Source organism: Eleutherodactylus coqui, chromosome 7 (assembly GCF_035609145.1).
Source record: "Eleutherodactylus coqui strain aEleCoq1 chromosome 7, aEleCoq1.hap1, whole genome shotgun sequence".
NCBI lineage: Eukaryota > Metazoa > Chordata > Amphibia > Anura > Eleutherodactylidae > Eleutherodactylus > Eleutherodactylus coqui.
Window position 1 is genome coordinate 142,290,835 of NC_089843.1, and position 65,960 is coordinate 142,356,794.

At 45.8% G+C, this 65,960-nt stretch overlaps 2 protein-coding genes across 6 annotated transcripts; one reads left to right on the plus strand and one right to left on the minus strand.

Moving 5' to 3' along the window:
* Positions 1-3,626: 3,626 nt before the first annotated feature.
* On the minus strand, positions 3,627-39,650 carry ABHD18 (abhydrolase domain containing 18). 5 transcript variants are annotated; one of them, XM_066573760.1, is made up of 13 exons: positions 39,573-39,650; positions 32,668-32,774; positions 31,977-32,061; positions 31,480-31,580; positions 29,227-29,305; positions 27,273-27,359; positions 25,373-25,398; positions 22,732-22,870; positions 21,276-21,365; positions 19,987-20,088; positions 9,179-9,512; positions 6,121-6,283; positions 3,627-4,209 (listed from the first exon to the last, which is right to left on the minus strand). In XM_066573760.1, the coding sequence occupies exons 2-13, from the start codon at positions 32,757-32,759 to the stop codon at positions 4,158-4,160; spliced, it is 1,350 nt and encodes a 449-aa protein (XP_066429857.1). In that variant the 5' UTR covers positions 32,760-32,774; positions 39,573-39,650; the 3' UTR covers positions 3,627-4,157. The 5 variants fall into 5 exon arrangements, with proteins under 5 accessions (XP_066429857.1, XP_066429858.1, XP_066429859.1 ...); XM_066573761.1 differs by lacking the exon at positions 39,573-39,650 and adding an exon at positions 35,435-35,453; XM_066573762.1 differs by lacking the exon at positions 39,573-39,650 and adding an exon at positions 32,170-32,305.
* Positions 39,651-43,848: 4,198 nt separating this feature from the next.
* MFSD8 (major facilitator superfamily domain containing 8) lies at positions 43,849-60,477 on the plus strand. Its single transcript, XM_066573766.1, has 14 exons — positions 43,849-44,101; positions 47,723-47,767; positions 49,133-49,245; positions 50,979-51,064; positions 52,058-52,101; positions 54,920-55,160; positions 55,334-55,447; positions 55,537-55,681; positions 55,784-55,842; positions 56,789-56,894; positions 57,882-58,016; positions 58,234-58,337; positions 58,424-58,659; positions 59,987-60,477. Exons 3-14 carry the CDS (start codon positions 49,187-49,189, stop codon positions 60,185-60,187), a joined length of 1,530 nt encoding a protein of 509 aa, XP_066429863.1. The 5' UTR covers positions 43,849-44,101; positions 47,723-47,767; positions 49,133-49,186; the 3' UTR covers positions 60,188-60,477.
* The last annotated feature ends 5,483 nt before the right edge of the window (positions 60,478-65,960 follow it).

Here is a 65,960-nt window from a genome sequence, read left to right on the forward strand (position 1 = left end):
CCACTGCAGTCATCGTGGGCCGTCCGATGTGCTAAAAACAGCGCACACTGACATACTAGTCTTCATTTTTTTGAGAGGGAGGTCATCAAAACTGGGATTATTTACCCTAGAAAAAAGATGGTTAAGGGGCGACTAAATAACTATGTATGAATACAGGAGGGGACAATACAAGGATCTCTCCCGTGATCTGTTTATACCCAGGACTGTGACAGTAACAAGAGGGCATCCGCTACGTCTAGAAGAAAGCAGGTTTCATCACCAACACAGAAGAGGGTTCTTTACTGTAAGAGCAGTGAGACTGTGGAACTCTGCCTGAGGCTGTGGTGATGGGAAAATCAATGGAGGAGTTTAAGAAGGGTCTAGATGTCTTTCTAGAGCGCTACAATATGATATAGACATTAGGTGACCAGCAGGGTTGTTGATCCAGGTCTTAGTCAGGTTGAAACCTACGTCTGTAGGGCCCGTATCAGGTCTAGCTGATGTAAGGCCCGTTTCCTTGGATGAGCCAGCGAAGGGCAAAACGATGGAAGTGTAATGTCCTCCTTGAGGTGTGAAGAGTAACCCACCTTTGGCACGAACGAAGGTATCGGACGCAACGCCACTTTTTCCTGATGGAAAGTCAGAAGGGGGGGTTTGACAGACAACGCAGCCAGCTTGGAAACTCGGCATATTGATGTGATTGCCATGAGGAAAGCCACCTTCCAGGACAAGAGTCGTAACGGTACCTCCTTCAGTGGTTCAAATGGATGAGCTTGAAGAGCGTCCAGCACAAGATTCAGATCCCAAGTAGGCGTGGGTGAACGGTACAGAGGAGCCACGTAGGAAACCTCCTGAAGAAAGATGCGGATTGCAGACGTAGCGGCTAGCAGCCTCTGGTAGAGAATAGACAGGGCCAACACTTGACCTTTTAGGGAACTCAACTTTAAACAGATGTCCAATCCCGCTTGTAGGAAGGACAAGACATGGGCCAGAGAGAACCGCTTTGGATGTAAACGATGTTCTTCGCACCAGATGAAAAACCGTTTCCAGACCCGATGGTAAATTTTAGACGATGAGGGCTTTCTTGCCTTAATCATGGTTTGAATGACCGGTTCCATAAACCCGCGTGCCCTTAGAATCGTGGTTTCAACAGCTATGCTGTCAAATGAAGCGACCTTAAATTCGAGTGGAAAGAGTAAATACTACGAGAGTAAATCCTTTTGCTTCGGTAATCGCTACTGTGTGTCGACGAGTAGGGCTATGAGGTTCGCATACTACGCTCTTCGCAGCCAGTCCGGCGCTATGAGGATTACCGGACAACCTTCACTCCTGATATTCTTGAGCACTATGGCTATGAGCGGGAATGGAGTAAAAATGTACAGAAGGTGGAACTATGACCACAGTATCACCAGTGCATCCACCACCAGGGCCTGAGGATCCTGAGACCTGAGAATCTAAAGTAGCTGCACATAAAAATTTTCCAGCCTGAATAATGTTGTCCGCTGTGCCTGCCAACTCGTCGGTTGGAACGCCCGAGAGAATGTTCCGATGTAATTGCTTTGCCCACACAACAGAGGCCTTATTGACCCATGAAGATGCAAAAATGTGGCGTAGAGTGGCGCCTACCACCTCAAAGATAGACTTCTTGGCAAAAATCTATCTTCCTATAATGCGGATCGGAAAGCAATGCCGCATCGGCCGTGGGAAGGGTGTTGTTTGGACTGGCGAGACACTGGTGGATCTACGATGGGGGGAGACCACTTCTTAAGCAGGTCCTCCAGAAAGGGATACGTAACGTCCCAGACCTTGACGGGTCCCTTGTAGTGCATGTCAGGGACTTCTCACTTCTTATGCAGAACCTCCTCAAAGCCTTTATGAGGAGGTAATAGCTGGAGTCAGCGCCTATGCCGCCTAAATGATACGGCTGGAGTAGCTGACAGTTCCTCTGTCACGTGGAGGGTCTCCTTAACCGCAACAACCAAATCTGTCCATTAACGCGACTAGCTTAGAGGCTTGCTCTTTGTCTATGTCTGAAGGGGATGTAGTGCGAAAGCGTTCCCCTTCAGAACGGCTGCTATCCCTGGATGCTGGGATAGAGCGCCCCTGAATCTGTGATATACAGGGCTGCGATGTGGATGACTGGTGGGACTAAGATGATCTAGCTCTCATACGTGGGCTGCTATGGGAGAACTCCCTGGACCAAGAGGATCTACGTCTTTTACGTGATCTACCATGCGACTGCTCCCGAAGGGGAATCATCTCCGTCCAAATGCAGCCTGTGTAAAATAGCAGCTGATGTGCTAGCTAGCCAGTCTGGAGACCGCCGCAGTAAGGGAGCGTGCCCATTCGGGTTCAATCGCCTGATTGACTGGAGCGGCAAGGGGAACGTAATCTGTCACCACTGGAGCCTGCCGAGGCAGTCTGCACAGCGGGGCTCAGACTGACAACAGGGGAATTTTGCGTTACAGCAAGCGCAAGCGTAAAACTTGGCTCTGCCTATAGCTTGTCCAGAACCTTCCGGTCTGGGGTCGGACATGGCATTGGCACAACACTGCACACAGAGGTACTGGGGAGTATTGCTGCAAGTGGTAGCTGCAGGAGAGGTACAGCGTAGGGAAAGTTGCCTCTGGCAGAGCTTACCCAATCCAAAACGACTGCCGGATCCCAGCTGGAGCTTTTTGGTTGCAGAAGCAGCACTTCTCCAATGCAGACGCAGCAGGCTTGTGTACGTGTACACACACACACACACGCACGCACGCACGGGCTGGCTGCGATACAGGCAAAAATTAAACAGTGGAAGGAGGAGGGAGGGGGGGAGGGCAGGCACTGCCAGTACCAGAGACGTAGGAGGGGTTGGATGGCCTTGACTCCCAAGTGCCCTCCTTCCAAAATTCCCAAGCTTACCATCGTGAGTGTGGCCTAAACGCCAGGCCCGAGCCTGAATTAATTTTCTCCACCCGGCCTGTCCGCGGTGAAGGGACCAGTGTAAGCGTCCTCCACAATGCGCCAGCCATGGGCATGCTGCTAGTTCACCGCCGGCTTCTGCAGCACCCGGAAGGGGGTAGGCCACATGGTGCATTTGCGCACACAAAAATGCGTGGCGTATTTTCGCGACCGAAATGTGCTTACGCCCGAGAGACTTCTAGTTGCATTTTTGCTGTGCTTTGTGCACAGCTGTTGCAAAAATTATGTAAAACCACATAAGAACAAGCAGATAATGGGCAAATCATTGTAAACATATGCTGGTTTTGCTGCAATTTTGCACAAATTGAGGCAAAACAGCAAAATGCAAATTCATGTCTGTGTCCCCGGGGAGTGAGAGAGTTGGGTGCTTCAGCTGCCGTGCCAATGGTAATAGAACCTTGGTTCTCTCTATAGGATATCTTTAAATCATGATCTGTTGGGGTACTTAGGAGCAGAAGCTGAGAAATACAGATATGGAGCATAAACAGCCACTGGATAGCAGAAGACAGCGGCAACAGAGAAGAAAAAAAGAACAATGATGGCTACTGGGCAAGTTCTGATAAAATACCTGTCTTAATAAATACAGATCACAAAAGTAGAAAATTCTAGTATGACTGGAATAACCACTCAACAGCATAAAATATTGCCGTTTCTACATTTTCATAAAAGACCAAACAAAAATGTGTTTTAAAGTTCACTTTAATTTTTTCAAGTTTATTCATTGCATCGATTAGTGAAGAAAAAGTTGTGCCGACATAATGCAAGGATATTCTCGAGAGCGAATCATTTACATTCACAAAAGGGACATTTCATTTTTACTTCCTTTCTGAATAGTTACGTTTATTTATATATATCAGATATTTTAAAAAAGGGGTACAAAAAAGTTAAAAATGATTAGAGTACAAACCGTAGAAGTCTATGTTTTCACAACACGTAAAGGGTGATAAATAATTAGTCACAAACTGTTAGCATCAGATACATTTCATCATATCCCTGAACAAAAAGAACAAAAAGACACTTCATGTAGAAACCCAAATGTGTTTTGGTACCAAGGAGGGTACATCGGATGACGTGGGCAGCTATGCCAATGCCTACAAATTGTCCATCTTGTCCAGCACGTGGAGAAGCGGCACATTAGTGATCATTACAACCGACCACAGTCTGTAATGCGAGGACGGAATGGATGTGGATATAAAAGGAAAAACCACACAAAATCACATCGGATATTTCAGAAGAAATCGATTAAAGGCATCGTAAATTGCTTGCCTGTGGAAACAGATAGAAAAAAAAAAAACACATTAGTTCATGCAAGTGGAGCTAGCAGTAAGTTGGCATACAAGTGATAGGAAGGGCCCTTTTAGACAAGCCGATCTATTCTTTGAATGAGCGACATCATCGTTCGCTGCTGCAGCCCGTTTATATAGGCAGATACATCGTTGGCTCCTTCAAACGAGAAATCGTTTAAATCATTCAGTCTTTCACATTCGCTTTATAAGTGAATGAGGATGGCTGAATGAGCGCGGTTTAAACCGAACGATAAGCAAAGCGAGCCAACTATGATTTTTATGCGTGCATGAAATGGACGAGCGAAAAGTGAACGATAAGACTTAGTGATTATCGGTTTCTCGCTTATGTGAGCGATATTTTGAATGATAATCGTTTTGTCTAAAAGCACCCAAGAATCCAGCGTGTCTGATCAGATAACTATAGGGATTACATGAATGTTCTTACAATAGATAGGAGCACAAAACTGCTGTGTTTCCAGGTGTGATCCATATCCTCCTTCTACTTAAGAAATAATTATGTACCAGGATGCACAAACACACACAAGGACATGGCTGAATCAGGGTGCTGTGGCGCATACCAGTAGCGAGCATTTGCCTCCATTCCCTCATTAACCTCTTAAGAACCAAGTACAGGAAACTTACGGCGCTTGGTCCTGGGCTTTAATCCTGGCCGATAGTAAAAAAAAAAAAAAATGGCGTGGGATTAAGGCCTCTTTCACACTGGTGACAGCGATATCGCAGCAGTGTTCAGGCGATTTCTGTGCAGCAGAGCTGCGTTTTCTTGCGTTTTAATATCACTCTTTTGCCGGGGGCTTGAAATATAAGCCCTGCTCCAAAAATAAGCCCTAACTCGCATTTAAAAAAAAAAACCCAAAAACAATACATTGCCTAAAAGGAGCTGTCCACTCCGCCACACTTCTGCTTCCAAAGCTCCGGCACACTTATTTGCAGTCTTTAGCCGCCACATCCTGGTTAGGGGGTTCCTAAATCCCGCCTCTAGGTAGCGCTGGCTCTGATTGATTGTTTCATCGAGTGCTGCATTGGCTGAGCTGCGGCGCTCGAGAACCAGCTATATTCTGGCCGCGGGCCTTGTGTTTAGAGCAAAAGTTCCCGGCGGTGCCGCGGACCGGCGCTAACCACCCAACGGCCCGGCCCCGGTCCGCGTCCCGGTGGTTGGGGACCCCTGCTGTAGGGGACTTGAACCATAACAGCTATGATCGCTATGAATGCCTTATCACTTACAATGGCGATCATAGGCAAATGGCAAGGGGGTCCGATGACGTCAGACTTAGCACGCTCCCTTTGTGAGTGCTGTACATGCCACAATTTGCATAGATAGCGGCATGTATTGGGTTAACAGCGATTGTTCTTATGTATCCCCGCTGTTGCAGTGGGAGGCCGGCTATCGTTAACAGCCGACTCCAACTGCAGGATGACGTGGGTTCAGCTTCTGATTCCGTGCCATCCACATGTTTACGTTGTGTTAAGTACCATGCAGCCAGGACGTAAAGTTATGTGCTATGGAGTTAAGGGGTTAAACTCATTTTTTTTGCAGCAACCTCGAAGTTCTACCCAGATATTGAAGATTAATTTTCAAACATTGAACATTATAATATTTTCTCTGGATATGAATAGCACCTTTTAGAAGTCGACTGAGCACTCCACGTGGGATAGATTTTATATATATATATATATATATATACATATACATATATACATATATACATATATATACACACACATATATATATATATATATATATATATATATATATATATATATATATATATATATATATATATATATATATATATACACATATACATACACACACACACACACACACACACACACACACACTAATGAACTATGTAATAACAGCATCCGTACCTGAAAAGCCCTTGTTTAAAAAGGTAGGCACTGACATGTCCGCCTTCTAAGTACCGAACCTCACACCCAGGCCAAATCTCTTGGAGGCTGCGTACACCAACCCTCGGGACATAAGCATCCTCTTTGGCTTGAACAACTATGATTAAGCTTGGGTCCACCGGAACTGGAACAAATATAGGATTTAAGATTAATAAAAAACCTCAACATGTAAAATGTACAGTAAGGCATTGGTTATTCTAGTTGGGTGTGCTTACCTGTGTGTTAGTCATTTTGTACAACCACAATTCTAAAAAAAATATATTAATTCATTTAGAAATAGATGGCAGCAACACATCTCACAAAAGTTGGGCCAGAGCCATGTCTACCGTTGTGTAGCACCCCCTCTTCTTTTTACAACAGTTTATATACATCTGGGAAGTAAGGAGACCAATTGCTGGAGTTTAGGGAGAGAAATGCTGTCCCATTCCTGTCTGATGGAGGATTCTATCTGCCCAACAGTCCTGGGTCGGATTTGTCAGATTTTTTATTTCATAATACGCCAAATGTTTTCTATTGGTGAAATGTCTGGACTGCAGGCGGCCGGTTCAGACTCTGCAGGCTCTTCTTTTGCGAAGCCATGAGGTTGTGATGGGTGCAGTATACAGGTAGTCCCCGACTTGCGAACAGGTTCCGTTCCGGGAGCCCGTTCGCAAGTCCGTTTTGTTCGCAAGTCGAACAAATGGTAGTATGGAGCGGGATCGCGGGTGGATCCCGCTCCATACAACGTCGGGTGCCGGCTGTTCTTACAGCGGGCACCCTGCGGCAGCAGTTCCGACGAGCTGCGCCGCTTGTCCTAACTGTTAACACTTTAAATACCGCTCTGACAGCGGTATTTAAAGTGTTAACAGTTCTGACGAGCGGTGCGGCTTGTCGGAACTGCTGCCGCCGGGTGCCTGCTGTAAGAAACAGCCTGCACCCGACGTTCAGGGGGCCCGTACAGCGTCCCATGATGAGATCGCGGGACGCTGTGTGGTTGCTAGGCAGCCGGGGACCTCCTGAAAGGCCCCAGGGCTGCCTATGCAGAGTGCCTATCAAGCGCACGGACTGATAGGCGCTCTGCATAGACAGCCCTAGTGCCCTTCAGGAGATCCCCGGCTGCCCCGCAACCGCGATCTGACCGGACAGGCTTCTATCAGGCTTGATAGAAGCCTGTCCGGTCCCTGCACAGTATGATGTAATGCCATAGCATTACATCATACTGTGCAGAAGAGATAGTTCGTATCTAGCGAAATTCGTAACTCGAATGTTCGCAAGTCGGGGACTATCTGTATATATTTTACCATTGTCTTACTGAAATATGCAAGACCTTCCCGGAATGAAACATTGTCTGGATAGGAGCATATGTTCTAAAACTTCTAAATACTGCTCAGCATTGATAGTGGCTTTCAGGATGTGTAAGCTGCCCATGCCACAGGCACTAATGCAACTCCATACCATCAGAGATGCAGGCTTTTGATATGCTGGGTGGTCCCTCTCCTCTTATGTCCGCAGGATACGGCGTCTGTTTTTAATTAAGGGCCCATTTAAACGGGACGAATATCAGGCAAACGATGCCAGACACTCGTCCCCGCATACACTCGGTCCTGCGCTGTTGCACGGGAGCCAATATCGTTGGCTTGCTGACAGAGCGGCCAGCAGGCGGAGGGGAGGCTGCAGGAGATTTCACTTCCCCCCCCATCCTCCGCTCCTCTCTACTGACTTGACATAGCGGCCGTTCAATACTGAACAGCTGCTATTTAGACTGAACGCTCATCGTTCATGCAGCTTGGAGTGAGGATTGAAATCTCCTCCAGCCGCCCGCTGTGAGCCAGCGATACTAGCTCCTGTGCAGCAGCACAAGTATGTGCGGGTACGGGTGTCGGGCATCCTTTGCCTGACATTCGTCCTGTCTAAATGGGCCTTCTGGTAGTGATGCCCGAGGGCCCGTAGATCTTAAGCATCCAGTATTGACTGTTGGCCTTGTTCCTTGTGTGGATGAATTTCTCCACATTCTCTGAATATTTTGATGAGGTTTTATATTGTAGATGGTGGGATATTCAAAATCTTCGCAACTTTACATTGAAAACATTTTTCTGAAACTTTCCACAATTTTAAATGCAGTTTTTACAGATTGTTGAACATCTGACTATCTTTGCTTTAGAGAGACTCTGCCTCTCTAACGTGCTCTTTTTATACACAGTCATGTGACTTAGTAGAAAATTGACCCTCCAGCTGTTTTTCTTTAGCACCACTTACTTTTCCAGCCTTCTGTTACCCTGTCTCAACTTTTGTGAGATGTGTTGCTGCCAACCATTTCTAAAGTTTTTTTTTTTTTATGAAATGGAAAAATCTCTCTCCACTTTTAATATGTGTTCTGTTGTGAATAAAATATGGTTATATGAGAGGTGTACATCATTGCATTATTTTGCTTTACACTTTACATAGTGTCCTCAGTTTTTTGGAATTGGGGGTGTAAATGTGCATTGCATATATTTTGCTCAAAGGGGTTTCCCATCTCACAAATGGATGGCATAGCAATAGATTGACCTTTGGGACCTCCACCGATCCTGAGAATGAAAGGAATATTGCATGATCTTCACCATTTATCCCCCAGAACAAGGCAACCGGATGTGAAGGAGATTGCCTGCAGCTACCTGCATAGCCGGGTAGCCAGTAGTGCATGCAATCATTAAAGAGGTACTTGGCGATACACACGAGCTGCATAGCCTTCAGTCTCAAAAATGGTGGGGTCCCAAAGATCGATCTGCTGCTAAGCATAAAATGGAGGATCCTGATGATATGCAATCACTTCATGAGATGGGAATAAGAATTAACACTAAAATATACTAGATTGCCCTCACACCAAGAGTAGGTCATTTACTGGCAAGTACATTCACTAAGTGCCAGGAATTATTAACCACCATCAGTGTAGATATTTCTACATACAAGTCTCCTGACACTCTTTATATATGTAGGTGTGTTACACAGAAGATGCCATGTTTCAGATCCCCCTTATACAGCAATTTATAAAATACTGTACCTGAAAAGTTGGCTACATGTGTACATTCATCCATGACTCCCTTCATGAAGAACAGCGACTCTCTCTGTAGAGCTTCATTTCTTTTTGCCTGTTCCCTTTTCAGGTTACTGTTTAGGCCACCAGTCATTGCTTGCCCAATATACGCCCCTTTAGGGTCACCTTGAAACATCAGTTCATGGTTATTGTTACTTGATGCTTGTATAGACTCAGCAGATAACGGTTTCTGAGTACTGTTAAGGCGGAAGATACTAGCAGCAAGTTTTAAGTGGGTCAAGCTATCAACACTGTTTGGAGAATTCTTCACAAAGTCTTGTCCCATCTTGAAAGAATCTGTCTGAAAACAGACGAGGACACAATAATAAGGCACATTCCATAACATTTACAAGAGAAATTGCATATTTATTGGGATATCTGTTCTACTACAGTGTTTCCCCAAAAATAAGACCCTGTCATAGCAATGTTTGTGACAAAAGAGGGGGATGTATTATTATACTCACCTAGCAGGCTCAGTACCAGTCCCTCCTGCTGATCTCGGGAGCTCTAGCGCACTTGCTGCAGCCCTCAGCCGCCCCCAGGAGATCGCTTCCTGGTTACAGGAAGTGCACTAGAGCTCCCGGGATCAGCGGGATGACCCGAACCGAGCATGCTAGGTGATGTATTGCTTTTTTTATTTTTCATGTAATGCAGCTAGGGCTTTTTTTCAGGGTATGGCTTGTATTTCAGGCCTCCTCAAAAAATAAGGGTAGGTCTTATTTTTGGAAAACAGTAAACATTGAAAAGCTATTAGTATTTGTCACAGCTGGCCAATTCCCAACCACAAGCGGCGGAGTAATACACTCACTACCACCGCTATTGGCTGCATTCTCTTTGTGAGACAGCCCATAGAAGTTCTGTACATTCCGAAGTTGTTCGGAACTCTTTAAAGTTCTACATATGGTGAGAGCAGAGACCTTTGGGGTATGAAAACCCCAGATGCAATTTTTAACTTGGCTTGATTAATAACACTTATGTGGGTCTTCCTAGCACAACATCTGTCAGAAGACATCTGAACTTCTCAGAAGTTCTGCATTGTGCTGTGGGCCACTAACTTCAAGGCATCATTTCTCCACCCACAGAATATCAGAAATACTCCTTTTGCACACACTTCTGCTCCTTCTAATGGTCTTCTGGCAGTTCTTCTGTACCAGTTTTAAATGGTGTAGAGAAGTATAACTCTGCACGTGCAGAAAAATACATGCGATTTCTTTAAATGCCTAATGTAGTAGAAAGTCCTGTCCTGTCCCTGACACTGTAAAGTCAACAGCGCACAATCTGCTAATGTCACCTTTGTAGGACATATCCCGGCCTTATGTTTGCTGTACCCTGTTGGAAACATTCTACTAAACATTTCCCTGCCAAGATCGTCTTCTGTTTGTACACGGAGAAAAACACTTGCAATTTTAGTGCTATGGCGCGTTTACTGTTATATTGCTTGCGCTTTCTGGTAATGCTGTAAAGCAAGATTCTGATCCATTAGACTGACAGCTGGACTATGTCATTTTTCACAACTATTTCTTACACTGAAATATGAAATCCAGTATATAGAAGACATTAATACTAGATAAAAATGCTAATTGAAGCCACTTGATCTTTTTTTAATTTCTTCAGTTTCTCAGTGCAGGTATTACTGTAGCCACAGCATAAGGCTATGTGCATATGGGTAAAATTTGACACGAATGGGGGCGTGGCTAAGCGGCCATGAAGAACAGTCGCACCTAAAGGCAGCTCCGTGGAGACCCCATTAATCCTGTCACATCCTTCCTTCCCTGAGGCACTAAACTTAAGTACTGGCGCCCGGAGACTGCACTGGTGCCGGTGGTCGTGCTGGCGGGGTCCCTGGTGCAACTTCTGGGCTGTTTTGAGTGAGAGGCGGGAGGTCCGGACCTGGGCCTGCATGCTACACGTGCCGCGCGCTGGGAGACCGGCCCACGTGGAACACGGCGGCAGGAGAGATAACGCTGCGGCTCCCTCCCTGCTGAGCATCCCTGAAGCAACTGGTGGGTGAGATCCACGATACGGACAGGGAGCTGAGTGTCGGGTGCAGTGCGGCACCTCCCCCACCTTTGCCTGAGAGGCTGCGGGGGAGCGCGGGGACGCTGACGGGCACTCACCAGCCCTGCAGGCAGAACACTGACGTGGAGGCTGGGAGGTGAAAGGTGACGGGGCTGGGATTCTCCTCGGGAGTCCCTTACTGCTGCGGAGGCTGAGAGTGGGTGCCGAGGCTGAGGAGACGGCCCCTCCTCCATCCTGACAGGCGGCTGCTGCTTAGCTGAAGCGTGGGGGAGGAAAACTGCTACAGCACACAGCGGGAGACTGTCTCCAGCTTCAAACAGACCAGCTCTGTGGGGGGCTTTACAGCATCCTGAGGTCACAGCACGGCTAGCAATCAAGTTACTGCACTACTACTCCCAGTGGACAGACATCAGCTGGAGGTAGGCACTGTATTACTACTACTCCCAGTGGACACTTGTAGCTAGAGAGTCATTTTGCCACTACTACTGCTCCTAGCGGACACGTCACTGCTGGAGATAGAGCCACTCTGCCACCACTACTACTGCTCCTAGCGGACACGTCACTGCTGGAGATAGAGCCACTCTGCCACCACTACTACTGCTCCTAGCGGACACGTCACTGCTGCAGATAGAGCCACTCTGCCACCACTACTACTGCTCCTAGCGGACACGTCACTGCTGCAGATAGAGCCACTCTGCCACCACTACTACTGCTCCTAGCGGACACGTCACTGCTGCAGATAGCGCCACTCTGCCACCACTACTACTGCTCCTAGCGGACACGTCACTGCTGCAGATAGAGCCACTCTGCCACCACTACTACTGCTCCTAGCGGACACGTCACTGCTGCAGATAGAGCCACTCTGCCACCACTACTACTGCTCCTAGCGGACACGTCACTGCTGGAGATAGAGCCACTCTGCCACCACTACTACTGCTCCTAGCGGACACGTCACTGCTGGAGATAGAGCCACTCTGCCACCACTACTACTGCTCCTAGCGGACACGTCACTGCTGCAGATAGAGCCACTCTGCCACCACTACTACTGCTCCTAGCGGACACGTCACTGCTGCAGATAGAGCCACTCTGCCACCACTACTACTGCTCCTAGCGGACACGTCACTGCTGGAGATAGAGCCACTCTGCCACCACTACTACTGCTCCTAGCGGACACGTCACTGCTGGAGATAGAGCCACTCTGCCACCACTACTACTGCTCCTAGCGGACACGTCACTGCTGGAGATAGAGCCACTCTGCCACCACTACTACTGCTCCTAGCGGACACGTCACTGCTGGAGATAGAGCCACTCTGCCACCACTACTACTGCTCCTAGCGGACACGTCACTGCTGCAGATAGAGCCACTCTGCCACCACTACTACTGCTCCTAGCGGACACGTCACTGCTGCAGATAGAGCCACTCTGCCACCACTACTACTGCTCCTAGCGGACACGTCACTGCTGCAGATAGAGCCACTCTGCCACCACTACTACTGCTCCTAGCGGACACGTCACTGCTGCAGATAGAGCCACTCTGCCACCACTACTACTGCTCCTAGCGGACACGTCACTGCTGCAGATAGAGCCACTCTGCCACCACTACTACTGCTCCTAGCGGACACGTCACTGCTGCAGATAGAGCCACTCTGCCACCACTACTACTGCTCCTAGCGGACACGTCACTGCTGGAGACAGATATTCTGCTACTACTACTCCTAGTGGACGCATTACAGCTACAGATAGAGTGACTCTGCTGCTGCTACTACTACTCCTAGCGGACACATTACAACTAGAAACAGGGCCATTCTACTACTAATCCTAGCGGACGCACACAGTGGAGGAGAGAGCTGTTCTGCTACTACTACTCCCCCCAACGGACACATCACGGCTGGGGAGAGGGGACACTTCACCACTCCTAGAGGACACAACCCAGCTGGAAATAGTCACTCTACTACTCCTCCTAGCGGACGCATCGCAGCTGGAAATAGTGTCACTTCACCACTACTACCACTCCAAACGGTCATACCACAGCTGGAGATAGTTTTTCTAGTACTACCACTCCTGGTGATCACAACCCAGCTGGAGCCAGTGACACTTTCTACCTAAAAAGACCTGTGTATGCCTTTAGTGTACCCCAGTAGAGTGGGTGACATCAGACTTAGTGGTGGGTCCTGCTGACCGCAATCATATCGACACCGGTGTCCTGCCGGCGAGGGAGCCGTAGAACCTCAAAAATGAGCCGCAAATCTAATATACCAATAGCAGAGCGGCTACGTGAATTTGCTCACGAACAACCTGATGATGCTAGCCACGCACCCTCTGATCCACTGAAACGGCCACCCCCCTCGCCAGGCTCTAGCACGCTTCTACCCTCTGACTCAGAACCTACACTACGGCAAGTTACGGCCCAACTGCTAGATGCCATTAAAGGTTCTACTACCTCATTAACGAGCAAAATTGAGGAAGTTAAAATTGACGTGGGCCTCCTACGACAGGATATGCAGAATCTTAGGGAGCGAGTCGGAGAGACTGAGGCCCGCATCTCACAGGTGGAAGATACTCTAACTCCAATACCAGCTAAATTGACCGAAGTGGAGAAGATGGCCGGTCTATGGTCTCAACGAGCTGATGACCTCGAAAACAGACTAAGAAGAAACAATCTTCGAATCTTAGGCCTGCCGGAGCGTGTTGAGGGACAAAACCCGTGTGCGTTTATGGAGGGGTGGCTGAAAGACCTTCTTCCAGAGGCGGCCTTTTCTTCGGCCTTCGCCATTGAACGGGCACATAGAGTTCCATCTCGGCCCCCACCTCCGGGTGCCCCACCGCGACCGATGCTGGCACGATTACTCAGTAGCAGGGACAGAGACGCCGCCCTACAAGCTGCTAGACGTAAAGGGGCACTTAAATTCAACAACACCACCGTCTCCATTTTTCCCGACTTCTCGGCCACTCTTCAAAAAACGAGGGCATCCTTTGTCAACGTCAAGCGTCGGCTGAGAGAAGCTGCTATCCAGTATTCCATGATGTATCCTGCCCGTCTGCGAGTCATTCATGGCGACCGCACTATCTTCTTCTCTACACCTGCGGAGGCTGAGACCTGGTTGGAGCGACTCCCGGGATCGCCCAGACGTTGACCTGGAGCTCCAGGAGTTCAAGAACTGGTAACCTAAGCGTTGTAACCCTGTCGGAGGTCTGCCCTCTCTACCTCGTATTTAACACCTTCAACTCCCTTCTGTTCCCCTACCCTGTGTGGATTGGGCAGTACTACATGACAGAGACCTTTTGGGACTTCTTCTCCCACGCCTCAGGGAATTATCATTATAACAGTTATATATGTTTTTCCGGGATCCACGGACTTTATGCTTGGTGCGAAATGTGAGATTGTGCCCTATATATTGCCATCTGAAAGGTGCACTCTCTCCCCCTATATTTACTATGTTGCATGAACTAAATACCAATGTTCTCCTCATTCTAAGTAATCGGGCACACATGCAACTTCAAGTTTGGTTTATAACGTTTAGTTATGTTTTTTTTCAAGTTTTGCAAGGATTGGTGCAGCACAATGTATGGATATGTGATTGGAGGGGATTTGTAGAGGTTGGGATGCTCCTGGGCCACTACTGGGGGTCCACCTTCTTTAACTTAGGGATTATCCTACTACTACATGTAAAGTATAATATTAATGTCTAATTTCACTATGCTGTCCTGGAATGTCCGGGGGCTGGGCTCTCCCAGAAAACGCTCTATGGTTTTCTCACAGGTGAGGCGCTGTAACCCGCATATTACATGTCTCCAGGAGACCCATCTGACTCCAGAGTCTATATCATGGTTGCGTAAGCCCTGGGTCCAGTGGTCCATCCACGCTACCCACACTTCATACTCCAGGGGAGTATCCATCCTGATACACAAGCGACTTAGATGGGAGCCTGGTCGGACCCTGAGAGACCCTGAGGGGAGATATGTCTTTATACAGGCCTGGGTTGAGTCAAATCCATATGTTATCCTTGGGGTCTACCTGCCGCCACCGGCAAACCTGACTGTCCTTCATCAGGCAGCCCAGTTTGCGGCTCAGTTCCCAAACGCTGCTGTTGTCTGTATGGGTGATTTTAACATGTTGCTTGACATAACATTAGATAAATTTAGCACTACTCTGCCAATTTCTATTAACCCACACCCTACAACACTAACTACATTTTCTCAGGAGGTAGGCTGGCAGGAGGTTTGGAGAGCTAAACATCTAGCGGATCGGGAGTTTTCGTGCCACTCAGCCGGCAGCAACTCTCTGTCACGCATTGATTACATTTTCGGTAACGCCCGTGCTTGTTCAACAGTAGCGAAAGTACAATACCTTCCTAGGGGTGTGTCGGACCATTCTCCCCTTTGGGCTGAATTTGCTATAGCAAATAGTAAGACTAATAGACATGGTTGGAGAATACATCCCTTCTGGCTAAGTCTATTTGACCCACACGATCGTATTCCCGACCAGCTTGCCACCTTTCTTGAAATAAATAGCCCTGATACTGACCCGGCACTACTCTGGGAGACCCTTAAGGCCTTTCTCAGAGGCTGCCTTCGCTCCTCTATATCATTTATTAAACGCAATACTTCCCGATGTGAGCAGGAGATGGCATCCGAATATTCCAAATTGGAAGCGACTTATGTCGCAGACCCCTCAGATGACAATAGAACAAGGTGGTTGAGTCAGGGAAGACAATATCTCATATATCTGCAGGAGAAGGCCCGTAGGTCTACTTTCTTTGCTAAGCAAAAATATTATGAACAAGGTAATCAATCCAGCAGCTTGCTGGCTCTGTTAGTCCATCAGAATTCAGCGTCTCCCTCTATACTACGTATCAAATCTGATTCCGGAGAAGTCCTTATTGACGGGGATCAGATTGGGATGCGATTTCAACAGTTCTACACTGAGTTGTACAACACCAAATTCCAGCATTCTCAGGACACCCTGAACAATTTCCTAAATAAGCCTACATTCCCGACACTCACACAGGACCAACAAGCATTTATGGATGCACCCTTTACCCTGACTGAATTAACGGAAGCGCTTTCGGGAATGTCCAACGGTAGATCGCCAGGCCCTGATGGCATTCCAATTGAGGTATATGCCAAATACCAAGACATATTGCTCCCTACATTACTTGCAACATACAATGCGGCCTATGAGAACGGAGATCTCCCTCCATCCTTCTACGAAGCAACAATAGTATTAATTCTAAAACCGGATAAAGATCCCCTAGACTGTGGTTCCTACAGGCCAATTTCCCTACTTAATACTGATTACAAACTCCTAACTAAAATGCTGGCTAATCGTCTCAATACCATAATACTGGATTTAATCCACCCGGATCAAACTGGATTTATGCCCGGAAAATCCACTAGAGAGAATTTGAGGAGGGCCCAAGTGGTGACGCAGATAGGGGCGGCCAGAGAAGAGGATTGGGCCTTGGCCTCCTTAGATGCAGCAAAGGCATTCGATTCCATTGAATGGCCCTTTCTCTTCCAAGTTTTACGGAGATTTGGTTTCGGCGAGACTTTTATACGCTGGATCACTCTTCTGTACAAATCCCCCCTAGCAGCTATTTCCATTAATGGATCCTGTTCTCCCTACTTCCGACTACATAGAGGAACTAGACAGGGGTGTCCCCTCTCCCCCATACTATTTGCCCTGGCCATTGAGCCGTTGGCAATGATTCTACGAGAAACCCAGTTATATAGGGGTGTCACAGTGGGGGATAGGGAAGATCGAGTGGCTTTATATGCCGATGATCTCTTGCTTTTCTTGGCGGACCCTGAGGCAACCCTCCCCCATGTGATAAATCTTATTAATACTTTTGGTGAATTCTCGGGCCTTCAAATCAACTGGACTAAATCAGCCCTGATGCCTGTTTCTCGTGAGAGTCGTCTGGGCGATATTGACTCACTTTGCGGCCTCCGGATCTCAAACCAGTTTAAATACTTGGGGTTACAGATAACCAATGATGTGGGAAAGTCTCTAGAGCTAAATGTATACCCCCTCATAGATTTATTCAGGTCTAAGTTTAAAATATGGGGCTCCCTACCGCTCTCGGTAGCGGGGCGAATCAATCTTATCAAACTAATAGTATTACCAAAATGCTTATACATAATGCAGCATGCGTCGCTGCATATCCCGTCCCGCTTCTTTAAATCCATGCAGTCCCTGATGTCTTCCTTTATTTGGGGAAATTCCCGCCCCAAACTACGAATCTCTACGCTTCAGAGGCCGAAGCAAGACGCGGGCGCTGCCCTGCCAGATTTGTTCATTTACTATGTGGCAGGCCAGCTAATTCACTTGAGAAGCTGGCTGAGTGATGACCCTCTCCCCAACTCTGAGGCGCATCTGGCACATTATCTTAAAATCCCTAGATTGTGGCCCCTGCTGGAATCTCCTTCTACCCTAACAGGCAAAATGCTACCAATTCATAGGTTGGCCTCTCAGGTCTGGCGGCAGGCCAAGTCAATTGGCAATTTTATGGACATAATAGCTGACACTCCCCTTTGGCGTAATCATGGGCTCCCAGAATTACTCCGACTGGAGGACGCTCACATTTGGGAACAATATGGCATCCGGACCCTGGCAGACCTCTATCCACAGAACACCCTGTCCTCATTTGAGCAGCTACAAAATAAATATGATCTGCCCCGTTCCCATTTTTATAGATTTCTCCAGGTCAGACACGCTTTGGAGGCGCAGTTCCCGCCACCCAGACCTGCTATTTCTCATTACCCCTTAATAGGCATCCTTCGCTCCCAAGGCCCCCGGGGCCTCATATCGGCACTATACTCCCACCTCATCTCAATACGAGCCTCTCAGGATATACCCTCTGCCCTAACAAAATGGAGGACACTGATACCGACACTAACAGACGATACGTTCCAAGAGCTCCTGGAATCTCCTCTATATGTATCCCCAGCAGCCAATAATAAAATGATCCAGCTGTATATAGTGTATCAGTGCTATCTCACTCCAGCGAGATTGTACAAAATGGGCAGAATACAGTCTACAAACTGCATTAGGTGTTCCTGCGAATATTCAGATTTTTGGCACATGATGTGGGAGTGTCCTGTTATTGAAAGTTTCTGGGGGGAGGTCACAGGTTTCCTCTCTGAACTTGTGGAAGTCCCTGTTCCACCGAGCCCAGAGATCTGCTTATTTGGAATACTAGATGAAGAAAGCTGGCAACACCATAAAAAGATTTTTCTGAGGGAATCTTTGTTCCTTGCTAGAAAAACGATTGCATTGCGGTGGATGGATCGTAAGAACCCCTCACTCTCAATGTGGAGGAAGCTGGTCAATTCGGTGGTGCCATATAATTATATAGTCTACAAGGGACGCAAGTGTCCTGAGAAATTTGATAAAGTGTGGGGTCTGTGGTGCGATTCCCCCCTCACGTTATATTCACCACAATTAATGGCTTCATCCATTCTGGAGCTCAGACGTGCCCCATAGTGGATACATGTTCTGGAGCGGGACCTGTGGCCTCGGAGATTTGGCTTCTGTGTACCTGATCAGGTTTTACAGAATTAATGTGTTATCTATGTTGTACTGCATTGACTGAACCTTTATACCAACCTAATTATACAGTTATGTGTATTATCTACGTGCTGCACCTTCCTGCGATTGTAAGTTTCTCTATGCTATTTAATTTTCAATAAAACGAGTTTAAAAAAAAAAATTTGACACGAATGTCAATGAAAACCGTGACAGAAGTTTATGCGCGGATTAAAACATGGTACAGATTTGAACACGCATTAGCATCATTTAATAGGTCTAATCTGTGCCAAGTACTGACATGTCACTTTTTTCCCCCTTGTCACATTTTTCACCAGTTTCCCCTCTCTGCAGGCTTCAGTTCCACTTCTCAGTTTTCCCTGAGCTGTTGGATAGAGAGACCAGCTGCTATGATTTGTCCTATATATTACACATAGAGAAGAGGAGATCCTGCATCAAACCCTCAGAGGAGGTTATTCAGCAGTATTGAGACGTGTAGCGCTTACTAGAGCCTTCAGCAGCAGCTTCTGAGTCTCTCTGCCTCCTCCCTCCCTCCCTCTCTCGCAATAGACTTCCATAAGCTGAGCTCTCCATGAACTGATCAGTCTTGGAGAGAAAGATTAGTGCAGGAGTGCAAGGGAGGAAAAGTGGCTCATGTGGAGTAAGCAGTAGTCTGCTCTGGTAGGATAAATTCCAAAGTTTTAATCACTTCTACATCATTTATGCAAAGTGTGTTGAATGGACAGTCCGTATTTAAAAATAATGTCAAATGGAGGACCCTGAATTCCAACACATGAATGTCCAAAGCTAGCTGTCCCTATGCATATTACTACCGGTATATGTCAGACTTGTAGGCTCTCTCATCTATCAGTGGCTAAATTCTTGGAGATTTCCCCAATATAGGCTAAAACACTTCAAGGGCAGATCCAGACATGAGGAATTACCTTAGTAATGTAGGCTACAACACATGTAAATGGCATTTTCTGAACTCTATTTACACATATAGAAAATAGGAGAAGGCCCCGGTCATGACTTATAGGGTGTGCTGCTAATGTACTGGTGCCAAATACCACAGGAGACCTTCAGAGATCATGTGGAGGCCATGCCTCAACAGGTCAGAGCTGTTTTAGCAGCGAGAGGTAGAACTACACATTATTAGGCAGACGGTTTCAGTGTTCTGATGGGTGTGCATGCACCCTGCATTGCAAAAAATCCATGATTTACCTACCCCACAGTACTCAAGTAGGTGTATGATCTCCTCCTCGTAGACGGATTCTGTGCAGTATTGTTTTTCAAGTTCTCGCCAGTTAACAGCTTTGCTGAGAACACCCTATATCCAACGATATATGTATCAGTTATGAAGCAGATTCAGAAATTGGCTAAACATAAAGCAAAAACACTACTGAACATAAAAGCCCACTACCAGAAAAGGCGGAAATTGGACTGAAATGGTAGATTAAGGTTATCTTTGCATGAATGTAACTTGCAGGACAAACGTTCTGCAATTAATGAGTTAAGGCCCTTTTACAAGCAACGATTATCGCTCAAAATTGTCCAAACCGCCGAAAAAGAGCGATTATAATTGTTACATGTAAATGTGGGCATTGTACACTTTTCGTTTGAACGATGGATTTTAGTTAAACTTAAAATCCATTGTTCAGCCGATGAAAGACTAAGCAAATACTGTACATTCCATTTGAATGTATTTCACTGATCTTTCAAAAGACTGCAGGATGTTCTCCCTGTGGTATGTTTACACTAGCCATGAGGAGAACAATGGAATGTGTGTTGGCAGGTGTTTACACAGCTGGGCGTGTGTTTAAACATGCACTACGCTCTGCAAACATGTCCTTTTACATGCAAATAGATCGCTAAATCTTTCAGTAGTTTGAAAGACTATCTTTGCGTGCTATAGGGCCTTTAGTTGACTGTAAATGACAATTGCTTAGGGACCACTTTGTATCCCCAAGGTGATTTGTCACTTTAGCTTCCCCACACAAATAAAGAACAGAGATCTCCTGCATAAAGGCCCTTTTACACGCAAAGGTAATCTTTCGAATGAATGAAAGATTGAGCGATTTGTATAAAGTGTTAATGGCCATTAACACTTTATCATCTTCATTTCCATGTAAAAGGGCCTCCAGGAGTTGTGTGCAGAGCCTAGCATGTGTTGAAGCACACTCCCGGCTGTACAAACAGCTGCTGGCAGATTACATTGTTCTCCTTGCGGCTAGTGTAATCATTCTGCGGGGAGAACATCTTTTGAAAGAGGAGTGAAATACATTGAAATGGAACGCATTTGCTCAGTCTTTCATCGGCTGAACAATGGATTTTAAGTGAACCAAAATCCATTCAAACAAAAAGTGCACGATGCCTGCATTTACATGCTTCGCTCATTATTGGCCATTTGGACGCATTTTGAGTGATAATCATTGCGTGTAAAAGGCCTTTAGACATTAAAATGATTTGCATTTGATGGTTCATCTGAATGTTAAGCATTCGATCACACATACATACCGTGGTAAAGACTGCAGAAGCGGTTGACCAAGAAAGGCATGGAATTAATGGTATTGGTTTAGGCCAGTTGGTTACTGCCAAAGAAGCCATCTGAAATATAATGTAACATAAGATATTCTACAATCAGTTAAGTCTCTAAAAGTAGAGGTCTAGACATATTACGATTACTTCATTACACTGATGGAAAGGGAAAACAATGAACACACTGCAAAATTATCTTAAAGGGAACCTGTCACAATCCCACAGCACCATAAGCGAAATAATGGTGTGGTTAGGGAACGCGACAAGGAGCTGGATGAAGTATCTTTTATGCTCGCCCATTTGCGACAATCCAGCCTTATCACACTCCGAAAATCGCCTGGCACTGGAAAATCTGACTCTTCAGAGTCCCAATGCACATTCTTCCCTACACAAAACTGTATGGGCCTCGAAAAAGTCAGATTTTTCAGCACCATGTGATCTTTGGAGGGCAACAGCGCTATTTAGTGAGGGCGAGTAAGTATAGGAAATACATCCGCTAACAACACCATAACTGAGTTTATGGTGCTGTGGGGATGCGACATGTTCCCTTTAAGAAGCTTATGTGCGTCAATGACCAGAAGAAAAAATTAAGAGTACTCATCTCCGGCAAGGTCAGTAAAATGAATGGAACGGCTGTGTGCATGTGCAAGATCTGTTCCATGCATGTGGGGATCTATGGGACAGGGGAGAGTCCCAAAGGTCAGACCCCCACTGTTCATAAAGATATCAAATATCCTGTGGATATGGGGTAACTTTAGGTCTTGTCTTATAAAGCTGAACGGGGTTTGGGGGAATCCATGCAGGTCTTAACTAATAAAACTGCTAGTATTGAACAACCTAAAGACTTTGCAGAACTGCTAAATGCAAAGAAATCTCAGCTTCACAGCCAAAATAAAAACGTCATGTAGAGTAAGCTGGTTATATAATGTGCCTATTATATAATGTATTATTATTATTATTAACAAGGTGAGGATTTTGGCTCAGCCTGCTGTTTGGAAACTATGTGGAAAGGTGGAGTAACCCAATCTAATAGGTATTATATAGAATGTGGGCTCCGTTCCCAGAGAGGTAGAGGTCATACACTGCCAACACAGTTATTATATTTGGTGCAGATCACAGAGGGGAAAAAAATGCTGTACTTTGTTTTAATTTAGCCCTTTCCAATCCAATTTGTATCCTGGTTTTCCTAGGGGGCTTACTCTTTTTCTGCCATTATACAACGGCGCTAACTGCTGGCTAAAGCCAGTACTGCATGAGGTGACACATTGGATAGGCTCCGACAGCAGAGAGGCTGGAAATATACAGTAAGAGAACCCCGATGAATGTATTCCAACATTGGAGCTGTACAGCCTTAAATCATAATGTCTTCAGACGTCAGACAGTGGATTGGAAAGGGTTAAGGAAACCCATGTAAAAGAAAGGTCTTCAAACTTACATGTCCTCCCATTGAAATGCCAGTTATTCCCAGAGGACCATATCCTTCTCTCTCCAGCCAGTGTAGGAGGGCAGCGGACTCCAGGACAAGAGCGCCACCCATAACAAACAGGTCAGAAACATTCTTTAAGCTTGATCTCCTTTTATTGCAGAAAAGAAGAGAAAACGCATGTAGTTAGAGTAGCATTAGACTTCTATGGCGTCCTGCAGGCATTTCAGGTCTATATTGGCTTCATACAACTGTCAGCTTTCTGGTAAAATGTGATTTTTCTCAGTGCAAGAAACCAAGTAATCTTGTAGATAGGATAGCTTTTAATGGCTAACAAAAATACATGATGTTATAGCGAGCTTTCCAACTTCTCAGCGTCCTCAGGCTTTTTGGCAATGACTGGCTGAATCATGAAAGCCTCCCTTCTGCCCCCCCAGAGAATTCACACAAAGAAACAATGCTTCAGTTATCTAAGTCTATGCCAGGACATTCTGCATGGTGAACTGCCAAAACGTAATTTTGAGGGGCCTGTGTAATGGGTACCAACGTCTGGTCACTAAAATATAATTTTACTCACTAGTGAAAACCCCCAGTCTAAGATGCAATGGTGAAAGTGCATGCAAAGGAGAAGAAGATAAAGGAGTCAAAAAAAAAATGGAACGTCAAGGAAGATGCTATCGTTGGAGTAATCCGTTGAACTAAAAAAAAAGGTGTGAAAATAATAATTATAAGGGTATTAAGAACGACAGGAAATATACAAGAATAAATTGATAAAAAAGATCCTGGAGCTCTACGTCAGTGCGCACACCTAAGCAGGTAGGTATACAGCAAGCTTGTATTCCAGGCAGCAAAGACAAAACAAAGTATTCATCGAATGGTCATCTGGTCCAACCCCCTGCTCAGTGCCGCATCACTAAATCATCCCAGACAGATGTCTGTCCAGCCTTTGTTTGAACACTTCCATTGATGGATAACTCACCACCTCCCGTGGTAACCTGTTCCACTCATTGATCACCCTCACTGTCATGAGGTTTTTTCTAATATCTAATTTGTGTCTCCTTCCTTTCAGTTTCATCCCATTGCTTCTAGTCTTTCCTTGTACAAATGAGAATAGGGCCGATCCCTCTGCACTGTGGCAGCCCCTCAGATATTTGTAGACCGCTACTAAGTCTCCTCTCAGCCTTCTTTTTTTGCAAGCTAAACATTCCCAGATCCTTTAACCGTTCCTCATAGGACATGATTTGCAGACCTCTCACCATCTTGGGAACTCTTCTATGAGCTTGCTCCAGGCTTTGACAAGCGAGTGGGTGGTGACTTACCTGAGGAAGAGCCTTGTCTAAGCCTGGAAATACATTGTATTCTCTCTGCTGCCTGGAATAAAAGCTTGCTGACTCCTACTCCCTGTGGTGTGCACTGACGTGGAGGTCCGGCATCTTTCTCACTGGTGCACACACCAAGCGGACTGCTGGATCAAGAGGCAGCCGTTTTGTAATATAGTATTCTAGGCTGAAAAAAGACAAGTGTTCATCAAATTCAGCCTGTTTCTGCCCCCCTCATGTTGATCCAGAGGAAGGTAAAAAAGAAACCAATGAGGCAGTAGCCAATTTACCCCACCCTGGGGAAAAAAATGCTTTCCCGACTCTATAGTGGCAGTCAGAATAATCTCTGGATCAACACTCTTCAGAGAAGGTTCCTTCCTGACTCTAAGGCCTCATGTCCACGGGGAAAATCAGGCCCGCCGCAGATTCTTCATGGAGAATCCATAGCGGGTCCCTCCTGCCACGTGGAAATGAGGCCAAAAAATAAGAATAAACTCACCTCTCCGGACGCTGCAGATCTTCCTTCCCGGCTGGATCTTCTTTCTTCGGCCCGGCGGATGTGCTCGGCACGCCGGCAGCGTGCCGCGCGAATGTGCCGGCCACATCCGCCGGGCCGAAGAAAGAAGATCCGGCCGGGAAGGAAGGGAGACCTGCAGCGTCCAGGACAGGAGAGTTTTAATTATGGTACGGGTGTTCCGCGGATCCGGACGGCTTCCATAGAAGCCTGCGGGAGACCGGCAGTAAAATGGAGCACGTCCGGATTTTTTCCCGCACGCGGATCCGCGCCTGAAGGGAAAAATGACATCCGCAGGCATTTAACTACCTGCGGGTGTCCAATGCATCCCTATGGACGCGCGGATCCACGTGCGGGAAAAACGCTACGGATTTTAACCCCGTGGACATAAGGCCTAAGTCCGGCAGTCAGCAGATCCCCTTTATCGACAACCCTTCTGGCTTAATCCCTTAACGTTACAGGATGTACAGTTGCATTCTGCAGGTTCAGAGGAAGTATGGAGGGTGGTCCACGTCCTTAAGGGGTTAATAATGTGCTATGTATGCACACAGCCCGGACAGGTGATCAGATATTACTGCATTCATTGATGGTCCTACACATGAGCTTTTGTTCTCTTTTTTTTTCTATGTTGCAAGAATAAATTCAGACACTTTCAAAGTAAAAATCACATGGCGGAGGGGCGGAAGCAGTCCGCTAAGAAGCAAGGGATACGCAGTAAATAACGCCAACAGTGACTTTTTCCTCTTGCCAAAAATACACAAAAAGGCCATTATGTACATAAAATTCAGTGAAGGAAATGTCAGAGCACACGGCGACTTACAACTGGTCCTTTGGTTTTCTGCAGCCATTTAAGGAGCCGCGTCAAGGAAAAATATAAACATTTGTTACTAGAAAAAAAGAACATTATAGGGTCTTACACTGCAAGTGGATTTACAGAGGTATAGTTCCAATGGAAGCCTCTCTGTTGTATGCAACTTTATAGGCCCATAGGCGGACAAAACTTTTCTCACACAGTATACATTTATTTACTGCATGCGGTAGTGTAGTGGACTAAGTTACTGCATAGTGGAGAAGATAAAAAGAAAAAAAAAAAAAGTTATACTGGCCAGGCGAATTTAAAAAAAAAAGACACTTTTTTGGCATCTGTCGCTCGTGTTACATCTGTTCATTAAAGGGCTATTCCACCCCATCTCAGTCTTTTATGGTATATCCACAGGAGCTCCATGGCTCCGATACCAGTCAGGTTTAGTGCCAGTCAGTCCGACAGGAACAAATTGCATGGTATGGTATTGGGCTTTACCCCGTCCCCCTCAGGTCCTGGGCTGCACACAACCCATCCTCGTCACAGTCTAGGACGTATTTCCTACAACAGGTGCTAATAGTCATCGGCGCATTCTGCTTCGTGCTTTACTAAACATTTACTCCTAATGTTATTTTATTGGCTTACGGCTTCCTTCACAGGAGTGTATGCGCCTGAGCACTGCGTACTTGCGGAATGAACGATGCTTGTTTGCGCATGCATCAGTGTAGCTTACCATACTTTTTGCGCCTACAAGGCATGTTCATTTGTGTGCGGCAAACATAGACGCACCAATTGAAATGTCTAATTAGTCTAATGAGTGTCAGATGTGTTCTTTTTTCTGCGCAATTACACAGTGCTTCACGCATCTCCTTGTGTATTGCACATGCATTTGCAAATCTCCACTGACTTTTATGGGAACTTTGGGTGCGCAATGTGCAGGGAAACAACACACATATGAATGAACCCACTGAAATCAATGGGTTCTATTCTCTGGGTATTGAAGGCGGCCTTAGTGAATAATCACTACAACTCTGAAAACCCTTCAAGGCGTTGTTGTCACCGGTGGTTGCAGTCGGAGTAATTCTTGTACAAGCTCCTGGAGAGGTGGCGACTTCTGCTCAGTCATGTCAGGGTGTCATGCAGTAGACATTTGTAGTATATGCTTACTTCAAACTGGCCCATGACTAGCTGTGGCCTTAGTTACAGCCAATGGAGGAACTCCAGGAACAACCCCTTTCTGGATACAAGCAGCGCTTCACAGGGCTGGTCAAAGGCGGAATTTTCAGTTTTTGTCTTTAAAGGAAAAGAATGGCCCATTTAGACACAACGAGAATCGCTCAAAAAAATTGATCAAACCCGCCTTTTGAGTGATTCTTGTTCTGTCTAAATGCAGGGACATCGTGCACTTTTCCTGCACAAGTCGCTGATCGCTGAATTCTAGTTTGCTAGAATTGAGTGATCAGCTGTTATCAGCGAAGCCAGCTGTTATCACAGCTGGCTGCGCTGATAAGATTCTCTCTGCTAGTTTCTCGCTGCGGGGACACTGGTAGTCAGAGCTGAGAAGAATACAGCTGTTTGCTTATGCAAAACAGCTGTATTGTTCTATTAGCGGCTGAGGCAATGTCCCGCTGCGGCTGCATATTCTATAGTAGCTTCTTAGCTACTATAAAGTATGCAGAGATGATCACTCAAAACGGTCACTCAAACTATCGTTTGAGCGAGTTTTGAGTGATTATCTTTAAGTGTTAATTGGCGTCTAATCACGTAATCTAACAGAAGACCAATTGTATTCACAAACCTTCCAGCTGCAGGGAACTGCGGGATCCGAAAGCTTGTAAATATAAGGGTATTACCTCTTAAATACTCTTGTATAAAAAGACAAAAGTATTAAACATCACATTTACAAAAAAGAAAGGATATAAAAAGGATTTTCTAGCATCAGGGAAGCCATGCCAGCCTCTTTCAGCATGGGACGGGCCATTAATGTTCGCCTTCGCCAAAAGTACTACAAGGGATGAAAAATAAATGCATTAGCCGAGATCTATAGAAAGAAATAGCTTGCATTTTCAATTAATTTGGTTACAATTAAGTTTATACAGTATGTTCGATATACCGTATATTCCGGCGTATAAGACGACCTCACAACTGTCGCCTTATACGCTGGGAATACGGTGTAGAAAAACAACAAAACACAGTACTCACCTCCCGCGGCAGTCCTGCAGGCTGTCGTTCCCTCCAATCACAGCATTAGCTTTCTGGAGGCGGGGATTTCAAGCCCCGCATCCAGAAAGCAATGCCCTGTCGGTGACGAGGAGGGAGTGACAGCCTGCAGCAGTGCCACAGAACGCTGGGAGAGGAGAGTACTGCTTTTTTTTGGGGGGGGGGGGGGGGGGAACACTTTTTTTTGTATTACCGGTGTATTAGACGACCCCCGACTTTTCGGGGGTTAAAAGGTCGTCTTATACACCGGAATATACAATACATATAAAATATATTAAGTATAATACAGTATATTTGATATAATTCATCTAGTTTAAAAAGTTATGTAAACTACATGTAAAGGGGTTCCCCATGGTGAAAAATAAAGCAGCTCATACTTGCCTCTCTCCGCCGGTAGCTCCAGGTCTCCCAGCTGACGTAATGTTTACAGCCTGTGATGTCCCATAAACCTGCTGCTGCCAATGACGGAGCTCAGCGATGATTGCCGAATGCTGTCATTGTTTACAAAACGGCTGAGGTTGACTGCAATCTGTAAACATTACGTAAGCAGGGAGACCCAGAGCCGCCAGCAGGGAACGAGCGGATCGAGGAGAGTATGTGCTGCTTTGTTCTTTTTCACTATGGGGGACCCTATTACATGCAGTTATCATAACCTAGGACAACCACTTTAAAAAGTGCCTGTTGTGCCTAGCCAAAGCTTTTTCAACACATACCTGAGGGTCTTGTGGGTAAATACAATAGTATAGATTCTCTATATGGAGGTTCATATCCATTTCAATATAATCCACTATACAAATGATAGCAAGAAAGTACACGGGGGGGGGGGGGCTGTGATTGGGTGTGTACGCAGTACATGACGGGTGGTATGGTTTTAGTGTGGAACCCCATCCTTATTTGCATATAAATTAAGGTCATACGCTAACCCATACTCTATTCTTTTACATAAGGGAATTGAATACACAGCAATTCCTTTCTAAATAGCGATTAAGGAATTGCTATGTGTGCGATTTCCTTATGTAAAAAAAAAAACTGGGGCCTAATAGGTACACAGCAGACATGGAGGCCTTTGTCAGGCTTCCGGCTGCCATGGGAACCCATTGGTACCTGGCAATTGCACAGTGGGAGTGCGAATGGGTGGCAGAAAGAGCCCAATCTGTGTTATCTGCTACAATTGTTATTGATTGTGGCATGTAAGGGGTTAAACCGCCAGTTAGAGCAGGAGCCTGGCTGTCAGTTAGCCACACCACTGCCTTAAGAAGATGTATGTGCAGGTTTAAAGCCCATTAGGACAGTAAAACGGCGTGCTGGCCGCCACTAAGGGGTTAAAATACAGCATACATCAAACATGTCTTGAGTTTTCCTTCACATGGATTGTTACAGATAATCAGGACAAGGAGGTTCACTATCAGCTTGTGGGCTTAACTGTCATACAACTACATGGAAAGAAACACTAAGGCGGGGGTCACACGGGGAAGAGATGGCTGCAGCAGAATGCCGATGGTGAAGCCACTCCAAAGCCCGCGGTGAAAGGTTGCGGGTTTTGAAGCTGCGCTTATACTGCAGAAATCTTGCGGTTTTTCGGTGCGGTCATTCCGTGGAATTTCCGTCCCTTGTGACCTCAGGCTAGCAAACATCTGTGATCCAAGACTTACATGATCACCTGTGCCGGCGAGGTGGATGCACACAGGCCGATACTTGCTCTTCCATTCTTTAGGCACTATAAATTGAAATCTTAAAAAGAAAAAAAAAAGAAAAACATCCATGTAAGATAATTAAATACAAGAGAAGAGGCCGGCTCTCTGAGTGTCTGGATGAACTAGGAATTTATTAACATAAAGGGTAAAATAATGCATGAAAATACAAACATCCTAAAAGCAGCAGAATAACCACATTGAAACTGCTGCGGCACCCTCACTGCATGGACATGTGCTGGCACACTAGTATGGCATAGATTAGAAGGGTGTAGCTGAGCAAGCACACGGTCCTGTTAATATCAAGGTGTATACTGTATAGCCCTCCGTTTAGACCTAAGATTGTAGTTTACATATATATGCGCCATTCTAGTGTGCTAGCACATTTCCATGCAGCGAGGGCCCCGCAGCAGTTTCAGTGTGGCTATTTTGAGTGATCATCTCTGCATACTTTATAGTGGCTAAGAAGCTACTATAGAATATGCAGCCGCAGCGGGACATTGCCGCAGCCGCTAATAGAATACAGCTGTTTTGCATAAGCAAACAGCTGTATTCTTCTCAGCTCTGACTACCAGTGTCCCCGCAGCGAGAAACTAGCAGAGAGAATCTTATCAGCGCAGCCAGCTGTGATAACAGCTGGCTTCGCTGATAACAGCTGATCACTCAATTCTAGCAAACTAGAATTCAGCGATCAGCGACTTGTGCAGGAAAAGTGCTCAGGCTTTATTCACAAGATCATTTTTACATGGCTATGTAGCCGCATTTTCACTTCCGGACAAATATTGAGACCATCTGAGGCATTGGATTCCAATACATTTGTTCACATGGGCGATTTTTCCCACCATGGAAAGTTAGTACATACACTGCCGATTCCGGCAGGTGCTTTTACGTGCGGCCTAAGAAGATAGAACCGATTCTGTTTTCCAACCGATATACGCTGGCGACTCCTATGGGAGCTGGGAAAACAGGGAGGCAGTTTAGCAGCATCCTACGCAGGGAAAAGCTTACATGTGCCGCTCTTTAGGCATTTGAAGTCATTCTGAGGATTTATGCCGACCGAGGGATTTCCTGGCTGCAGCATATTTTTTCACCAATAGGTCGCCCCGAGCCATGTGAATGGACGAGAAAATGCTAATTAAGCTCGGGACTTGATAACGGAAAATCGTCCATTCATGCGAATTTAGGGCGCGTCTGAGCAAACATAAAAACGCATGCGCTCGTGTGAAAGAGTCCTTAGAAGGTTTGTGTTTTATTGAGTTATTTTTACCTTTATTTTTAATAGATTACTGATTTATCAAGACAATTAGAGAGCCGGCCTCTTCCTTTGCATGTAATCACAGTGTTGGGTGCAGATACCAGGGCTGTAGAGTCTGTAAGCCAAACCTAAGATTCAATTTTCCCAGACTCCAACTCTGTCATATAGGACTCTTTTTTAAATGATAAATCTAAAGTATTAAAATGGTACCATCAGGCTTCTCATCGCCATTCTGATAAGATAATCAAGCTATTGAGATAGAACATTAAATATATTTATTGGAATACAATTGCAGAACACAAAAACTTGGAGTCTACCACACCATGCAGTGCATTCACAGACTTGATCCTTTTGGGAACTGCGGTGAACACCCTACTACTTCATATTACATTGCCAGGCTACGTCTGATAAAAGGGAGCTGCTATTTCCAAGTGAATTTGTATTCTGGCTAATAGAGGAGAGCAAGTTGGCAAAGATTGCGTTCACGAAACATTCACTTTTAAAGTGTTTTGCCTACTTTGAAATTGTCTATTTTCTCTTAAAAGCAACATGACTTTAAAGGAGTTTCCCATCACTACACCACTGATGACCTAATCTCAGGATGGGTCATCAATAGTTGATGGGTGGGCATCCACTGTCAATCAGCTGGTTGAATTGACTTCAGTCCATATGAGGCGCAGCGCCGCACATTATAGATGCTCTCAGGCCATGTGACAAATGAAAGTGACGTCACATGCCTGACAGAGGCTGCAATGCTCAAGCGCTCACTTGACCACCTATGGCCTCTTCAATTAGATGATGGGCGGTGAACTCAAGCAGCCGGCCCTGTTCATCAACTATTGATCTATGCTGAGGATGGGTAATCAATACTTAAGTGCTGGAAAACCCTTTTAAAGTTACATTAAAGAGGCACATATTACAATGAAAGCTGTTCCTGTTCTGATGACAAAGTAACTTACCTAGCTGTTACCGTCTCAGATGGCATAACATCTGGCACATAGTGGACCAACGGGGAGGTAAAATGCCCATCAAAAATCTTGCAATCAGTTTGTTCTTCAACCTTAATAAAAACATAAATATCAGATGTACTCAACTGTAACAAGCCCTGTAACTCTAGAACGACTTGTATAAAGCGTTGGGCATTGATTTCCTGGAATACTGCCCTCCAGAGGCGTATCTTGAAGCTTCTGGGCCCCAATGCAAAATCTATAACAGGGCCGCCAACTATAATACTTTATTCATAGTACTGGGCTCCCTATATGGAGAAGAGAGGCCTTATGGGCCCCGTAAGACATTCTGGGCCTGGGTGCAACCGCATCCCCTATAGTTACGCCCTTGTTATATCATGGGGTACGCCAGAATTAAAGCGCACATCAGGAGAGCCAACCGGTCCTCTTTATACTGTGCGAAAAGCACGCTGCCAATATTTTTAGTCCCCTGGAGCCCCAAGCATTACCTTATCGATGTGCACTGGGTAATCTTTTGGCACAAGGTGTTGGCATTTCTCTCGGTTTCCAATAAGTTTTCGAAATTCAAATAGCCTTTAAAATAAGAACAGAAAGTTACAATAACGGGACTGACCGTTGTGACAGTAAAGGACTGGGGAACCAAATAGCCAAGTGATCACTACAAGACTTGCCTGCACTAACCTCTTCTGCATCTTAACATCCAGTAAAACATTGTCAGCAAACACTGTCCCTCACGACTATTAGCAATCTGTTAGCAACCAGTTTTAGGCCTTTTTTTGCCATTTCACACAATTCCAATGTAAAATTTAGCAGTTGCCTAAATGAAAAATAGTAAGAAACACATCGGCTTAATGGATGCAAACAGGTCAATAAGAAGTAGCTTGGTCATGGAATGGGCTGGGAGGAGAGGAGCCGGACATAGAGAGAAGGGACAAATAAAAGGTAAGGCAGATATGGGGAGCAAAACTGAAGACTGATACTAGGGCTTTAAAAAAAATACACGTTTTATGTGATTAGACACAAAAGCGGACAACCTGCTGATGGTCTAGTATAGTAAGTGGGTGAGAGAGGACTTGCATAGGATACAAGCACTAAGAACAATACTTTACTGCCATTATGTAACTCTAGGACTAACAGTCTAAGTGATAGATAAAAGAGTCTCTATTCCAATAGACATACTGTTTCAAGTCTTCTGGTTTTCCCCATCCTCGGATGAAAAATTTTGTAAGAAGTAACCGCCTATAGAGAATATCCAGTCTACTCAATCCCATTTGTATAATTCACATCTGGAAATAAAGAGACAACACGTTTATAGTACTTGACTATTATTTATGAGGACATTGCAGATAAAAGGTAACCCTTTAAAACAGCTGCAAATCCACTGCATTTCCGCTGCGGAACCCGGCACTGGCACAGCGGCACCCGCACTTACCTGCTCTGTCACAGTCTTTTCTATACTACAGACAGACTCGGCAGCTCGCCGCCGCACATGCCAGTGTAGAATTTTTTTTTTTTTTAAAACTTTTTACCCGCGATGATGTGGAATCCGCGACCTGCCCGCAATGTTCGTTATGGACAGGCGGCAGGTCGGACGGCTTCTATTGACTTCAATGGAAGCTGTCCATGCGGAATCTGCATGAAAACAGAGCATTCTGCAATTTTTTGTACCGTGAGCGGAAATCGTAATCGATTTCCGCTCGTGTGGAAGAAGCTGTGGACCTCCATAGGAAGTAACGGGCGGTATTTGCTGCGGATTTGCGTGCATTCCGTAGCAAATATCCACCCGTAAGCAGGAGGCCTGAAAAGATTTTCAAGCTCTAAAAGAAATGCATGACCTATCCTTAGAATAGGTCGCCAATAGCTGATTTGTTGGTGTCCACCACTCAGGACTCCCCCTGGTATGCTGTTCGTTGGGCAGATAGTTCTACACACTGTACCATGGTCTAGCGGGCACAGCACCTATTATGGCATATCAGCCGTGTATGCCATAAATGTCTGTAAGGTCAGAGTCCTACTGGGAAAATAAGGGTTGCTTGAAAATTGCACTAGTACAACACAAACAGTTTTGCCAGGACTGCTCCTTTAAGTGCCAACACAGCCACCCAGTGCCCCCTCCGTACAACTGTGCCAGCCACACAGAATGGCATCACGAGCCGCTGTACACCACTTGTCTTTGTAGAAGGGATACGGGTTCTTATTGAAGAAACCCCAGCGGGCGCATGAAGATTTATTTTCAGACAACACTCCATGGGAAGGGGGGGGGGGGGGGAGGGGGGGGGGGGGGACGACCCAAAAAACGCTAATTAGCTCAGGTCAGTGAAACCTGGGATTCCTCTAAAAGGAAGAGGATTTTTTGCTTTTTTAGCGATTACAGCTGCGTTTAGACTGAATGATTATCATTCTGAGAATCGTTAAAAACGAGCTAAACTGAATCGTTCAGTTTAAACACAAGACAAGAACTCAAAGACAAATAAGAATCGTGCGTTTATCGTTCGTCGTTCCGCTTCAGCCGGCATAAAAGCAGCACCGACTTGTTGGGCAGTTTAGAGACGGATCGTTCGCTCCTTCACAGAGGAATGGCAAACACTAACCGATAAGTGAAGGAGAACCGTGCAGTGTGAACCGGCTGCCCGAGCGCCAACAATTGGGCAATGATATCCCTAGCTTGTTCACTTGGGCAAATTAAGCGCTGCAGAATAGGTTGGCATGTGTCCGAGTTGTGCACAAAAGTCTTGCATCAGACACCTGTTGGATATACAAACATAGCCTACCATTCACACAGGCAGACATGTGAAAGAATTTACACGCACAGAAAGAAAATAAAATGCAACTGTATTTACACAGTCCCATTCACTTCAATGGCCTATTCCGGTGCATGAAACTCTCCAAAATAGGACATACTGCGTGTTTTTCAAATGACCGAAAATTGAAATCAATAATATTTACGCCAATGTGAGTGAGGCCTAACGGTCGTCTGTGATATAGAGAAAGATACATGTGAGGAGTCCGTATGCTGTCTATGAATGACCATGGAGGGCACACGCACCCAAACACACTAAGAGCATGCTGCATTTTGAAAAACACAACCACAAGCTCCCAAAATCTCACAAATCAAACTGAAACATCACAGCAAATTACACGGCAACATTTAATCATCTTTCTAAAAAAAATAAAAAAAAGACTGAAAACAAGCTTAAAAGCTGCGCAAAACATTGCTGCGTGACTAAAGCAGAATTTACCCGCTGTGTGAGCGAGCGCATCAACGCGTATAGCAGCCATTTTTCACTGTCCATGATAGGATCTTATGGACGCTGTCATGTGCAGTCTGACGATTTTATTACTTCCCTCTGTCGCTTAGCGACGTTGCGTATAAACCCCACATGTACTCAATGTCATGGCGTATGTACAGCGTTTACTACACACCTACTTGGTACAGGACTCCTCTACAAAGTCAGTTCCACTGTTATGGTTTTTTTTTTATCCAATCACCAAGAAGCGCAGAGACTTTTAGTACATCCCATAATACGCACTTACATCCCATAGTACATCCCATAATACGCACCTTTAAAGAACAACAGGACGCTATCGCATTTAATACACAGTAAAATAGAACACGCCGCATTGTTTTTTTTACGCACGTATCATACGCAATGGATATACACAAGTGTAAATAGAGCAATATACTTCCACTTATGGACTCCCACACATCGTACGTGTAACACGCTATCACATTCCGTTGGCGTGAGCCTGCCCTTTCTTTAATCCACTGACTAATCATACATGCAAGTACGTTACCACCAGTCACTAACGGACGTCTGACTGCCAGGTGCTCACAGCAATTGGATCAAGAATAGCAGCAGCACACGGCACGGATAGCTGCGTGGCACGCATGTAGGTGGCAGCGCCAGCGGCTCACTAGAATTGGTGCAAGTACGCCAGCACTTACTAATATTCCCTTACATCGAGTAGAGAGCACGTCTTCTCATACAGACACTCCGTCTTCTCATACAGACACTCCGTTCTGCTCTGACCTTCACATTTCACCCACTTTCCAGCACCCTCCCACAGCACACATCATTCATGACCGTTGCCCATAAAGTGTGTGATATCAGCACCGCAGACAAGCTGTAAGCGGGCGCCTGGAAGAACAGCTGTAGAAGGGAAGTTCCCAGCAGGCTGCAGACACTAGAAGTGAATGAACGGTAGGATGTTCTATGGTCCGGCTTAGGACGCCCCAACGCTCCAGCTCAGAATGCTCCAACGCTCCGGCTCAGAATGCTCCAACGGTGCTGCGCAGTTCATTACCGAATCCTAGACGTCTGATCTGCGATTCAGTCTGGTAAAATAGTGGGCAGTGTGATGGAAGCCTGACGGAGCACATTATAGTTCCATCATAGAATGGATCTGTCCCAACTGGCATTTGTTCCCACGACAGAATGCCACAATGCTGACGTAGAACTCAGCCTAAGCAGCTCACTATATAAAAAAAAAAGTATCTGTGCGACTGTCAGCGAAATATCAGTGAGAGTACAGGGTATATGCGTGCAGTATATAAAGGGGGGTGTTTACTTTAAGGGGTATTCCCATCTCAGGAATCCCAATGTGTTTGAAATCGCAGAACAATACGCCCACCCATAAGAGGTTTATTTCTAAAATGCTCCGTTCTCCAGGTATTGGGAACTAGATTCCTCTGTCATCTGGCGTTTACTGCTTGTTTCCAAGGCAACAGACCACCTCTTCTATGGAATGAAATAGCAGGGAAGCGGAGAGGGCGGCGTTTGTGCAGTAGTTCACCTAACTCTGATGGCTGAGATCTCAGCAGCGCACACGCTCTAGCCTTCGGCCCAGCCACCAGCTACTGCTGTGCTCTGCTATCTCTTTCCGTATCAGAGGAATTCCGTTTCCCTGGCAACAAGCGGTAAACAACCAGAGGGCAGAGGAATCAACAACTGTAGTGTCTGGAGAAAGGAGCATTGTGGAAATAAACATTATTTTGTGATTTCAAGCATATTGCAATAGGATTGGGGCACTCCTTTAAAGAAGGAGCAAAACAAAAGTGAAAATGGTTGTAATGAATGGAAACGATGTAACTGCGTCCATTTATGATGGCTTGCTACAATGTAGATAATAAGTATCAAACTAGAATAAAGCCTTTACATAACTGAAACATTCCGTCAACTTCTTCAATAAGAATCAACAGATCAGATTTTTATTTTTTCCAAAAGAAATATGGTAACCTGTTAACATTTTTTTTTTTCTAAAAACACAAATCTTCATGTTTCCATATTCTGAGACCCATGGCCTCTTATTTTTCCATCAATGTAGCTGTACAAGCTCTTGTTTTATGGAAAAGCCAATTCTGCTCCAGCTGAAATCGGTTCTCGCTCAGTGTGAACAGGCAGTCACTCATCTCTGAACAAGTGCCTGTTCACAGTGAATGGAGGTGGAAGACCAGAAGAGGACTCTGGCGCACTCCGCCTTCCTTCACTGGACTACTATCGCAGGTGTGAGAGCACAGGACCGCTAGTCCACAGTAGAGGCTCTCCTAGGCTACAGTCACACGAGCGCGAATCTCCCGCCAGTTCTGTGCATTGTGAGACAAACAACTGGCATGAATATGAACGCCATTCTTTCAAATGGAGTCATATACATGAGCGATGCTGCAAAGTACAACACTGCTGCATGTCCTATTTTCTCGTTTCCTGGGAACGCATCGCTAATTGCTTTTAATGCGACTGCGATGTGAGGCTTCCCATTGAAAGCAATGGGAAATACTTGCTGATCGTCTGACACGAGTGAAGCAAGCGCCGGGGAATTGGAATGCATGAAAAACGATTTGTGTCCGCGAGTAAAATGCACATTGACAAGCCCGATATTAGGCCGGGTTTCTTGTCCCAATAGCGCACTGGCTTGTGTGATGGTAGCCTTATGGTCCATGTTTATTGCATTAGCAGTGCATCAGCGCGTTTTACTGTACTTTTTGCGCCCACAAGGCATGTTCATTTGCATGCCAGTAGACGCACCGATTGAAATGGCTAATTAGTCTAATCAGTTCCAGATGCCTTTTTTCCCCAGCGAAATTACATAGTTCTTTACGTGTCTCCTCGCTTATTGCACCTTTGGCGGACCAAATACCCAGAAAAATAGAGCACGCTGGATTTTTTTTCTCTGCGATTGAAATGCGCACGCAAAATACAGAAATCAATGGGGTTCATTCTTATATTGCTGTCTTACCGAGTGAGAAAGGGGTCTGCTCTAAGGAATTTTTGGGAACCTTTCACCAGGTTCTGCCAACACCCGTTTTCCTGACTACCTGGAAGTTTAAAGTCCAGTGTTGGTGCCCCAATTTTTCTGGACTAGAGCCTTGCTCTGGGCCGCCTGTCTCCCCCCTCCTTTAATATAGCATTTAAAATACATTCTTATAATTACAAATGGCCCTTATAAGGCGATCATAATGCTGAGGTAGCCCTCAGGTTAAAGTAGTTTTACACCCCTGCCATAAAGGGGTTTTGTCATTAGGAAAAAAAAAATAAGAATCAATAACTATCTATTCCTCCCCTGTCAGTCTTCTTACCAGATCTTCTCACAGCTGATCTTCTCCTGGCTCTTACAGTCTTACAAGCCGACCGTATCCTCTTCTTCCTGTGTCGAAGCATACATTTCCGGTATTCTCCTTCCTGCAGGTCAGTGTACCTGGTCACTAGTGACGTAGCGTTCACTGCCTAGTAGGGAGCGCCGAATCCTATGCCGGGCTATTGCCGTGACTGCGCATGCGTGCTGTCTTGCAGCAATAGCATAGGAACACTCACGGTGAGACAGCACGCTTGCACAGTCTCGGCAATAGCCCGGCATAGGATTCAGCATTTCCCAATAGGCAGTGAACACGACGTCACTAGTGACGTAACAAACTGACCTGCTGGAAGGAGAATGCGGGAAACGTATGTAACAGGAAGAAGATGATGATCCGGCTGGAGGTTGCAGGAGAAGATCTGGTAAGTAGACTGACGGGGAGGAATAGGTAAGTGTTATTTCCTTCATAAAGCAGCATTACTGTAAGCCATTTCAAGGGAACCAGTCATCCACTATAAGCACCAAATTACTGTGCTTTTAGTTTAGGTGATGTGGAAGAGAAGGGGATTTGCTATTTGTATAGCGCCAACTTATTGCACAGCATTATCAGGTAATTTATTTATTACTCCCCGCTAAGCTGGGTTCTCATTTTACCGACCTCGGAAAGCTGAGTCAACCTTGAGCTGGCTACCTGAACCAAGCAGGGATTGAACCCACAACCTTCAGGTCGTGAGCGAGAGCTTAGGACTGCATACTGCTGCCTTAACAGTCTCTTAACACTCATCCAGACCCCTGATCCTGTAGCGCCCCCCCGACACACTCTAGCTTGAATTTTCAGAAAGCTGTGCGCATGCACTCTCATAGAGATGAATGGGGGTGTGCCTTCTGAAAAGAGTGAGGATGCTTTTACATCTGCGCTCGGGGTTCCATCCTGGGAGCATGAAAGGGGGAAGCCCCTAGTCGAATAGCTCCGACTTAGGATGGAAATGAACAGAGCTGAATGGACCCAATTAATTATAATGGGATCCACTCGCTTTTAGTCGGCTTTTAGAGAGTCGTTAGCTCACATTTAAACATAACGATTATTGTTCTTGTTCGTTCGACAATCGTTCCGTATAAACAGGTACTTTGGTGCTTGTAGTTGGGGACAGGTTCCCATTTAGTCCACCTGCCTCCAAAAAGCATGACAGCAATGACTAGAAATGGGGCACTAGTAAGGGCACCCTCTAAGATTAGGGGCACCTGATATATGGGGCACTAAACCACATCAAGCTGGGGGTGCCCTGTTCATAGAGCAGCATGCATGTAGCTCAATGGACACATAAACCTTCTGCAGGGCACATGTTGGCAGTGCTACCCTCGGTTGGAATGGCCATATTACTAGTCTGACACCTGTCAGTAACAAGCCTCAACTCACTACAAAGAGCACAGAATGCAGGGCTGATGCCTTCCATGCTAGGGGCACTGCGGGCACCAGCTGCATCTGTGCCCCCCACACAAGGGCACATACTCACACGGTGTCCGGGAGGGGCCTCTGACTGCGAGCTCCGCGCGCACTGGAACGTCCCCGGGAGTGGGCGGGGACAGAACGCCGTCTGGCGCATGCGTGCTTTGAAGAGCCGCTTGTAAGGGGAACGGAGAGTCTCTGTAGCTGGAGCAGCTGCATGGTGCACAGTCCGTCCCTACACGGGAATGTCCACCATGGGGCCGCTCGCAGCGTGTCCCCACTGACAGAACTGGAGTGGAGGCTGCATGGAGGCTCTTGGTGCCATAACTGGGCAGAGAGGCACATTTATACATAGGGTCGTACACCAGCATTTAAAGGGACCCTCCACGGGGGGAGCCGGAGGCTGAAGCTTCCTTTAGCGTCAAACACGTGTTGTAACGCCAATTTACACCATGCTGTCAGCTTCAATACCAGTTTTCTGATGAGAGGTTCAATAGGTGTACATTAAGTCTTGTCCCCTTCATTTGACATTGACGCCCCGATTCTTGACGCAGAGTCCAGGTCGGGTAGTTAGAATGGGGCTAATCCATGTACAAATCCCATTCTATGCCATCAAAGTTCAAGATGGGCAAACGACTATATATTACAATAGACCCACATTTCCCATACTCCGGCGCATCACGAGAATGAAGAATGCTTCCCACATACATCCCTGATATGGCCGCTTAGCCGCATTCACCCATCGTTTTCTTGATTGGTGGAAGTCAGGTAGTGGAACCTCCACAGATCACACAGTTGAACCCCCACTGTTTATGAGAAGGGGGGAGTTCTGCGTTCCCCTGTCATCCGTGGTCTGCTAGAGGAGGGTGAGGATGTGGTACATGTGTATGGGCACACTATAGTCTATCAGTGAAATGGGTAACTACGGTATCTGGACCACTTTCCATTTTAGAGTGCCCACATTGCCGAAGCTGTTTGTGCTTTACCTATACTTGCTGTGTCGGCGAAAACCACACAGCGAACCCAATGCTCACTAAATCGCATGTGGTTTTGCCACACGATTCACGCACACAGTACAAGACCCCATGTAACATGGGGAACCACACTGGAAAAAAAATGTAATTTTAAGTAAAAACCTCTTTTAACAATTTTGCATATAAAACAGATCAAGATACAAGTGCAAGAAAAATATCATTACAAGGCCAGTTCTCATTACACTTTTCCCCTATGTTTAGTATGTAGGTCTGGAACGCTCCCGATGTGCACGCTAACATATCTATAGGACTCCATGTCAGGGCTTATTCACACGGCCCAGTATTGCACTTGCCAATGTACGTTTTTCACTGAGATGCAAAGCGTTGATTAAAAAAGGCACTGCAGAACTTCTGTGCAATTGCGATGCTCAGGCACATGTTTTGCGCATTAAGGGATCGCAAGTGTTTCCCATTGACTTTAGTGTGAAACATCACATTCGCATGCACATCGCTCGGCATGCTAGTGCCATGCGATGGCTTTTAAGGTCCCATTGAGGACGATGAGCGAGACATTCCGTGGGAACGCCAAAAGATAGAACATGTTGCAATTGTTTCCCTAGGGGCGGTACAGGGGCGGTAGGGGTGTAGCTGTAGGGAATCCGCTCCTTGAGGAGCTATAAGATGGGTTCACTGGGGGGCTGAAAGACAGGACTCCCATTCGTCTCTGGAAAAGAAGCCATCACATGAGGTATCTGTGTTGGGGTCCTGCGCGAGATTCGTGCGTTTCTGGGACGCATAAATATGATCCCTCATTCTTTTGAATGGGATCACACACGCGTGATTTTTTTACTGCATGGCACCGCAATGTGGGCATCAAATCACAGAATATCCTATCTTGTGTGTGGTCTCGCATCACACCGCCAACTGTTTTCAATGGAACCCGCGGCAGCATCGCACCATGTGTAAAGTACACGTAATACTAGGTCTCCCATTGAAAACATCCCCGAAGTGATACGAGCCATGGAAACGTCTCGCATACTCGGGAAATTGACATGAATGGTGAGGGCGATATCGGGGCGGGATTCACAGCCAGGTATCGCCATTCCATTGAAGTTAGCCTAAGGTTTCCTGCACACAGCTGAGCACGATACAGGGCTGTGAAACTCAGCCTGAAATCGCACTTGTGCACGTGTGAGGTACCCACTCAGAAGATGAAGGAGATCCGCAGCAGGCAAAGAGATGATGTAAAAATAGTATTCCTTTTATTCCAAATCCATAAAAATAGAAGGTACAGGCAGCGACGTTTCAACCATTGCTGGTCTTTATCAAGCCTGCTTGATAAAGACCAGCAATGGTTGAAACGTCGCTGCCTGTACCATCTATTTTTATGGATTTGGAATAAAAGGAATACTATTTTTACATCATCTCTTTGCCTGCTGCGGATCTCCTTCATCTTCTGAGTTGGTAATATATTAAGGTTGGTCCACCTTTGCTGATCGGCTGTGCAGAGAATTCTTCCCCATGTTTGGGTACTGAGAACAGTGCTGCGGGATTCCTCTTTACATGTGCGAGGTACCCATGGATTGCGAGGCGTTTTTCAATCAAAAATGCCTTCCATCACTTCTGGGAACGTGTGATCCTCTGGCGCGGCTTTCAGACACAGTGGAGGTTTGCAAAGTGTTTCCCATTGTTTTCAATGAGAAACCTTGCATCGCACTTGCGTGCACATCGTACGTTGTGTGTTTTAGGGCTCCTTTCCTCCTTTTTAGGGCTCCTTTTTTTATCGCTGCATTTTTTTCACGCGATTGTCAATGGAACTTTCTAATGTTAAAAACGCAACGCACCAAAAACGCAATTGCATTGTGTCGCGTTTTTAACATTAGAAAGTCCCATTGACAATCGCGTGAAAAAAAAACGCAGCGATAAAAAAAGGCTAGTGGAAAGGCACCCTTACAGTTTCATTGAAAACAATGGCTGATGCGTTCCAAGCAATGTGAAAAGTTAAAAAGTGCCACAAAGAACTTGCTCATGTATATGACTCCATTCAAAAGCATGGGGTTGCATATGCGTGCGAGATTAGTGCATCTCGCAACGCACAAATCTTGCGCGTTTTTCTTAGCCGTGTGAAAGTGGTACAACGCTCCAATTGATTTAAATGGCGTCTCGCAGAACTTTAGATTTTCGAGTGGTGTCTGTTCTATTTTTGTGCATTTTTGATATTTTTTATGCAGCTAATCACGCATCACAATGATGGGGTGCGTTAAAAAGCGCTACCAAACACTGTGACAAGAGTTCAAAAACACAGCTCGAAATCGCTGTAAAAATGCTGCGATTTCGAGATGCGTTTTCCTGAACGCATGTGTGAGATTAGCCTAAGGCTGGATCCGCACGAGGCTGATTGGCTGCAGAATATCTGCAGTGGATATTCTGCAGCAGATCAGCAGCGGAAAGGCTGCTTCAGAACCCATACCGTTTGTTGTGGGGTTTTTTTGCGCATCTTTGTGTGGAATTTGAGAAGAAGTAAATTCCGCAGTGGAAATGTCCAAAAAATTAACATGCTGCGGAATTAAATTCTGCACCGCGTATCAATTTCCACACAAGTTTTGTGAATTCTTTCAAAATCTCATCCACTTCGCAGCCAGTCTACAGGTCTACACTTGTGCGCCGACCACAGCGGGCGCTGCCTGGAAGACCCATTTAATGTTGGCTGAGTGATTCCCAGCCTGAGAGTCTCTGCCATAGACTATGAATGAAGGGGCAGCACACATGTGACCACCACTTCATTCAAACTCCTCTTCACATGAGGCGGAATGTCAGTGTGGACTTTCCGCATGTATTTTCAAACCTGAGACTAAGCAGCAAAGTGGACGAGATGTGCAAAGATCTCATTCATGCGTTGCTGTCAATTCACTGCGAACAAGCCGCACGGAAACTAACAGCGCAGAATTCAAATCTGCGACATATCAATTGTATCGCCGTTTTCCGCTGCGGGCTCTCTTCTCTCTATTGAAGCACTGCCCATTCACAATGCATGTGTTATGGACAGCGTTTCATACGCAGAGAAATAGAGCATGCTGTGATTTATTTCTCCTGTGTATCTATACGCTGTGCCCACAGCGGGTGCGAATGGAAGAATGAAAGCCCATTGACGTTCAATGCCACCATTCACTACGTGTTATGGAAGATACGTAATACGAGCTCGATGCTGGAATACTCATTTTGATAGGGAATAACCACACTTTTCTACAATGCTGTGCTGTAAGACGTGACATGAACTGCCCCTATACTGCTGCTCCTCACAGCCGAGCTCACACAGCACGGCAGCAGGCCGAGCTGGACGGGCTCACCGCGCATGCGCAGTGCTGCTCAGCCAGCCGTGTGACTGGAGGCTTCGTCGTGACCTTTGTGAGGAGAGAGGTCACTAGTAAGAGGCTGATGATTAATATGAGGAACCACTAAGCGACATACAGGAGCCATTACAGCAGTGCGAGGACTTTATTCAGTCACAGCGTTGTTTTGCCCACAACAAAGATGTCGCGGAAAGGCGGAAGCGGCGCCAAGCATCACGTGACCTGCCTGCTCCGTGGTCTGAAGTGTGCGGCGGAGGTGTCCAGTATATAAGGCAGGTGGCCGGTACACACTATACATGGGGGCTTTATCGTTTAGAGGTGGTCAAAGACATTTGGTCATTGTGTGGAGTGCAGCTCCTGAGGCTGCAGTGAGGGTATACATATATACCCCGTACACTTTTGTTTTGACTTGTAACACTTATTATGACCTGTTGCTGCAGCATAGCTTGTTTTGTGTGTCAGGAAGTGCTAGTAATTGCATCCTCTGTTGGGCTGAGCTCACACGGCGTATGCTCGGTGTGTATAGGGCTGCGCGCACACTAGCGTACTGTCCGTGCACGCCGCACAATGCTAATAGCCCATTCATTTGTATTGGGCCACACGCAACAGTGTTTTGCGGGGGAAGGGGTTGCACGCGGAAAACGCACACACCAAGATCATGCATGGGGATTGGAGTGTATGCATGTCACTGTGTACCTGCTGCGTGCCCGCACAAGACTCTTGCAGGGCATGCCGGTGCACATGACCGTGTGAGGCCAGCCTTACTCATTCAGTTTTTGCGCACGTAATACATACTAGCAATCTCCCACACACTTTAATTGGGCCACTTACATGAGCCATGCCAGATATGAACGCTAAAAAAAATCGTATCTTGCTTATATTGGTGCATACCTGCCAATATAGTGTATGAGGATTGGCGGCATACAGCAAATACACGTGTTATTGCGTACTTGCAGAACGCCGGTAAGCACGGTCATGTGATCTCGGCCTTATGCTGCCTGATGCTCTGACTCCGGACCTGCGTTAGGGACAGTTCGGGTTTCCGTCTCTCTGCTCCGTTTTCAGAGGAGAGAAACTGAAAAGAACAGATCCGTTTTTTTATTTTCCCACTGATTCCAATGAGGTTTAAAAAAAAAAAAAAAAAAAAAAAAAGATGGAAAGTTGGACCTCGGGTCCATTAGGTTTCTCTTTTTTTTTTTGGACAGGTCTGCAGCGTTAGTTTGCCGCCCACTAAAAGGGAAATCTGACGGCGAGGAGGCGGGAGGAAGCCTTTCCATTTGTTTTCTGTTGTTTTGAAACTTATTGAAATCAATGGGTAAAAAATAGAAATCCGTTTTTTATTTTTCCGTTTTCATTTCAGTTTCTCTCCTCCAAAAACGGAACAAAGAGGCGGAAGCTCTGAACTGACCCTAACGCCGGCGTGGAGGCAGCCTCACACAGGCCAATTATAGGCACATAAGTTCGCATGAGGCGTCGTTCACACGGGCGACACGGCAGCGAGAAACTCGCAGCGATATCGCATCGCTGGTCCGTGCGATATCACTGCCATTTCTCGCGGTGATACCACGACTTTGTAGCACCACATGCGAGGATTTTCGCGGGAGGCTTGAAATATAAGCCCTTCCCTGAAAATACGCCGTAGCTGAAGAAGAAAAAAAAACCACACACACATACATCACCTGTCCCGCGCTGTCAGCCCGGCCGCATCTTTTCCCCGGGTCCCCGACACAGATCATCTTCTTCTCTTCTGGACGGGGATTTAAAAATCCCCGCCTCCTGGAAGCACTGTCTGTGATTGGCTGACGCTTAGCCAATCACAGCCAGCGCTCGATGAATGGCAGTGATTGAACCAATTTTTAAATTTTTTGTTACCATTTAAAAATGCAGCAAAAATCTCCAAGCGTGAACACGGCCTCAGAGGCGTCTTTTACATGAGCGCATAAACAGCAACGTTTTCACGCCCTGCCAAAATACGCGACCATATGAGCCATTGGTTTCCAATGCATCCGTTTACATGGGCGAATATACGGCGTGTCAAAAACGGAACATATGCAACCAAAATACGCACCAACGCCTATATGCTGGGCAAAAAGATAGTTCCGGAACTATCTTTTGGCCAATATACGCCGGCAGCTCCTATGGTAGCTGGCAAAAAAAGTGAGGGGAGGCATTTCTGCAGCGTCCAACGCTGTGAAAAGCTTGCAGTTGCCTCCATGTAGGCTTTAGAAGTCAATTCAGAGGATTTAAGCCGAGCGAGCGTTTTCCAGACTGCGACTTATTTTTTTTTGTAAAAACTATGCTTCACAGTTGTGTGAATGGGGGAGAAAATGCTAATTATCCTGGCACAGCAATTTTACGGAGCCAGCGAGAGAACGTTAAAACGCCTACACTCATGTAAAAGAGCCCTCAGGTTGTATTTACACGGGCAAGAGGCGAGAGACCCGAGAAGATCGGACCTAGACCTCACCTGTAAAACTGCAATTTTCAGCCCTCTGCAATGCGTTTCCACGTTACAAGCGCTCGATTTGCATCACTATACCACGCGTTTTTCACGCACGGGAAAAAAAATTGCATATTCCAATAGTTGAAATGGGAAAGAAAACGATCGCACTCGCATGTAATCGTGATGCAATTTTTTTCACACACCCATAGGAAAGAATGGGTAATTCTTGCAGCAGAATTGCCCAAAAATAAGACCTGCTGAGATGCTGCGGTGTTTTCTCAAAAATCACTGATACAAATTAACTTGTTTACAATACTAGGAGCTTCTCACAATCGCACAGAGCTCGTGTATGAATATCGCCCATGTAAATACAGTCTTTGGGTGCTATTACCCTGAAGATAAGACATACCCTGAAAATAAGACATAGCATGATTTTCAAGAATTTTTGAGGATGCTTGAAATATAAGCCCTACTCCAAAATTAAGCCCTGCTAACAGTTAATTTAAAAAGTCAATTTAAATAGTGTCCAGGCAGCTATACATGTAAAAAAGTTAAACCTTTTTGAACAAAAATTAATATAAGACACTGTCTTATTTTGGGGGAAACACAGTACATAAGCGGTTTTCCCTTTCAGAATGCAGGCAGAGCAATGCTGATTGCAGCTGACATCTGTACTCATCAGTTCAGTCACTATGCTGAGTCTAGGAGCTGCCCGAAATCAGCGTATCTCTGCCTGTCATTCGTAGGGAACACTGCTGTACAATTGCAACCTAACAAGCGCCAATCGACATACTAAATTGTTGGTCGGTGCTCGTTACCACAAGCAGTGAGCCTTTAGGGTGGTTTTACATGGGCAGATAACCACCCTAAAGGCTCACTGTCACGGCGGGATTATTAGGCATGAATGTCCATTTCTTTGATAATCAACCCATCTGAATGTGCGAAAGATTAGCGAATGCATAAGCATGCACTCCTTCGTCACATGATGTGCTTGTTTACATGAGCTTACAAATGCTCACTGATTGGCTGTACATCTTTCCATGTGAACAGGGAGATGTGCTGCCATCTAATAACTGCTCATAAAACCGATCACCTGCTGTGTGTGAATGGCAGTGAACCAGCGCTGGCCGACCTACTGTAATTGGCACTTGTTACAGCGGGCTGATTTTTGACCCACATAAATGGACCTTTAGGCTCTGTTAGCACTGCTGTCATAGTTCTGTTGCCCCAGGGGGCAGAATAGTCATTTGCTGTTCTGTTTTGCTCAGTAAAAGTATAAAAGGGAAATGTGAGAGATCCATCCTAAGTCTTTGAGATCCGTCATATTCTTCATGGATCCCCTATGATCACAACCCCTGACTGTAGTGGGAACTGCACCTGATCCTCGTGTAGTTGCACAAAAATCATTCTACATAGTAACTTCAGCATTGTGGTTCTTCTCTCCCCACAGGAGGAATACATGTAGTAAGAGGGCTGCACACGGTCCGGGAGCCAGGTGAGCAAATGTTTCCTCCAAATCTATTACTGGTGGCTTTAGGTGGCCATTCACATTAGATGGAAGTGGAGTGATGATTAAACAGCCTTTCAATGAACGATCATTTCACAGACACAGCCATATACACTGTAGTCCATATTGGCTGTTAGCGTTATTCAGACTGTCCATGTGTGTTCAGTGACACCAGGCGATGGCTGATCAGTTGTTCACCAGGTCTACCGCCATCCTGTAGGGAGCAAGAAGCGGATAATCTTGTAGTGGCCGGCATGGTATTAAAAGCATAGCTTAAATTCACTTCCGTGGAAGTGTGCCTGCAGTACCATGCCGGGCCACTGCACAGCGTACAGCACTATCTACTTCCTGTTCCGTACAGGGTGATAGCTGGTCAACCCGAGTCCCAAGCAGTGAATCCCCGTCGATTATAGATGACCTGTCCTGTGGATAGGTCATGAGTTTTTAAGACCACGAAAACCCTTTTAAAAGGAATGTGTCACCTAGAAAATAGTTTTCACTCCACTAGCATATAGTTAAGCGGCATAACACAAGCAGGACCGACCTAAATTTATACAAAAATATATTTTTGCATTTGCAGGTAACACTTGTTTTGAAGGTTGCGCATCCTTATCCAAATGTGCCGCCTTGAGTCAGACATTGCCCCACTGCCTCTCCTCCTGCTCGCTGCCACGTCGCTTTGTCTTGATCTCAGCACTGGTAGCACTGGAATCTCCTGCCCCTGCAGCCACGTCTTTCGTCAAGGCAGTATATTTGCATAATCATTGCGCAACCTTCAAAGAAAGATTTCTTGCTAATGCAAAAACGCTATTTCTATACAGTCGTGTCTGTGCTGCTTGTCTTACACTGCTTAGGCCGGGTTCACACGGGACGGATTTGCCACGGAATTTCTGCGCAGCAAATCCGCCCGCGGCTCTTAATCCCGGGATTAGCCAGCCATGTAGACGAGATTTAGCAAAAAATGTCGTCCACACAGGGCGGCCAATCCGTCGTGGCAAAGCCACACTGAGCCGGCGCTGCGGCGCGGAATTGACAGACGCAGCATGTCAATTCATTTTTTTTTCTGTTGCGCCCTCACTTCTCTCTAAGGGGAGAGAAAGCCACAACCGAATGCTGACGACCGAACTGCTCCAAAACGTGTGGCAAACTGCTATGGGTTTTGAAGCAGCGATTATCCTGCGGAAATATTGTGGTTTTTCGGTGCGGAACCCAGCTTTAATGCTATGGCAGCAGACTGAAAATTATTTTAAGGGTTAAGTTTTTTTTTCTTTCATGTATTGTGATTAATCAGAATGCCCCTTTAAATTTTTTCTATATAATGTTGTTACTTGATTTTGTCTGTCTGGCCCTCAGATTCAGTGCAGACATCGCTCATCCTCTGTGGAGAACGTTTTACTGGTGGACACCATGGCGTCAGTGGTGGATGATGATGAATGCTCACCATTGTTGCCATCCTCAGATGTTGGGTAAGATCACATATTCTTTAAATGATCACTAACCTTTCAAACAATTTCTGCTTCTCTGATCACCAATGCGTTAGGTATAAGAACTGCCATTTATTTTTGTGCTGAAAAATCGCTCTAAGCGGTTGTCTCCCTGTAGCTTACTCTCCATTGCCTGCTCTCAATTGATTGACAGGAGACATTAGAATGGGGATGGGGAAGGGGATTAGTCGTGTGCTCATTGATATGTGAAGAGCAGTGGAGGGCGGGAAGAAGAGACTTATTCCAATGCTGCCTACAAGCAGTCAGTGTGTTTTGGCTGTAGAAATCCCATCTCCGCTGCTCACCACTGCTATGCACTCTACTACATGGTAGTTTTATGTTTATGTGTGTTACAGACATTTAGAGAGCAGGATCTGCAGTTCTCTGTGTACAGTCTATAGAAAACACAGCTGCAGGCTCTTCCCACCAGTTCTGAGAGAACCAAGAATCAGACTTATACCCTGCAGAGGGAAAAATGCAGGATACAAGTCATGTCATGTCCTAAACAGTGTTATTTCTCCTGTATGCACAAGGCAGCATATTATAAAAAGTTAGGTATGCTTACAAACTAAATTTGAAGCATATTTTGTTGCAGTGGCATTGCCAGGCCTGGGACAGTCCCCACCACTGTCGGGATGGGGTACAGGCAGTACATTGGGCCAGCTCTGCTATACAGCTGGTTTCTGTTGTGCTTCAAGTGTACCACGATTGGAACACAACATAATTCCGCACCTTAAGAAGAGTTGTATAGCAATATTGCACCTAACGTTTGGGCAGCCAGCATCCAAGGTAGTATCCAGTAGAACCCGCATGATAGAGTGTGTAATAATGTTTATTGGCATTAGATGGGCGTTCAGTCTCTTGTTTTTGAGGTATTGTAGACCACATATCTTTTTATATTCACACTATAGTGACTGCACTACAAACAGTGCGCTCTCTTAGCTATACTTTTTAGTTTAGGGCTGGGCAGAGATTTTTGGTTACACCGCCAAAAGTCCCCATACTGTCTTAGCTTCAGGGCTCACTCACACAGGTGTATGTCGGCCACGTATTATGCGTGTTTTTCACATGTGAACTACACAGCAAATATGCATGTAACATGTACTTGCTGCATGTGTTACATTTCCATTGCCTATATTGGTGCGTATTACCCGCTTATTACGCACCAAAATAGGATATGCTTCGTTTTTTTGAGTGGCCCAATAGGCTTTTAGCAGCGCTAATTATGCACCTCTGTGAGTGAGCCCTTAGTGGGTGCAATAAATGTATTTATATCATGTTTCCCCCACTAGGATATGCTATCACAGTATGATCCATTGGAGTCTGACCTCTCGGACCCCCCGCTGATCCTGAGAGTGATGGGCCGGAGCACTGATTCAGGCTTTCCCTGCACAGCTCCATCCAGTGAATGGGGCCGGCTGTAGTTTCCTGCACGACCCTCGCGATATGTTACCAGTTTATGAGATTGGAATAACTTTGTAACTTCTCCAGCGATGCAGAATGTATCAATAACCTTAGGCTCTTAGTTGAGAAGTTACCTTACTGGTTCTTTCTCTAAGTGCTCGGATTTTCGTGGATTTATTGAATTTAATGTTTAGGTCACAGACTATATTTTGCACAACGTGGGGAATGTTAGCACCTTTATTATTATTTCTTCTTTGTCCTATAATTTGCGCAGTGTTTTACATTCTTATGTTTTGGTCTCTTGTGTACAGAGTCATTGTAGAGACCCAACAAGTGCATAAAAGCAGATGGTGGTCCATCCGGGTCATGTACCTCACCATGTTCCTCAGCAGTGTAGGTGAGTACGGCTTACCTAACTACAACTTTTGACTAATGACTGCTATAGCCCCACTGTTTGGGCTTTACCTCCCGAACAGATTTTTTTTTGTTCTACCTTTGTATTATACTGACCACACACACCAAGGTAGATTAACCCTTTCATAGACAAGTGTCATAGATGCTCCTGTGTTCAGGTCTGATTCTACAGTTCTGGCATTCCCACTTTCCCACTTTTGAAAAATCATAGCTTTATGTTTTTGGTGACATATCTACATGAGGGCTTGTTTTCTTTTGTATTTTTCCATGGTACCATCTAACTCACCATATAATATATTGGAAAACTTTAAAAAAATTGAGGTGGGGTGAAATGCTAAAAAAACACAATGACGCCATTTTTGGGAAGGTGAAGAGACTGGTTGTTTTTACGGTGTTTACTGTGCTGTAAAAAGGGCAGTACTTTTGTTCTGTTACTCATTCTGATTAAAGACATGCCACAAGCAGGTTTTAATATCCAAATAATCATGGCAGCCCAGTGGGCCCTGACACCTGGATGGCAGCCCTGTGATCTTATTGCTGCGGGGCCATTCAAGACATGTAAATCCCAATTGATTGGGTCATTTAAATGCCGCTGTCAGAATTGATAGATGCATTTAAAGAGTTAACAGGAACGATCTGAGTTCTTTCTGATCGCGGCTGTTACAAGTGGGTGTTGGCTGTTAAAGACAGCCAAAACCTGCCTTGTATGTAGTGGGCTTCACTCCCGCGCCCGCTGCACACAAAGTACATACTGTGGATGTCTATAGATGTCTTAACTGTATGGCGCATGTGCAGTTAGGGCGTAGATAGCTGTATGTGTGTTGGGAAGGGGTTAAAGTAGGATTATGTGCAAGGCTGCTAAACTATGGATGATTTAAGAATGTAAAACAATCTAGCTGCTAAAACTGAAGACTATTATTTCATAACTACTGGATTCATGCTGCAGAAAAGAGATGATAATGATATTTTTTTCCAGGGTTTTCAATTGTGGTGACATCAATTTGGCCATATCTTCAAAAGGTTGGTTTTGCTGTTAGTAACTATTGCCTCATACATTTAGTATACTATGATAATGATTGAAAGCCCAAAATATATGCATTTAAATGAAAAAAAATTTGCCCCCAAAGGTGTCCATAGCCCTTAAGGCTAAAATTAATTACATTGCTCAGGGGTTAGATGCATTTAGGGCAGCTAAGTTATACGCCATCTATAGTTACTACGCACATAAAGAAATTAAAAACCTATAATTAAAAAAGTGACATTTTTAAGAGGGTTTTTCCACTAGTAGGGACGATTAAAAAAAAACAAGAAAACCCTGAAATCATGCAGTTTTCACACCGCATGCTGAGCGTCTGAGATGACACTTCTTATTCTGTAGATATAACATTTCAGCAGTCATCTCATTATTCTCACATGCAGAGGTAACGCCTATATGTATATCAGTAATATATTATACAGGATCCACCACTCATAACACTGTATCACAGGGGGAAAAAATCCTGTCTGCTACTTGGGGTATTTCATGTGTTCTATACTAAACCGAGTGTGTAGAGTCCAAATCTGTAGTCGGATTTTGCCTAGGACGCCGGGTTCTGAAGTTATCCACTGTATCATTGGCTATTCACATAGACACGAGAACCTGATTTTATGTTGGTTATATAGCCGCTGTACAGAACTATATTGTACTTCACACCTGAGAGATTACAGCAACTTGTTCACATTAACATGCGAATAAAAAGTTCACGGAGTCTTCACACAACGCACACACTGTTCAGAAGGGCTTCAGGCACTGGCTTTTAGGCACTTGTGAGTGTCTGTTGTTGACCGCTGCAGTAGCCAGCAGTAGTCGCCATCATGTTGGGCTTGAAGTGGCCTTGATATCTTTTTCCATGGTGGCAATAGCTTTATGGATTCTTCCTCATGTTCATCACTCACATCACCCAAAGAATCCAGATGAGAGTGCAAGAAAAGAATTTTGAGCGACATTCGGCAGCCGAGTTGCTGATACGCTGCTAACATGTTGCTTACAAGTTCAACGCGGTTCTCAGCGCGATGGTCGTCAAGAAAGGTTTGCATTAGCACAAACGCATCCCAAATGGGGAGTTCAAGAGTACTTGATTTAGATCTGAAGGTGGCATCACGCATTAATTCACAGATTTCAGCACCAACAAAAATTCCTGCTTTTAGTTTGGCTTCAGTTTTGGTTTTTCCAAACTTGTCCTCCAGATACTGGAAACCATTAGGCCTGGCTTAATGTGAAGTGGTGGAAGGTGCACTGTCATTGGATCAACCAGTGATTCATGTAGCACAATGTATCTGCCAGCAGTGTGCTCATCTCTGGATGCCGCGGCATCACTTTGTAATGATCGCTCACAATCAGGATACACAGTTTTTGACTTGTTCTTACTTTAAAATCCAGCAACATTGGTCATGCAGAAATGGCCATCCGAGTGATGATCTATCGGTTCGCGCCAAATCATACACACAGCAAACGGCATTGCCTTCTGCTTGCTATTCAGCCACTGTGTGAGGCCAGAGTAGCACACGGCGCAGCAGATGTGAGGTGCCCAGCTTTTGTCTTCATCTCCAACTTTACACTCAAAATCAGATTTGTCAGATTTTTGCGCTGAACGCATGTGATGTATTTACCACAAATGTAGCAAACATTGTCTGGATGGTTTAGCACAGCTCCGCTGCTCATCTTTAGGCTAAAGCAAACATACAAGCTATATAAGAAAACTGTATTGTCAACTAGAAGCTTGCGCTTGGCCCATCTCACATTATATAGGCCTAGCAACTGCTGACATCAGCATAACGACATGTTCAGATGTGGCCGGCGTGGCAGGAACCCGCTGCTACCAGGAGGTGTTGCGCTGGAAGGCAGGATGCAGGTAATGGTGCAGCAATTATAATGTTGTCATGCATCAGTGCGTGGGCCAATCTACCAAGCTGTTAGCAAATAATAGTGCCCTATAACATAAGATCTAGACGTCCTAGGCCAACTTTGACTTCAGGTTTGGATTCAGCGCACTTTATTTAAATAACATGTTTTACTCGCAGTAGCAAAATCTTTGTTTTAACAGAGAATAGGTGATCAACAAAGCTCAACTCCTCCCCTCCCCTCTTAAAGGCCCTTTTACACAAAATGATTATCGCTCAAAAGCCATGTTTTGAGCGATATAATCATTGCGTGTAAATTTGTCCATCTTTCACTTTTCTGCTAAACAATGATTTTATGTTCGACATAAAATCCATTGTTCGGCAGAAGAGCTGATAGCAGGGACTTCACGCTGTGTTCTCCACGGGGAGCGCTGATAACAATGTCTCAGCTGTCAGCCCTGTGGCAGAACAAAGGGAATGTATTCAGAGAACAGACCACCCGCTGTTCTCTGAATACAGCTCCAGGTGGCTCACATGCATTAATAAGCTACTAATTGGCATTAGTACCAATTAGTAGTTTATGCAAAATGATCGTTCAAAAGCCTTTTTTTGAGCGATCATCTTTGTATGTAAAAGGGCCTTTACTCATTAACCTCTGCACAGATAACAACTCTCCAATATAGGTCAATGAATCCTCACTACTTAACAGGTTTCTATGTCCATGTGGCTGCTGTACAGGTGATCTCTGAATGCTGTTCACTGCATCTCCGATAAGATGGCTGCCCCTATAATCATGTATATATATAAAATAAAATTAAAAAAAGAATGAGAAAATAAAAACATCAGGGAAAAAACTAAAATATCAGTAACTGATTTAAATTAGCAAATAATGGAGGTGATGCGTTCCCGTTAACTTCTGTACTAATACTTTATTAATCTCTATAATCATTTTTTTTAGATCGACCCAAGCGCTGACACGAGCTTCCTTGGCTGGGTTATAGCTTCCTACAGTTTGGGCCAGATGGTGGCTTCACCCTTGTTTGGTTTGTGGTCTAACTACAGGCCAAGAAGAGAACCTCTTGTGGTCTCCATATCTATCCTGGTAGCAGCCAGCTGTCTTTATGGCTACGTGCATGTACCGGCCTCACACAACAAGTATTACATGCTCATTTCTCGAGCATTAGTTGGTTTTGGATCGGGTAAGTTATTCTAAAGTTTTAATCCAGTGACTATCTTAGACTATCTCAGAACTCGTGATAGATATCTTCAGTATGGTAGACTGGTACATAGGGCTGGACAGATGTTCTGCTATGCGCTATTGAAGACCTTCTTACCAGCTTTAGCGTCTCATTGATAAATTCAACACTTGTAGGAAACGTGGCAGTTGTTCGATCGTATGTCGCTGGTGCCACCTCCCTATCAGAAAGGACGGGTGCCATGGCTAATATTAGTGCTTTTCAAGCTGTTGGATTTATCCTTGGTCCTGGTAGGTATGTCATTACTGGTGTCATGGGTAAGATATTAGTCCTGTCATTTTCAGTAAAGGCATCAAGGAGAATAATTCTGATTTTTCAGCTTTCCAGGCTGTATTTACATTAATTGGAGAAGAAGGAGTAACTTTCTCAGCCATTGCCCTTCAAGTGAACATGTACACTGCGCCATCTCTTATGGGGGCCTTCCTCGGCATTGTGAATATCATTCTGATCTTTGCAATATTCAGGTAATAAGCTTTAACATACAAGGAGAGTCCAGGCGTCGGCTCTCTATGCTGTCTACTTAACATAGTTCTTATTAAGTTTATATCTAAAATGTCTTCTTGCAGAGAACATCGAGTTGATGATCATGGGAGGCACGTAGGAAGTCTAAACTATGAGTCTGAAGGTACTTCGCTTTCATTGTTCGGTCTCCATGGGCAAGTGAATGTGCATGTTAGGGGATTCCTGGGCGATGGCCAAAAAAAAAGCCACTGACTTTGGGATGGTTCCTAAATTATGCCCAATATTGAATCTTTCTTTCTTTCTGTAGTGCTTAAGGGGTTATGATCATCTATGATGGGAACTGTGAACAATGCTGTTACATGCTACTTTTATCTGTACCCATTCGGCTCCTATTCTATAGACCATGTAAAGATGGGGTTGGGTGTCATGGTAATTGATTGATTGGTTGATTGTAATATTACGATGAGTTGCAAGATGGCCTTTTCATGCCACATTGTAAGAATTGACTCGCGTTGCTTTGAGTGTTTATCAGTAGAGCTATTAGGTCTGCTAGGGATGCCTGGCTCCCCTTATCCTTGACTTCTCATGTCTTTCACATAACTGCCTTGAATGTCATTGGTGACCATTAGTGATGAGCGAGCATTGCCCTTAGCGAGTACCTGCCTGCTCGAGACAAAAGGTTCGGGTGCCGACGGCGGGCAGGGAGCGGCGGGGAGGAACGGAGGGGAGATCTCTCTCGCTCCCCCCCCTGCTGACTGCCGCTACTCACCGCTCCCCCGCACTGGCACCCGAACCTTTTGTCTCGAGCGGGCAGGTACTCGCTAAGGACAATGCTTGCTCGAGCAATTGCCCTTAGCGAGTATATTCGCTCATCTCTAGTGACCATCATCACCACTCAGGCTGTTGGCAACAGAATTAAGCGGGTATTTAATTATATGAATAATTGAAATGGGGAAATAATTATCCAACAGCAAACGCAGCGTGTCAGGCTCTGAAATTTATAAAAATGGGGTTTTTAAGTGTGGTTAGTATTTGGTTGGATGTGCTTTTATGTTTCAGTTCCTTCTTCTGTTAGCTTAATATGAGTACATTCATTGCATTTCTTCTAGGCACAGATCCAGTAAGAGATGGCGAAGAGCCAGTCGACTTGGTCGCGGTCATCTCATCAAATATTCTATTTTTCATCATTTTATTCATATTTGCCATTTTTGAGACGTACGTATTCACAGAATTGTCATTTGAAGTTACTAAAGGAAAACTGCATCTTTATGTATAACAACACAGAGTTGGGATAATCACAATGTCCTCCCTGCAGGCAGAGATGTATAGTCTCTAGCTGCTCGTATGAAGCAGCATGGGATTCATAGTACAGAATATTGAAAAAGAAGTAGAACTCTCAACATTGAAGGGGTTTTCTAGGGTGAATATTATTGATGACCCATCCTCAGGATAGGTCATCAATAGTTGATTAGCTGGGGCCCTTCGCTCAGGATCCCGACCGATCAGCTGATTGTGCGCCCGCAGACAGCGCCGCAATTACAGAGATCAGATGCAGAGGAAGTCTCTGCTCTGACCTCCGGAAAGTGGCCAGCGCTTGTAACTGCAAGCATGGCTCTCATTGAAATCAACACGAGCTGTGCCTGCACTTATAAGCACCAGCCACTTGATGAAGGTTGGAACACAGACTTCTGTTCCGACCTCTGTGTAATTGCGGCACTGTCAGCGGGCGAACAATCAGCTGATCAGTCGAGGTCACAAGCGACAGACTGAAGCTGATCAACTATTGATGACCTATCCTGAGAATAGGTTATCAATAGTATTCCCCCTGGAAAGCCCCTTGAAGATGGCATCTGCTAAGTATCAAAAAGGAGACTGCACTACACGGAGGGGACTGCAGTGTCCATCATGTCCAATCAGGTGAGGGAGGCAAGGATGCAAAAATGTGTTTTTGCTGGAGTGGTCCTTTCTTACTGTGAAAAAAGGCACTTTAAATATCTAGTATACAGTAAGTAGCAGGTTTCCCACCACAGATAAGTGTTATTGGTGGGGGGTCTGAATCCTGAGAGCACCCTCACAATAGCGTTCACACCTCCCGCAATTCACATTTGAGGGATATCTACTACATATAACACAAGTTTATGGCAAAAAAAAAAAAAAGTTGAAATGAAATCGCCTAGTTAACCCTGTTCTGCATTTCTCTAGGATCTCCACCCCACTTACTATGGACATGTATGCCTGGACCAGAACTCAGGCTGTGTTCTACAATGGGATCATCTTGGCTGCGATTGGCGTGGAGTCAGTTCTAGTGTTCATTACAGTGAAAATCGTTTCTAAAAGGTAATTGTAGTAATTTGTCCATAACATGCTCTTACAAATGTATATTTTTTAATTCCTGTTGCGTATCATTATCCTCAATTATACAGGGTAGTGAGTGTTAGTTTACAATTTGGACATGTCTTGTAGAATTGCCATACATAGAATGCAAGAGGGGTACCATCATGTTACTTCTCATCATTACTTGTCTAATTGTAGTTCTTTTACCCGTGTGATGCAGGACTGGAGAGCGAATTCTACTCCTTGGGGGATTACTTACTATTTGGGTTGGATTCTTCATCTTATTACCCTGGGGAAATCAGTATCCCAGTATACAGTGGCGAGGTAAGTACTGAAACAAAAGTTATCAGGAAAAAATAAATAAAATTCAACTCCCTAACACTTGTGTTGTTTTTCGTATTTCTGTACAGACATCCAGAACACAACCAAACATAATTCAACCTTCTTGGTTTCAAGTCTCTCAACTTCTGGCAATCAGACGGTAGAACCAGTAGGATGTCCGGCGACTCAGGCCTGGTGTTTCTATACACCCATTATCCACCTATCTCAGTATATTACATCCGACGCTTTGATTGGTCTGGGCTATCCGGTCTGTAGTGTCATGTGTTACACCTTGTACTCTAAAGTTATAGGCCCCAAACCGCAGGTAAGACTCAGAACCTTGGAGTACTTTTATTTTTTTCAATCATCACTGTTATAGCCAACTGTATCACACCCTAGCGGGAGGTTTTACACTGAGTAAGGCGGGTCCGCTCCCTACTCTGCACATCTAACCTGTGTCAAGCAGCCCTTTTCTCTTTTGCGATAGATATATATATAAAAAATATTTTTTATTTTTTTTGTTATTTCTCCTCTACACTTTCAAAAAAATCATAACTTTTTGTATTTTTCAGTCTATACCACTGTCTGAGCTTGTTGTTTGTGGGAATGCATCATGTAGCGTACACACTTCAGTAAAAAGGTTTTCTATTTCTTCATCGATCTAGTTGGGTGAGGGCTCGTTTTTTTTGCAGGCAGTCTTATAGTTTCTGTTGGTACCATATCGCCTGTGGCTATACCCTTAGGCTGCCTACGGCACCTGCCACCATGTGAAGGCCCCATGGATGCGAAGCGATTTCATGTGAACACAGCCTTGCATCACTTTGGGTATTAAGGGAATCCCCTCCGCCGCTCCCGTGGCAGAGTACACCCATTGCTATCAATGGGTCCGCTGCCGGCCCCATTAAAAACAATGGGCTGTGAAACGAGAGCACACAGCTAGATAGAAGATGCTGCGATGTTTCCCACAGTGTGGTGCCATGTAGGAAAACATCTCTAATGTGTATGTACCCGTTCAGTGTGAAAGCAGCCTTAGGCTAAGTACATATGAGGTGTGATAGGGTTAAGAAATCCCACCCGCATGCTGCTGAAAAAATCCAGTGTAAATCGACTGGCGCTACAGTAAGCGATCAAGTAAAAAAAAACTGTGAATTGGGATTCCAACTTTCATTAACATCGGCCATTGGCCTCCAAAATGGCTCATGAACGGTAATGGTGGCGTTCTAGTAATTAACACTGCTGCCTTGCAGTATTGGGGTCCCGGGTTCAAATCTCCATCAAGGTCAAATTCAAATCTAGAACTCAAAGTGCAAAGCTGCCGCACTGAGCCAACAGACTTGTGCTTTCTGCTCAACACAGACACACAATGTTTTTGCTAAAAATGTGGTCTGGATGATCTGATCAAAATTAGCAATCGCTTGTCCCATCACAATGAGCAGCACTACACGGAAGTTCACTGCATTTGTAATCTTTAATGCTGCCATTGATGTCAGTGGATCAGTAAAAATGACATTCAGCCAGCTCCCATAGTGGTGCCAGCCTCTACAGGGAACTTGCCAGCAACACATCCTGAGCCGTGATTTGGTGGAACCATTCATATAACTAACAAATGAGGTAGTTTAGTCTTTCTGGCCTGACTTGTTCTTTTGTTTTAGGGTGTCTATATGGGATGGCTAACAGCTGCTGGCAGCGCAGCCCGGACACTAGGACCCGTGTTTGTCAGTGAAATCTACACGCACCTAGGGCCCAGATGGACTTTTGGAATAATCTGTGGCATCATCACAAGTTCTCTCATGCATTTGGCAGCAGTTTACAAAAGACTTATTGCCTTTTCTGTGCGATATGGCAAAATATAGCAGTGACTGAAGCCCCACCAAAGAACCAAATATGAGATGCCAAAATGGAGTATTAATTGACTACAATGAGGTAACCTTTTCTATAAAGTCTACGGGAAAGATTTGTTTCCTCTTTAACACTAAAGAACAGAAGAGAAGAAAAATCGCCCTGGAGCAAAGATTAGTAGGAGTTTAGGAAACCAGCAATAATGATATTTTTGGTACATGTAGACAGCTGCAATACCTGTGAAGGATAATGTTCTGTCTTTTTAACCTTCTAATTTATTAAAGTCTGTACTTTTTATGTGTAACTAATAGCCTTTGGCTTCTTGAGTAACAGGAACCAGTCCCCGGTCTTTACAATGTAAACCAAGACCAGCACTATAAATCCACTCTTTCAGAGATGTCTGCTTATAATCTTGCAGCGCTGCATATAAAACAAGATTTTGTAAGAACTTACCGTAAAATCTCTTTCTCGTCTTATTCATTGGGGGACACAGCTCTGACCTTAGGTATAGCTTCTGCCACTAGGAGGCGACACTAAGCATAAGTGTTAACTCCTCCCACTAACTTTTACCCCCGCAAGCATCGCGCTAGCTTTGTATGCAAGCAGTAGGAGCAGCCAGTAGGATACAACAATAGATAGTACAAAACAATACTCCTGAACTGTAACTCATTCCAACCCGTGTGCGACTGCATCGAGGATCCTCCAACTAGGGAGTATATGTTACAGACCCAATACCAGACTGGGTGGGTGCTGTGTCCCCCAATGAACAAGACAAGAAAGAGATTTTACGGCAAGTTCTTACAAAATCTTGTTTTCTCGTCTATCATTGTGAGCAGTACCCAGGGGGGCAGGAAAATATAAAAAGCTGCAGGTGTAAGGGAGCAAATTTGTTCCTTACTGCGACTTAACGTTAACGGATGCCTAAACATCCAGCATGCTCAGATACGCAGCATAAAGAGGCCCAAGTAACGGTCCCAGCTACCCTCCAGGAAAAAGCACTCGATAAGGAGCTTCTGACAAGGCAGCCGCTGTCCGAGTAATATGAGCCGTAACCCGGCCTGAGAACATAACTTCACTGGTATTGGAACCCTGTACTGCCGCGAAGCAGGGCCAGTGCAAGGAGTCCACTCGGAGTTACCGAGATTACCAGCATCGAGTCAGCGCAACTGAAGAATGCTATCTGCGAGAGGTACTCTTACGCAATCCGACCAAGGCCACTTGCCACCGGAGCGGTCCCCGGAACGCTGCACTACCGAGAAAGGTGCCCACCAAATACCTTACTGAAGTGGATCCCAATACCAGCAGCCACCAGAAAATATACAGCCGGTCAATAACTACCTTCTCCTGATGACAACCTTCGGTACTAATTCGGCATCCAAAACAGATCTGTAGAGTCATCAGCGTCGAAACTTTAGGGAGTTGCGTGGCTTCCAATAGTCGACCTAGTTGTACTTCAGCTTCCATATAACTCCAGGTTGCCATATCACCTTCCCAGTCCCGCTGCGAGGGAGGAAGCAGATCGATTCCGGACACAGTGAAGGAAAAACTTCTTGCGATCCATAACCACTTCTGGTGGAAACCCCGTGTTGACCATTGCTGAAAGAGCTTGTGCCAGGAGGTTCCTGGTTTCCCTTCGACTAGCTTGCAGTCGTCGTCTTTGCAGCTGACTAACAGCAGAATGTGAGGGACCTAAAGCCCCTGGAGTGATCGCTGGGCCCAAGCCGCATAGCTGAAGCGCAGCATGGCTCTGATGCTGCGTATCCCGATGGCCCCATACATGCTGTCGGCTGCCTGGTTAGCTGTAGAGTGAAAAGGGCTTTTGTCCGGAGATCCTTCAGCCCCATGATCCTGTGACAACGCCCACGGCATCCACCTTCTGCCTGAAATCCTGGGCCTCCAAAGAAGTCTAGCCTGGGAATGGTGACTGACAGGTTAACTAGGGTTGGCCCTGTCTCAAAATATCGGTGCAACCGGATGAATCCACTAGACACAACAAGTTTGGCAGCACTGCCCAGGCACATTGGTACGGGAAGCAATATTAGGGTGGACACCCACTGGCGTTTTTTCTTCCCCTGCGCTGCGAGAGTAAGTGAAAACTCTCGTACCGCAGTTTGAGAAAAAAAAAAAGGATCACGCCGAGATATCGCAAGTCTCTTCAATGGGGCCAGCGGCAGCAGCGCTAGCCCCATTGAAAAGATATGGAAAATGCCGCGGACTTCTGCCACAGCTGTGGCAGGAGTTTCCTTCATCCCCGCGGGGATGAAGGAATCCTCTGTCACAGCTGTGGCAGAAGTGCAGCATGCTATCCTATTGGTTTCAATGGGATCGGGACTGCTGCCGGTCCCATTGAAAGCAGTGGTTTGTAGCAAACCCTGCAGTATGCTTTTCAGGGAAGGGCTTGAAATATAAGCCCTTCCCTGAAAAGCATCAATAAGTGGTTGGCTCCCTGACACTGCTGTCCAGCACTTTCAGCAGGTGGGGATTTTTAGCCTCCTGAAAGTGCTGTGCTGATTGGCTGAGCGCTCAGCCAATTACAGATAGTGCTATTCATGAATGAATAGCACTAAGCACTATCTTAGCTATTCTTGACCTTGCCGAAGGTACCACAGGTGTCAGCAAGCCTGAAGTAATCAGCCCAAACATTGTCAATAAGATGAGATATTCGCTGCTAGATGTACTCTCGTGCAGCAGCGAGAGTGCACTTGGCACGTGGCTCTGGCCGCTCTTGTCCCTGTCATCCAGGACTCAGACACTGCAGTAGGCTGCCTGCAGGGAACTGCAGGAGGGGGGCCACAGGGAATCCGGACGTTAGCAATGGCTGAGTCCGGAGAATTTCTGTGCACAATACTCTTTCCAGTATGGAAGGTACCACAGGCATAGCTAGCCGAGAGTAAGATTGACAAGAGTTTGCGCACTGTTGCCATATATTGTAGCCCTCTCTGCATGTTGTCCGGGACTGCACGGAACCGCAGGAGGGGCAAGTGGGGAGGCACCGATAGTGAAGGCTCAACCCGGTGTCCTTCAGTAAGCCTGAAGTAATGCTGACAACCAGTTTGAACACTTGTCAGGAAAAAGAGAGATCCTCAGCTGGATGTATCTCGTATGTAGCGAGAGCGCACTTAGTACGTGGCTCTGGCCGCCCGTGACCACATGTCCTCCTGGACACAGACACTGCGGTAGCTGGCTGCAGGGAACTGCAGGAGGGGCAACAGGGGAGCTAGCTAATAGCCAATGCTCAACCTGGTCCGGAGCAGACAGGAGGAGCCATGAGTCCACAGACTCCATATATGGGTACTACTTCTATGGGAAGGTAGCACAGGTCTCGGCAAGTGGGGGGAATCTGGGTTAGGAGGTGGAGCTGCGCATGGAGTGGTCGGCAGGTCACCATAGCTATGAACAACCGCCGCATGCCAGCAAAGACCGGCCGCAAAGCTGCAAGATACCCAGGCCTATGTAGCCATGTAACCAGTTCTACATAGAGAGCTACGCATGCTGGCTAGCGTCAATTACATCAATGAAAAACGTCCGGCGGCAAAGATATTTGGGTCCTACATTTGCCTTGCAGATGTACGCTAGACGTGTGCCCCAGACGGCGCTGCAGAGGAAAAGCGACGACTGCGCGGTCTAAACAGCAGCTGCGCAGTGGTTATGCACATAGTTGCGCGTTGGCCAATTATGGTTGCACAGCACGCAACATGGTATGTGCAGCAAGAGGTGCTGCATTTACCTGCCACTGTACGTGGTGGCAACTGTGATGGCCACGTGGCACCAGTAAGAAGAAAAAACACAGTATAACTGTGGGGGTGGTGCGAGCCAAGTGACCGCACTGAGCTACTGCTCAGCGTACAGCACTAGTGAAGAGCGGCACAAAGTCGCCACGGCTAAGGACTGTGGCGACCCACAGCCAACCACACTCCTGCACTGGAAGAGAGCAGCCGGCGGGAGCATCCGCCGTGCGGCACCCAGTACAGAGGCCATACCTATATGGCCGCGTGGCGTCAACGGGAGCCGCGTGGCGGACACCCATGGCCCGGGCGGCCCGCAGTGCAAGCTGCAGGCGCCCTATCACAATAGCCACGGGCAGTGTCTGCTGCATCTCCCTGCCATCACAGGAGCCGTGGGCGGCACAGTGCAAGCCGTGGGCACCCCCTGGAGCCGCAGGCAGCACAGTGCAAGCCGTGGAGGGCCCCACCGGAGCCACAGCACATCCCGGGCGGCCCGCATCACAAGTCAGGCGGCCCCACAGAAGCAGCGGCACATCCTAAGCCACAGGTGGGTCCACAGAAACCACACCGCCGCGGAAAAGCATCACCAAGCCGCGGGCGGCAAATTACTAACCGCTGTGGGACACAAATACAAATGCACAATTGTTGAGCGCGGCCGATGCCACAAAACAGGCAGAATGCACCAGAGCCAAGAACAACTGGGAGCACCCAATACAGTCCGCATGGTGGCGGACTAACCAAATAAAACCGCATACTTACCTCTTGACCAAGGTAGGGTGGCTTCCTGGCTCCAGTAGAGCTTCTCCCCACCATCGCCTGCCTTTGATGGGGCAGGGGATGCCGGACCATGAGAAAGGGGGGCTCTATGGCTGGCGGGTCACATCCAGGTTAGGGCCTACATGTGCCTCCTGGTCGTCTGAGGGGACCGGACAGACAACAGAGAGTTGGGTTCTCCTCTGTTTGCCCTCCTCGGTGGGTTAACAGGGAGAGTCCTGCCTCCCCGTTATTCCCTGGTCCTTTGGAGAAAAAAAGGAAAGAAAAAGAAAAAAAATAGTCTCTGTAGGTGAGACGTCTGCCTCCTACGACACTAAGCTAAAAACTGAGCTAGCATGATGCTTGCAGGGGGGTGGTATAGCTAGTGGGAGGAGTTAACACTTATGCTTAGTGTTGCCTCCTAGTGGCAGAAGCTATACCCAAGGTCAGTGCTGTGTCCCCCAATGATACAGACGAGAAATGAGGTAGAGCGGTCCAGTGGGCATGCCAGTCTGCTAGCATCTTGTTCTGCCTCCGCAAACAGAGGACATAACAGGCATCATCCTACAGGACCTCTCTGCCTCCTTTACATGCAGTGTGACAAAATTATAAACTTCAATAGCCCTGGCATACTTTTATCAGCAGACATACAAAGAGGTCTGAAAGAATCGACTCATTGCTAATGAGTGATGACATTTTCCCTCTAACCCCTTAAAGGGCATGGTCCTTTTTTTCGCTCTACATCTTAGGATTTTTTTTTTTAAGTCGTGAGAAAAAAAAAACACACACAAGGCTAGCTTCACACGGGCAAGCGTGATATGGGGCTGTGAATCCTGCCCCCTTATCGCCATCCATATAAAATCCTCATGGATGGGAAGAGTTTTCATGTGAAAACAGCCTTGCATCACTGTGGGAATTCCCTGCTGTGGCTGTGACAGCCGCAGCAGAGTATCATGGAGTTCTCCCATCACTTTCAATGGGGCCGGCGCTGCTGCTCCCAGCCCAATTGAGAACAGCACGTCTGTGATGCGAGATCTCGCAACCAGATGGAACATGCTGCGATTTGTTTCCCGCATAGCGTTGACATTGCTCATGTGTATGAACCTATTCGAATTGAATGGGGTTTATATATGTATGTGTCTAGCAATGCACAAGTCTTACTCAATTTTCTCTTATTTATCGATCGAAGTAGCTGTCGGAGCGCATGTTTTTTGTAGGACGAGTTATACTTTTCAGTGGTACTACTTAATTTACCATATAATGCACTGAAAAATGTAGTCGAGTAAAATGGAAAAAGTTCAATTCTTGG

Coding starts and splice junctions, on each gene's coding strand:
- ABHD18 (XM_066573760.1), bottom strand. CDS start 32,759: ATGGGATTGAGTAGACTGGATATTCTCTATAGGCGGTTACTTCTTACA. Junction 22,871..25,372: donor AGAAAACCAAAGGACCAGTT/GTAAGTCGCCGT, acceptor CTGCAATAAAAG/GAGATCAAGCTTAAAGAATG. Junction 20,089..21,275: donor CTTCTGCAGTCTTTACCACG/GTATGTATGTGT, acceptor CGTTGGATATAG/GGTGTTCTCAGCAAAGCTGT.
- MFSD8 (XM_066573766.1), top strand. CDS start 49,187: ATGGCGTCAGTGGTGGATGATGATGAATGCTCACCATTGTTGCCATCC. Junction 58,017..58,233: donor GTGAAAATCGTTTCTAAAAG/GTAATTGTAGTA, acceptor CGTGTGATGCAG/GACTGGAGAGCGAATTCTAC. Junction 58,660..59,986: donor TTATAGGCCCCAAACCGCAG/GTAAGACTCAGA, acceptor CTTTTGTTTTAG/GGTGTCTATATGGGATGGCT.